Raw genomic sequence first — 72,089 nt, 5'->3', positions numbered from 1 at the left:
GGCCCTCTGCACAACCTCGGGCAACAGCTATCAACCATGAATTATGCTTATAAACAGGGTCTTCTCATATATTCAAAACGCAGTCATAACAACGAAATAGTGTCTCGGCACAGTGGGCTCTTTTACACTCAACAATACATTCAAAAGACTAACTATTATGCGTGTGGAAACACATTATTTATAACAGAAGGCTACATAACTGATTTCCTTAAAACTGCGCTGACAGAGGACACGTGAACAACAACATCCATGGATCTAGCATCATGGCTGCCGTGATGATTAAATCTATTGAGGGTGGCTGTTGGATTCGCCTTATGGAGCAGTCCACAGGTGTCGATATGTCCCCAGAGATCTAGGAATGGCCACGAAAGTCTTCACGTGTTGGAAAACGGAGTCCTGTTGCTGTAGGACTCCTATATTTGACCACCGCTTGACCACCTTTGACCACGGCCTTCTTTGATGAATTCGACTGAGCCAATAGGACTCAGTCCATGTCCACGTCATTTTCAACTTGCCCATGTGGCTCGATTTGCCTGAAGACACCTGCAATATAGACTTTAACAAAAAGGCTGCGGAAAGTTGAACTGGCTGCGGAAAGTGACAAGATTCCGCAGCTTATGAGCAAAAATCTAGTTCAAATAGCAAACACAGAACATAGTTAGAAAACCACTTTATGTGCTCTTTTAAACTCAATATACAATGATGTTGATAGCTTATGAGGTCCAGGTGGATGGAGAAAGTTTAGGAAAATGTGTAGGAAAAGTGTGGTTTCGGGGCTCAACAACAACCTGTAGTAGAGTTAACACTGGCTCCTTCTGGGGATGAGATCCTCCCTGTGAAGTCTCAAGAACTTGCAGATCAATGCCTTTCTGATGAAAAACAAATTAACAAAATTTCTAGTGTTGCATTGGGCATGGAGTCTGATTGATCCTACACTAAAACTGATAAAATAAAATATTTACAACTTTAAGGCCAAAAGACCTTAAATCACATAAATTTTTAGAAAACACCCATTAACTGGGCCATCAAAAACTGCCTCTCCTCCCATACTTTTCAGTATGAAGGTGTTGTTCCCTTGAATCTGAGAAATGATAAAAGGCCCTGTCCAGAAAGCATCAAACTTCCCATGATTGCCTTTCTTTTCCTTTAGTGCATCCCACTTCAGAACCAAGTCTCCAACCTGAAAATTATCTGCTTTTGTCCCTTTGTCAAAAGCTTCCTTGATCTTTTTCTGATGTGCTGCAGCCTTTTCAACCAGTTGTTCTCTGATTTGATGTACCTCTGCCAAATTAGTGATCCTTTGTGCCATGCCTTCTTCCTCATTCTGTTTTGGTTGCAGGAACTTCGCCACAGGGAGAGTTAACTGAATTGGGAATATAGCCTCAGTTCCATACACCAGCTTGAATGGAGAATTCCCTGTGGATTTCTTAATGGTCACTATGTCAGCCCACAGTGCATACTTGAGCTTAGAATCCCAATTCTTTTTGTTGTCTTCTAACAGCTTTTTGATTATCCTTAACAGGCTTTTGTTAGAGGATTCTGCTAGACCATTGCCTTGAGGGTAGTATGAGGTGGAATGAACAAGTTTAATACCCATTGAATCACACATTTCCACCAATTATTTTACCCTGAAGGCTGCTGCATTATCTGTGACTAATTTATGTGGACATCCAAACCTGGTAAAGATATTCTCTGTTAAAAACTTGATGACCACATTATGATCAGCCTTCCTGGTAGGGATTGCTTCAATCCACTTAGTAAAGTAATCAGTGGCTACTAATATCCATCTGTGTTGGCCACTGGAATGTGGATTGATTTCTCCAATGAAGTCTAAGCCCCACTGCTGAAAAGGTCCATTTGCATGTATTGGTTTTAAGGGCAGGGACTTCAACTGCTGTTTCCCTTCAAATCTTTGGCACCTGTCACAAGATTTAACAAATGAGAAGACATTAGGAAATAAGGTGGGCTAATAGTACCCAACTCTAAGGATCTTGTGGGCTATAGTTTTCCAATAAAGATGCCCTCCACACATGCTAGAATGAAATTGCTGCATAACTCCCATTGACTATTCCTTGTCCAGACACCTCAAAAGCATTCCAGATGGATCCCTTCAATAGAGTAGATTTTTATTAATGCAATATTTAGCTGCCCTAAGCTTAATAGTTCTGGCTTGACTTGTGCTTGAGCCTGGAGAGATTTCTAGCTTCAGCAAGAATTTAACTATTTCAGAATACCAATCACAAGAAGCTAGATTTTCCTCCATCGACTGCTTTCTCTCTGGTTCAGCTGCTCCCTCTTCTACATTTGTTTGACCAATTTCTGCAATTGTGCACAGGAAATCTATATCCAATGATCTCCAATTTTCTTCAGCCAATAACTTGGCAAGACCCTGACCTCTGACCAGCTTGGTGGGCTTCAGTTCTATATTAAATTCAATCAGTTTTTCAATCCATTTAGCCCTTCTTCCATCAGCATCAGGCTGTGTTAGGACATCCTTTATTGAAGCAGAGGGTACATATGCGATTATCTTAGAATGCAAAATATAAACTCTGAAGGTTTTAAAAGATTTGATAAGAGCATATGCTTGTTTTTCAATGATATCATACTTCAGCTCAGCATCCCTTAATGTTTTGCTGAAAAATGCTACTGGATGCTCTGAGCCTTCCTCATCTGCTTGCAATAAAACTACTGCAAGGGTGTCTTCAGAGGCAAATGAAAATATATGGAACTCCTTGTTGTAATCTGGACTGCTTAGAGTGGGAGCTTCCATAATGGCTTTCTTGATGGACTCAAAAGATCTTCTTGCTGAATCAGTCCATTTTATCTCTAACCCCTTTCTCAACATGGAGGTAATATGCTTCATCAGCTCTGCAAAATTTGGGATAAACCTCCTCACAAAATTTATTTTGCCCAGAAAGGACTGGATATCTTTCTTTGATCTTGGGACAAACAAAGTCTGTATTGCTCTTACTCTTTCTGGGTCAATTCGGACACCTGCAGTAGAAACAATATGTCCCAACAGCTTGCCTTCTTCTAAAGCAAACTGTGACTTCTTAGGATTGACTAAAATCCCAAACCTTTTGCACTTCAGAAACACCTTCTTCAAATGTTGCAGATGATCTTGATGGCTGATGGAGTATACTGTTATATCATTTAGGTAGATGAGGACAAATTTATCATTCTCTCCTACAAATGCTATATCCATAGCTCTCTAAAAGGTGGCTCCAGCATTCATTAACCCAAAAGGCATCTTAGCATACATAAAAGTGCCCCAAGGAGTGGTGAATGCATTCTTCTCTTGGTCATCTGGATGTAGAGAAATCTGGTTATAGCCTGAAAATCCGTCCAGGAAAGACATTACTTTGGCTCCTGAGACCTTTTGCAGCAAATGCTCCATCTTGGGCAGGGGGTAATTGTCTTTTCTAGAGCACTTGTTCAAGTTTTTGAAATCAACACAGAGTTTGATTTCTCCACTTTTCTTCCTCACTACCACCAAGTTGGCTACCCATTTCGAATATCTGAGAGGGACTATGATTTTGGTAGCCAGTAACTTTTTAATTTCTTTTTCAATCAAAGGAAGGAGCAAAGGATTTATTGGTCTCAGTTTCTGTTTGAAAGGTATGGTGTTTTTCTGTAGAGGGATTTTATGCTGGATGATCTTTCTGTCATAAGTTTTTAGGTCACTATATTCCCAGGCAAAGACATCAGTAAATTGTTTCATTAAATTGCAGTATTCATAACTTTGGTCAGCAGACATGTGAGCGGACAGATTTATGTATCTAGGCTAACCTGGACTCCCTATATCATGCTTACAGACTGCAAATTGATCTTCTTTTTGGGCAGCCTTGTAAGGCACATCATTCTGGTCAAACAATATTTCTAAAGGAATTAAACCCTTAGGTATATAATTGCTGGGAAGCTGGACAATGCTATCTTTGCCAATTTTGTTTCTAAGTTGGGATTGGGGACTTTCTTCCAAGGCTTCATTTTCTTGGTCAATTTGCATTTCAGAAAACTCATCAATGACTTGCAGAAACCTATTTATTTCATCATCATCTTCAAAAACTTTCCAATGCTGGACATTATCAGGCAAGGATGGCCTATATTTCATTTGGACTTCATAAACTAGTCTGGGAGGCATGGGAGGGATAAACATGCTAGTAGACACAGCAAGGGAATCAGCAAGCTGATTTTTGGCTCTAGGGATATATGAAATACATAAATCATCAAAAGAATATTTGAGTCTCCATACCTCATCTCTGTACGCTTTCAGCCTTGGGTGCTTTGCTTGAAATGTTCTGTTTACTTGCTGAATGATCAAATCAGCATCTCCAAACACCTTTAGGTTCCTGATTCCTCTGTCTTTTGCTATGTTAAGGCCCAATATCAGAGCCTCATACTTTGCTATATTGTTGGTGACTTGAAAAGCCAGCTTAAAAGACAGATGTGTGCTTTCTTGCTCTGGAGATACCAGAATGACCCCTGCTCCTGCAGTCTCCCTAGAACATGCTCCATCAAAGAACATCTCCCAAACCTGACTTCCTTGCTCTTCCTCGGCCTGAACTATTTGTTTCCTGAGTTGCATTGAGGCCTTCTGAGATTCTTCTATTTGGAGAATACATGCTCCAAAATCAGTGTCCACAGCATATATGGGATGATTAGTAGGATTCTTCTCATCACTAATGATGTATGCCAGCTGTGCTTCTCTGTACAATCTCCTGCTTTCCCCTCCAAAAACTGGGATAGTGGCATAAGATAGATCATTCTGTAATGTCCCACCTAGTCTCTTAATCCATCCTCTAGACAGCAGCATGCCAAACTTAGAAGGGACATCTACTACCACAATATCCATCATCTTACTCTTCATGGGCAGCTGAGTTAAGGTAATGGCTAGGTCTTTGATTAATCCTAGGCATTTCACTTTCCTAGAATCAAAAGAGAATAAATCATGATATGGTCTAGTGATGTCAAAGCCTAACTCTTCCATGACAGCTTTAGGCATCAAATTGTGGCTGGCTCCTGTGTCTAGAAGACAATTGTGGAGGATTTTGTCATGAATGGTCAAGGAGACATAAAATGATGGAGAATTATTATCAGCAGGTTCAATCATGGGGCTAAGCACAACGGCAGGCTTGTCATCTTGCAAATTGACAGAGTCGGTGGAGGTTTGTGTGGTTTTCAGCTCAAGAGCTTCAAGGATAGGCTTTCTAAACACTTCACTCTTTACCAACTCTACCAAAGGCACAGATATTTTTAACTTCTGGACTTCTGATTCAAAGCTGAAAGAGGGAGGTAACTTGTCAGAACCTCTTACCTCTTGAACTGGAGCTTTGAGGATGACTGGGTTAGCTGCTAGTCTTCTCTGTTTGATATTTTGTGCCTCTATTTGGACAGCAGCTCTTTGGGTAGGATTCTCCTTGACATTTTTTGCATTTGACCTCAGGTTATATCTCCGTTGCTCCTCAGTTTGTAGAATAGATTCTCTGTCCCACTCCTGATTGTCTTGTTCCTGCAGCAATGATTCTTCATATGCAACCAATGTAAAAAATGCAGCACTGCCTTTATCTTCCATGCAGTGAATTTCATCCTCATCTTCAAACTATTCCTCCTCCATGACTACATTCTGAAAAGGAGCTTTAACCTTTTGTTCTTCATTTGTTTCTTTACCCCTCTGAATGATTTGCAACTGTTCATTTACTCTTTTGAATGGATTCAGATTTCTAGGAGCAAATGTGTTCTACTGCCTTGTCTTCCCAGAGTTCTGCTCAATCTTCAGCTTAGATATCTCTGCAGCCAATGACTCTATCATTCTAGTCATTTTATCTAATTTAGGCTCTAAAGATGAGGTAGAGGAAGAAGAAGCCTCACCTCTCTGCCTCCTTCTATCAGCATGTGTTTTGAGCTTTTCTGCAGCCATAATATTAGATTCTACTTCTAGGGCTGCATCTTGCATATCCACTAGAGTGGCACATCTTCTTTCTCTCAATAACAGGTAGAAATTAGAGTCAAAAGCATTGGCATAGGTGAGTTTGGCAGAAGTGGGGGTAGGCTTTACCTCAGCTGGTATCTTACTATACATACGGTTAAATCTTTTATTAAAATCAGACAATGATTCCCCATTTTCCCTCTTTAGGTTACCAAACTCAGTATGATAATATAGCAAGTCTTTTTTATCTCCCCAGTGCTTCAAAAATGCATCATCCAATGCTTCAATGCTTGTTATGGACCCATGGGGTAATTCTCTGAACCACTTCCTAGCCTCACCATCAAGGCTCTGGACAAAAACTCTCATCCATACATCATCTTCACTGATATCTAGGTTATCTGCATAGCTATAAAAAGACTCAAGGTGTTCTTCAGTAGTTACCCCCTCTGTACCAATGAACTTAGGCATGTATTTCTGATACTCTCCAGCAGGCATGGCATTCAAAGGAATAGGAAAAACTAAAGGCCCATACCTAGCAGCTATGATTCTTTCCATCTTGGTGGGAGCTTGTTGGCCTGCCATGACTGGGATATGTGGGAGAATACTAGCAGATTGAATGGTGGGAAACAATGGAACAGATGACAAAGACACAGGGATATGATGGACTGTATGGGAAACTTTCTTTGGACCGAGATCCAAAGGGGAACTAATTGAACAAGGAGCTTTATGAATCTCTGAAGGTGACTCTTCACTAACAATGTTAGGCTCTAGATCTTCAAACTGTATATTTTCAGTTATAACCTTCTCTTGCAGAGATACATAAGGTTTCTTAGGCTTACCTGATCCTGATGCTCCTTTCTGTGATGTTTTCTTCGATTTGACAATCTTCTCAGGGTCAGGCACTGGTTCAGCTGGTGATTTCTGAGGATTTCTTCGAGTATGCCTCACAAACTAAGCTAGAACTGCAATGTGGAGTCGCCAAAGGTTGGTCTTCCTCCAGTGGAGTTGCCAGATAGATGATTACAACCAGAAATGTGCCCATACTTTGTCTATCATCAAAATCTGGAACTGTGTCATTCTCCCAGGGAAGCTAAGCTTCAATCTCCTCTCCCCGACAACGGCGCCAATTAATGTTATCACCCCAAGAAACTCTCCTATGTTGTATCTCAGAGATGCTCGAGAACATTACAAACTCCACAAAATGTTGGAGATGGATGAATGGAAGGAATGATGCTTTTTCAAGCAAGATAACCACTTCTACTATGCTTAACTCCAGACATGGGTGAACACCCCTAGACTACAAGGCTTTAGACCACCAATCACAGTTTGAGGATTAGGTGAACATGGAGAATACTGACCACACCAGTAGATGCACAAGACCATGTGATGGCCGGCTACAACCAGTAAAGAGGTCTGCAAATCTATTTCCTAATGCACAGATAGGATGACAACTCTCTGGCACTAAGTAAACAGAAACCTGCATAACACATTCAATGATACATACTAGACTTCAACACAGAGGTGGGATGACAGCCCCTCTAATGCTAAATATCAAGAGCACATGAATAAATGCATAACAGGCACAACCTAGAATAGAGTAGAAATGGAGAGTGAGCAATTAACAGTAAAAGAAGCTTGTATTAGCTGAAAATGAAGACCAGATGCTGCAAGTATCAATGTAGTTACAGTCTCCAGAAGTTGAACCTTACATCAAAACAACAACCATCAACCATCATCCCTGATTACATCTGTTTTATGGGTATATATAGAGGTTTATTACAAAAATGCTCTGCTATTCTATGCATGGAGAGGTCATAATGGACCACCAACCACTTTAACTATCTAATATGGGTCTTTGCTGCAATCTGCTTGCTTTAATAAATGAATTTGATCTTTTCTGATATTCTGTTGTCCTTCTTGAGCAGATGGAGTGTTGTACAGGAGAAGTTCCATAACTGATCAATGCTGCGATCTGCTCGAGGCTGTCCTTTTTCTTCTCGGCCATTCTTTTCTTAAATGCAGTTGTTGAGGATCTAATGCGTCGGGTACTGGATTCTGGCCTCCTTCTTCCTTCGGGTACACGGGATAGACTATGGACACGGATAGTACAGCGGAGGCATGGTGGAGAAAGATCAATCGTTGAATCGTGTGGATCGATGGAGGGAAACAATTTGCAGAGGGTATCGGGAAAAAACGGGAGCAGACAAACGTGAGCCGTTAGATTGCGGGCGGACAGATCCGACGGCTATCGGGCGGAAGAGTAGCGTGGGAGATAACGCGCGGGGACGGGCGAGACAGGCGGTAAGTGGTATGTATCGCACCGCTTACGGGGGTTGGGTGGTAGTCGTACGCGGGCGTGCGATCACAATCAGTGCTCGACACGTGGCGGATGGGACAGACAGAAAACCGCTTTCCTCGCGAGTTAATGTGCGTGCAGCTTACGGGCGTAGGAGGAGCGGATAACGTCGGATCACCCGGCAGGAACGATCGGATAGTGAGAGATAAAAACGTGTTAACAAGCAGGGAAAACGATGGAGACCGTTAGATCGTTGAAGGAATAGATCGGACGGTGAGGGTTATTTGGTGAGAAATTGTTGGAGAAGGCGCACAGTCATGTGAACTAAGTCATATGATGGCTAAAACTTAGTGCTCGGGGGTCAGAGGAACCACAGAATTACACAGAGTTTCAGAGGTAAAATGGAGGTAGCGGGTTTGAAAATATAAGCGGGTGTGAAGGGGAATAAGGAAGGTGAATGGTGTAGACCTTTTCTGAGCAGAAACTGAGGAAATGAGCTTGCTTAGGCCCCTTGAACATTAGCAACCTATAGCAGAGCTAACAGTTCCTAAGAGATTTAACATTCCTGCTAGTATATTTCTCCACAAGTGATTTAAATTCACAAAATTTAGGAAACATCTGATCTTTCTTCTGCCCCAAGAAAATCTAGCACTTATGAGAAAAATCATCTATAAATATTACATAATACCTGTGCTTGGTTGTGGAGGCTGTCGAGAATGGTCCACACACATCTGAGTTAACTCTTTCAGGGATCACTTACGCTCGACTGTCTTTATCATGAAAGGTAGCTTTAGTGTACTTCCCCAATGTACACCCTTTGCATGTGTCTCTTTGCTCTAATTGATCTAGGTTATCTTTTATTTATAGATGCATTAAAAGAATTACATACACAATTTCTAGTTTAACCAAAGAGAAACTTTAAATGTGCACATGTGAGAGAAAGAAGAAGAAGAGCATAAGAAACAAGAAGACAAGAACTTGATAATGGAGTTCGTCCCTCCTAGACTACATCTTCGGGCCCTGCTCGATCAATGGGGAGGCCTTCATTCATTAAAAATGGCATCAAAAGAGGTTACATTCATCAGTTACAAAAATGGAGCATTATACCTCCATGCTGAAAAATGCCCGAAAATTGGAGAGCTCTGCTACAAAAACTGACACCACCATTGGATTCCCATCGCCGAGAGGTGCAAAATCGATATAAAACTTGCCCAATTCTGATACTGGACCAAAATCACCCTCCTGCAAAAATTTTGCTCAGACAAGGTTCCACCAGTGTTTCTTAGTTCTCAGGGTTCCGCCACCTAGTCTCAAAATCCGTGCCCGTTGATCTCTCCCTTTGCAAAATGGTAAAAAAATGAGTTTAAATAATTCTGGGCAGACTTAGCCATAATATGGTTATGGGTTATATTTATCAAAACCCATTTTTACATAACCATTTACCAACTTTAATAAACCGTATGCCATAATATATAAAATATATATTTGTTTGTCTTTGATTGGGGAGTGGGCCCGTACTCCACGGGACCGCACTTACCCACCCCAACCTACGACATCCTTTTTTAAACTTAGGCTGTACGTTGAAGCTTTATGTGGGGCGGCGGGACCACCACGTGGCTGCCCCCAAGCCATGCGTATCTTACCATATCCTGTTTACCATGATACGTTGGTTCAACCATAATCTGCGTTGGGCTTTGTTTGGTTTATGTGCCATACATGGGTTGGCATGGTTACGTTGTCAGCTTGGAACCTTTGTTGCATAACCATATACCGTTTGACTTGAACCTTCGTTGGATTAACCGTTTATGCATTGGTCTTATCATATGGTTTGGTTTCATACGTTATAACACCCATGTTATAACAAACATATAATACACTAGCAATTGTCCCAAAAGGTACAAAGAGAGGCCGATAGGATTATTAAATTGGAATTGTTGAATTTTTCTAGAAGATTTAATTGATTTGTGGAAAACCTTGTTTTCTTGGACTGGATCATTGTGCAATTACTTTTCTTTGGATGTTTTGTTTATATCAATATTACAATGAACACATTGAATGTCTTATTTCATTTTAGAGTAAGTTAATTACCAAAAATCAAGAAACCTCTACAAATAGCCAAGCATATATGAAGCTTGCTAGTGACCAAGGCAATAACCACCATGACTATCCCTTACCAATATATTTCATTGAAAACCATAATTGTGTATTGCATTTAGAAAGTCAAAACATAATATTAGAAAACATGTTGATATATTGCTATTAAAAAGTTAATTCCATTAGAAACCATGATATTATTATTATATTTTATAAAGAATAATATACATATATAGAATGATACTACATTGAAAACCATAATTGTATATTGCAATTAGAAAGTCAAAATATAATATTCGAAACCATGCTAAATATGACATTACAAATGAAACCTACTAGAAACAAAATGATGTAAACTATGGAGTAAGCATTTCATACCAATCCATGATGCAGAAACAACAGAGCCAGCGATGACAATATCGGTCTTCATAGCTACTCTGTAACTGGGAACCGCTTTGTCCTTCAACACCTTTATACCTCGCTTGACAAGTTCTGCCATAAGGCCACCCTTCTTACTCAATGCTATAGCAGAGACTCTTCCTCCACAGCTCAAAATTTCAGCTGCAAGTTCCATCATGGCAAGGGGAGCACCAGTCATGGACAGTTCATGAAGTACCACAATGAATGACCTTCCTCTCACAGCATGCGCAAATAAGCCTTTTCTGTTGCATGTACCGTACCTTTTTTTAGAATTCCATCCCAAAACTCTGTCTTCAATTTTATCAAAAGGTCCAACCAGGAGACCAAAGGAAGTATTTCTTGTGACTCTAGCATTTGTGCCTCCTGTTTCGATTATGGTATTCTTCGACACTGTATTATTTCCTTTGACCATCATTCCACCTTTGCTACCTATCCCAACATTTTCGTGGGAAGTATGATTTGGAAGGGATTCTGCAATATGTCTTAAACTGTCCTGATCTGCTGATGAATTAGATGAATTATAACTGCTCCCTGAAATTTTCACTCCAGCGGTCTTTTGAAAGGCTTCGTTGCTCTTTTTCTGCATTTGACTTTCTACTTTATCGTGTATGACTCCCGGATTACCCTTCCAAAACCATTTTTCCAAACTTACTGGAGACTTACATTCTAGCCCGGGCTTTTTAATTGTAGAAAGCACTTCACCATCTGTATTTCTTCTTTCCGTGTTTTCTGAACGGCTGGAATTAAACCTCAATGACTGCACATTATGAGGTTCTGTTTTCTTTACTCCATCGAAAACGGCGTGATCTTTAACCAAAAGATGGCTTCCCAAATCCTGATCAGCATCAACTTGAGACTCAAATCCGCTAAACCCTTCTCTATCTCCACCGTGAGCCCATTTCGATTGAATATGAAACCCCAGGTAGCTCCATAACCCAATTATGACCAACCACGGCAGCAGGCGCTGGCCTCGAATCCACTGAAGAGGACTTGCATAAAACCTCACATCTTTTCTTGGAGTCCTGCTGGATTGAGACTTCTGAAAAGAAGGAGAACTACGAGGAGTCAACCTGCCTGATAGCGTGGCCTTCAAACTACCACTGACCCGCAAGGAAGGAGGTCGTACTACATTTCCGAGTAAATCACTTTGATTTTTTTCCTCCTCCATAACTACTATCGACTTATATTGAGATAAATGAAGATCCTTATGAAGAGTTGCTATCTGCTAATACTAAATGAAAACATTGTGTTCTCTTCAAGAAAAAATTTAGCTTCTAAAAGAAACCTCTGAATCTTTTATATATTATTTTGTATAGCTATCCTCCACTCCATGTGCGTGCCGTCTCTTCATAAATTTTTACATAAATGGATAAATAAACTGGCCTGAGAGATCAACATTGGCATTGTCAAATATTGGCTAATTCTGCTAGATTCAATTTCACATCCTTGAAAAATTATCTCAGTAGCAAAATGCCCATTCTATCTTTCAAAAAAACTGCCTTCAAATGCTTATTTCAGACCAAGCTATGTGTTCGTTCTGCTCAAATACAAGTTCCAGGCCGCTCCTTTTATTCAAACCCAACTATTCGAGTATTCTGCTTAAATGCAAGTTGCAGACAGATCTTTTCTCAAAATTTTGAATCAAAACTTTGGCTCAAAATAAAGAACAACTGAAAGATCACTTTGAAATCCAACATACAGACTGATTCTTGAACAACAGACGGAATACTTCAAAATGCAAAACCACAGACTGATTCTTTAAATTTCTGGTTCCATCGGCAAATTCCAGAGCCGTTACTTCCATATTTTGGTGAAAAAGGCATAATCAAGTCCATCTGAGAATGCCAGCTCAAAGCTAGGCCTTTAGAAAGAAAATCCTGGTTCTAGTATATAAGACAAATTTGACAGCCGAAGTTACATCTATTTCCAACCGGTTAATAGATCGATTCCGTTACACAATAAAATGTCTCTTGATAGTACAAACAAAATAATAAACAACATTTTCGAACCGGGAGCTCAGAAGAATCCTCTTCTCCACCAGTCATATTTAAAAAATCCACAACCGTATTAAAGAACAATGTGCTGCCCTTATTGAACGAAATTATTCTGCAACTGCAAAAACAGGAATAACAGAGCGGAATCTAGATATAATAATATAGCTGAATAGGACAGACTTACATGTAGAATCCTGCGTACACTGGCCTTTGCCTGCTTCTCGGCCGTGCAAAAAATAAGCCAAGACCCTTCCCTGCTCTGTGCGAATTGATCTCCCAATAAATCAATCGCACCGCTGCTTTTACAAGCCCAAGAAGCGGAATCGCAGCAGGCCAGTGCTTGCCAAAAGCCAGGGAAGATGGAAAAAGCAGTAAAAATATCTTGCCATGCCAAGAAGGCAACTCAACCGATATTTGGAAAAAGCAGTCACACTTCAAATCAACAGTTGAAAGTGTCTCACTTGATCGAATGGAGGAGGGTAAAAGTGTTGACAATTGTTGATGCATAGGAAAGGCCTATCGGCCTAATTATGTGAATATATGGGTTGCCACTTTATACGTTGGTTATATTATGGTTCATGTTATAACCCTTTTTGATATGGTGGTTTAATATGTATAGTATATGGTTATGACTTTTACCATATTATGATATGGTTTTGATCTTTATATATATATTTTTTAGATTTTGGTTATTTTTCCTTTTGATTTGATTTTTCAATTATAACCAAAATGTTTTCTTGTGCAGGTTTAGGAGGCTAATGACGGGCTGCCATGTGTCAGCGTTTAATGGGCTGCCATGTGGGTCCCACGTGCTGACTGGGATGCCATGTGGCGCACTGTGGGCCCCATTTTTCCCTTGCCATACCAAACTTTGAAGAGCTCTATCTTTTGCATACGAGCTCGGATTGACAAACCATTCATGCCATCGCGATTAGGAAGACGAGCCCTCTCAACTGATGCCATCAACTTCTCCTTTCTGCCATTTTGAATTTCAAGCCTTTATCCATCCCCTTGGTGTCTCGAGATCCTCCTGGATCACTAATGTACCTTTGGGAGGTCTTGTAGAAATTTTCTACATGATATTCAAAGCTCCATGGTGCAAGTGACCCAATATTTTATGCCACAACTCACCGATATCTCGACTCTACACCTTCCCTACTTTTTTGCTCAAAGTAGTATAGTATTCTACATCGAATTGTAGAGGTTCTTCACCTGAACCTCAATTCGATTCACTTGTCTTCAGGCTATGTGATGAAGGAAATCCTTTTTCTTGCTAAATATCACATCGTAGTCATGATCCTCCAACATGGCAACTAAAACAAAATTCTTCTTCAAACCTGGAACATACATGACATCTTTTAATGTGAGAGGAGAACCAAACTTCCTCTGAAAGATAACAGTACCGATGTCGGTCGTGTTATACTTCCCATCATCTCCTATTTTGATGTGCATCTAGAGGTCCTTCTCCTCCAAGTCATTGAAAGAACTCTTTGTTTCTAGTCATATGGAATGAGGCTCCACTATCCAGGTACCTCACACTATCCATCACCAATGTCACCATGCAAGCGATGAGGGTGAAATCCATCTTGAATTGTGAAGCAAGAGATTCACCTACCACTCCTCCTAAGGGATTCTTCCTGGCCTTCTTGTGTGGACACTTTGTGGCATAGTGTCCTAACTCGGGACAACGAAAACATTTAATCTTCAATATGTCCTTCTTCTTGCTGCCCTGACTAGAATCTGATTTGGAATGGGATGACTTCCCCTTACCTTTCTTCACCTTACCAGCTAAGGCATGGTTCTCCTCATCATCATTCTTGGATGAGGATCCATCTCTCGTGTTCCGCCGAATCTCTTCTTGCACCAAGTTGGACCACAAACATTCTCACTCTGGTAACTTCTCCCTCCCATTAACTGAGTTTTGGTAGTTTCGCTAGCTCTTGGGAAGGCGTATAAGTGCTAGGATCATGAGATCGTCTTCTACAACTATAACATCGAAACTTCCAAGCTAATCCCGACATTGGGTGAACTTGGTCAAGTACTTCGGTATTGTGTCACCCTTCTCCATCTTGATTTTTCTGATCTTGTCCTTCAGTGTTAGCTTCCTGTGGTCACCGTTGTTTTGAAACAGGTTTGTCAAGGCCTTCCACATCGCATATGGAGTCTCCTTACGATGGAGGTTTGAGACAATCTGTGATCCAGATCTTGGGGGGATGCCCCCGAGGTAAAAAAAAATTGAAATGGATCTTGGGGGAGGGAGGCCCCAAGGATCTGAAAAATTAAAATGCCAGAAGAAAATAGAAAAACACACATTAAACAAAACCACCAAGGAAATTTTTATTAAAATAGAGAATAATTGTAAAAGCTACATTCTGGTGGAGAATATGTCCTTTTACAAAATGTGACTTGTTACTTATAGTCTTTTTTTAATTATAATACCAGAGGTAAATTCCATGGATGGGTAGATACCATGGGTGATTGAATACCATGGGTGGATCTCACTTACAATACAATGGGTGAATGAATACCATGGGTGGATGCTAGTTACAATACAATGGGTAAATTCCATGGGTAGATAAATGTTGAGATTGCAACAAGATGATGGAGCTTAGTGAAAAGAGTCGCCTTCACTAAGTGGGCCTGCAGGAAAATTATGGCACAAGTTCTATTTTTGGATCCCAGTAGGGATGATCACAGCAGGAGTGACCACAGCAGGGATGATCACAGCAGGAGTGACCACAACAGGAGTGATTACAGTAGGAGTGACCACAGCAAGAGTGATCACAGCAGGAGTGATCAAAATCTATTTTTAGACTGGCTGTCCAAAATAGAAAAGTCAAATATTATTGTCTCATAATAATATTTGGACTATAAACTTGATCTTATTCGCTTGGAGCACTTCAGTTTGAGCTACAGATGTGGCCCATGCAGCTGTCATAAAGAAGTACGCTTTTCTTATGATGCAGTTGAGTTGTTGCATGCATGATTTCAGTTAGAACTCAATCAGTTGAGTTTGGTGGAGTTGATTGTGGAGTTGATGGAGTTGTATTTAGTTTGACTTGGTTAAACTAGTTGTAGTTAGTCTAACTGCAAATAGACTAATGATGAGTTGTTAAACTAATTATTAACTCATAATGAAACTATAGAATACATCAGTTAACTCAGTTGCATGTCAGTGCATGTTCAGTTCAGCAGGGACAAGTCTTAGAGAATCAGATTGCTATCAGTTTTGACTATAGTTGTGCATGAGGATTTGCACAATCAAGGGATTGAGTATGCCAATGATTTTGCTCATGTATTTGCCCAGTATTATAGCCTCTGCTCATGTCTTACACAGTGTGAGTGATTATTTGGAGGTGAAATACGAGTTTGGTAAACCATTCTCATTAATTTTTGAGCAGGTATTGAGCAATGGAGGCAGGCAAGCAGTGGAATAGATTTGGAGATCAGATCTTAGCTGTATTGTGTGTAACAGGTGGCGCTGGTACTGGATTGCTTGTGATAAGCATTTTACTTTGTAATGTTACATGGTCTCAATCATTAATATACAGATAGTTGGGGTTTTTAGCGAGATGCTTTCCCCGGGTTACATACTGTGTTAATGTGTGAATGCTCTTGATGTTTTATTGTTATTGATGCTACTATATTGATGATCAACGTAGAGGAGCTTATGTATTGTGTATGTATTCCACAATAGTACATGATCAGGATAATCTCCATTGAATATGTGTTAAATTATTCAAAATTTCTACATGGTATCAGAGCTGTTGATCATCAGATCTACTATTCAGGAAGTGTTTACATTCTATTTCTTCAGGCAGAGTCTGTAATCGGGCCAGGTAGCCTCTGGATTCATCCTTCCTTTGGAAGGTGAGATATCTGGTGAATGCCCATACAGTCAATCTCTGTACGAGAAATATTGTGTTCTCACAAATCTTAGATCCGAGGCGGTTGAGTTGGTTGCTGGTGGAATTCGAATTTGCAGCAGTGTTTTCTTGGTGGCAACACAACAATGTCTTTCAACGGATTGCGATTGGAGTATGCTCTTGAGGGCAGCTCAAACTATATTGCATGGAAGGACAGGATGGAGGCAATATTGGATGATAACGGGCCGAAGGAGTTCATAGATACGGATGTCCCAAAGCCTACTGATGCTACTCAAGCTGATGCTTGGCAAAAGAAGACTGCAAAATGTCGAAGGATTCTGTTGGAGGGCGTGAAGGATCACATTGTGTCCAGCTTCCATGGAAAGTCTACTCCATATTTGATGTGGAAATCATTAACAGAATTATTCCAAAGAAAGAGCGATCAGAGGAAGCTGGCGCTCAAAGATAAACTCAGAAACATCAAATGCGAGAAGGGTGACAGTATGCCCAAGTATCTCACGAAGTTCACTCAGTGTCGAGATGAGCTGGGAAGTGTGGGGGTTACAGTCAATGATGAGGACTTGGTGAGCTTGGCTCTCCTTGGTCTTCCGAAGATTTGGCATTCCTATCAGGACTCTGTCAATGGTCGGGAGAAATTGCCAGGATGGGAAAGACTATGGTCAGATCTTGTGCAGGAGGAGATCAGGCAGAGTACCAGGGACGGATCTTCGTCAAAGGGAGCTGATGAAGAGAATTGCACTTTGGCTGCCAAAGCAAAGAAAGGGAAGAGCAAGAAAGCTTCTCAGTCTGGTGTGAAAGGCAAGAAGCAGGATATGTCCAAGGTGAAGTGTTTTCACTGTCACCAGCACGGACACTATGCCACTAATTGTCCACAGAAGAAGAAGAACAAGCAGGCTGCTAGATCTTCAACAGGAGAGGCTCTAGCCTCACAGTTTGAGCTTGATTTTTCATTGATCGCATGCTTGGTTTCAAGTGTGATGGGATCGGTGTGGTTCTTGGACAGTGGTGCGTATTTTCATATGATGGGAGATAGAGATTTGTTCTCTGATCTAGAGGACAAAGATCTTGGAGTGCACATCGAGATGGGCGATGATGGTAGATACAGTGTGACCGGTATCGGTACCATTTCCTTTGAGAGGGAGTCTGGTAAACCCTTCGTATTGAAGGAAGTCATGCATGTTCCAGGATTGAAGAAGAATCTTATCTCAGTGGCGATGTTGGAAGACAAGGGGTATGATGTTGTTTTCAGCGAGGGAAAGGCCTTCTTGCGCAACAAGACAACTGGTGAGACCCGGAAGATAGGGGTTCGAGTGAGGAACCTTTATCAGTTGCATGTAGATGGATGCGCAGCAATGGCAGGCAAGGCAGAAGGATTGGTGAGCTGGGATGATGGCGAGTTGTGGCACAGGAGATTGGGTCACCTTCACCATGGAGCCTTGAAGATACTACAGTAGATCACTACAGGGCTTCCTAAAGGCACACTTGCGCAGTCAGATCAGTGCAAGGGGTGTACTTTGGGGAAGTTTGTGAAAGCCACCTTTCACGAGTTGCGCCACGACGATCCTTGAGAGAATTCACACAGACGTGTGTGGACCTTTCTCAGTTGCTTCGATAGAAAAACACAGGTATTATGTGATTTTTGTTGATGATTTCTCTCGTAAGTGCTGGATCTTATTCATGCAGAAGAAGAGCGAGACATATTCAAAGTTCTGTGAATTCAAAGCACTGGTTGAGAAAGAGTTGGGGAAGAAGGTGAAGGCTCCTAGGAGTGATAATGGTGGTGAATACAACTCGGACGAGTTCAAGGATTTCTGCAAGGCAGAAGGGATTCGTAGAGAACTCATAGCTCCCCATAACCCACAGCAGAACGGGGTAGCTGAGCAGAAGAACAGAATGATTGTGGGTGCTGCATGGGCAATGTTGCATGATCAAGGCCTACCCCTTCACTTGTGGGCGGAAGCATGCAATACAACAGTTTATGTGCAGAACCGTTGTCCTCATAGGATACTTGGCATGAGTACACCCGAGGAGGCTTATTCTGGTAAGAAGCCTGATGTTTCTCATTTGAGGATTTTTGGTGCTAACGTTTACATGCATGTGACGAAGGATGCCAGGAAGAAGTTGGAGCCGACCGCAGAGGTTGGGATATTTGTGGGGTACACTGATACGCCCCACAACTATCATGTGTATTTGCCAGACAGTGGTAAAACTGTCGTGCGACGGGATATAAAATTTCAGGAGGAGAAAGCCATGAAGTGTTTGCTTGAGAGGGAGCTACACTTGCATGCAGATGAGGAGCTATTAGTTCCTAAGGATGAGCTTCAGGATGTGGATCAGCCACAGGACGAGGTTCATGGAGTGGAAGAGACCACTCATGCAGCGCCAACCATCAGAGGGCGAAAGCGCTTGATAGAAGCTGAGCGACTGGCTCAAGATGCAGAGAAAGTTGTAGGACCACCTACAGCCCAACGCAGGCAGAGACAATCACCTGATCGGTACACTGGATACATGGCTCTTATGAGCAAGTGTGTTGTGACTGAGCCATCCTCTTTCGTGGAAGCTGTGGAGGATCCCGCATGGGTAGACGCCATGGTGGAAGAGTATGATTCTATTGTCAGAAACAGTGCATGGGAGATTGTTCCTAGACCGGAAGGGAAATCAGTGGTGGGTTCGAGATGGATCTACAAAGTTAAGCAGGCAGCTGACGGGAGTGTAGAGAAGTACAAGGAAAGATTTGTTGCCCGAGGCTTTTCACAGATAGAGAGGATTGATTATGAGGAGACCTTTGCACCTGTCGCAAGGTATTCTTCCATATGGACGATTCTTGCTCTCTCAGCGCAGATGGGATGGCACATTCATCAGATGGATGTGAAGACTGCGTTCCTCAACGGAGTCATTGAGGAGGAGGTGTACATTGAGCAACCCGAAGGCTTTGAGGTCTTCAGCAGCGAGTTGCATGTGTGCAGGCTCAAGAGAGCGCTGTATGGGTTGAAGCAAGCACCACGTGCTTGGTACACACGGATAGACAGCTATTTCACAGGACTTGGATTCTCCAAGAGTGAGGCAGATCCTAACCTATACCAGATTGTGGTGGAGGGTAAGTTGCTTATCATTGTACTGTATGTTGATGATTTGATTCTAACGGGTGATGAGCTGTTGATACTGTCATGCAAGAAGGATCTTGCTACAGAGTTTGAGATGAAGGATTTGGGCCTCCTTTACTATTTCCTAGGATTGGAAATATGGCAGCGCAGTGGTGGACTGTTTGTTTCTTAGGGCAAGTATGCTCGGGAGATACTGGAGAAGTTCAACATGCATGGTTGCAACCCTATTGATACTCCTCTTCCTGGAGGTTGGAGGAAGGAGGATGCCACTTCGGGAGAAGAAGTGGATGCCACTGTTTATCGACAGTTGGTGGGGTCACTGATGTATTTGGTCAATACACGACCCGATATATGCTATGTAGTTAACTAGCTTTCACAAGCTATGGTTAAGCCTACCAAGCTCTTCTGGAAGGCGGGCAAGCATGTATTGCGTTATTTGAGAGGCACATCAGGATATGGTTTGTGGTACAGACAAGAGGATGCGGTGAAGCTATGTGGCTTCACGGATGCAGATTGGGCAGGGAGCCCAACGGACAGAAAGAGCACATTAGGAGGGGTCTTCAGTATTGGATCGACAGCAATTTCTTGGTACAGCAGGAAGCAGAGATCCGTGGCACTCAGTTCAGCGGAGGCCGAGTATATGGCAGCAAGTTTGGCTGCATGCGAGGCTATATGGATGAGGAAGATCCTGGTTGGTTTGTTCGGTTCTCATTTGGATCCTACTGTGATTTACTGTGATAACCAGAGTTGCATTAAACTCTTGGCTAATCCTGTATTTCATGATAGATCTAAGCATATTGACATCAGGTACCATCATATCAGAGATTGTGTGCAGCGGAGGATCATGTTGCTTTCATACATTCCAACGGAGGATTAGGATGCTGATATTCTGACGAAGGCTCTCACCAGGAGCAAATTCGAATACCACCGAGGCAGGATAGGGGTTGCTGATAATCCATATCTTGTCGAGAGGGAGTGTTGAGATTGCAACAAGATGATGGAGCTTAGTGAAAAGAGCCGCCTTCACTAAGTGGGCCCGCAGGCAAATACGAGTTTGGTAAACCATTCTCATTAATTCTTGAGCAGGTATTGAGCAGTGGAGGCAAGCAAGCAGTGGAATAGATTTGGAGATCAGATCTTAGCTGTATTGTGTGTAACAGGTGGAGCTGATACTGGATTGCTCGTGATAAGCATTGTACTTTGTAATGTTACATGGTCTCAATCATTAATATACAGATAGTTGGGGTTTTTAGCGAGATGCTTTCCCCGGGTTACATACTGTGTTAATGTGTGAATGCTTTTGATGTTTTATTGTTATTGATGTTGCTATATTGATGATCAACGTAGAAGAGCTTATGTATTGTGTATGTATTCCGCAATAGTACATGATCAGGATAATCTCCATTGAATATGTGTTAAATTATTCAAAATTTCTACAATAAATACCTTGGGTGGATGAATAGAAAGATGGGTAGATTCCACTTACAATACCATGTGTATATTCCACGAGTGGATAAATACCACGGGTCGATGAATACCAAGGGTGGATGTGACTTTCCATTCGAAGCATTCCTCCCTCCTTAAAAAGCAATGATACCCATTGTGTGAAGTTCTGACGCGGGAGAATCTCTTATTTTATATTTATGTATTATTTAATTTAGAAAATTCTAGGTTTTGTGCAGACTTCTAAAAATTGCTAGAGATTAGGTAGTTACGATAGATTCATAGAATTGAAAATATTACTCTCAACTTCCTCCAAATATCTAGGAAGAAGTTTTCTTTTTGAGAAATTCGAGAGTTTTCTTCCTCAAGAATAAATAGCCATATAATTCTTTTGTAAACTCTAGTTTGTAGAGAAAATTAATTTAATAAATTATATGTTTGTTTTAATGAGTACTTTCCTCATTTGTTCTTTGCATCACTTTTTTTATCAGAGCATAAATTTAATGATTGGGTTATAAGAGCTGAATTTAATAAATCCAAGGAACGCCATCAGTTATTCATACACTGTGCATTATTCATTAGAGCCACCTAGGTTATTTTTGAGATAATGCGGGAGGTTGTTGTCTATACCGTGCATTGTGGAGCAACGTGGAAAGTTTTAGAGACCGCTGAGAAGTTGAATATGAATTTGCGAAGTCGATTGCTGCAAACATTGGAGACCTGCATTGAACACGTGTCGCGTGGGAGTCAAAGGTTAGATGGTTATTGAGGAATGAACGGTGGAGAAATCATTGGCATTGGTGAAAGAGATAATTTCAGGCGATTCGAGGAAGAACATCACTAAACTTATAAGGTCATTGTGTTGATGTTGTTTTTGAATGCGGGGAGGAATTACGTGTAAGTGAATTAAATTTCACATTACGTGAATACATTTGAAGGCTTAATGAAATGCTCATAAAGCATGTCCATGAGAGATAAAATTTTGTAAGTGGACGAGAGATAAGTGCATTGTTTTTATATATGGTGGTATTCTATATTTAAAATTATAATTGCATATTATATATACACATATTATAAAGCCACTTTATTTTAATTCCAAAGGAAGGAGAAGGTGTTTTGTACCTTTATAATATTTATTGCCATTAAATTACTAATTCTAAAAAAGGTGTTTTGGTCACTTTGGGAAAATTTAAGTAAAGAATTTATAAAGTTAAAAAGTTATTGTTTTTATTTTAATAGATAAAGATGACACATAGTGCTAGAGGAGTCAGGGGAGATGGAATTGGTCGAGGAAGACCAACTACCAACTAAGTCTTACGTGATGAAGTAAGGCATATTCGAACGAGATTAGATGCATTGGAGACAACACGCAGAAGAGACATCGACATCGAAGCAGAAGAAACCTCAGAAGAAGAAGCTGAAGAAGAAACTCTAGAAGAGAAAATGATCAAGAAGATCACATGAATAATCATTAAACCGAGATTGGATGTACCTATGTATGAGGGAAACTTAAATCCTGAAGAACTGATCGATTGGATCAGTGCCATGGATGAATATTTCGATTATGAAAAATGTAGCTGAAGAGAAGAAAGTTAAGTTCACGGTGACCATATTAAAAGGAAAATCAAGCATAGGACCACCAAGTAGAGGACAATCAAGCAAAGGATATTCAAGTGGAAGATTTCCCATTCAAAAAGAAGAAGGCAACAATTCACATCAGGAAGAATCATCATCAAGAGGAGATTTCAGAGGACGAAGACCATATCAAAGAGGTAGAGGTAGATATTTTGTGTTAATATGTTATACATGTAATAAACTCGGCCATAAATCTACTGAATGTCCAAAAAGATCTTCTATTCAGGGTAGCGCACATATGACACAAATTGATACCGAAAGTGTACAATCCTCTTCACATGAAAATGATCCTAAAACTCGTGAATCCTTAATGATGATTTTTTTTTTATTATTGAAGTCTCCTAAAGAAGTAAAGGAACCTACACAAAGGAAAACATTGCTCAAAACTGTCTGTAAACTAGGAGGAAAATGTTGTAAAGTTATTATTGATAATGGGAGTATTGATAATCTAGTATCCACAGAAATGGTATAAAAGTTAAATTTACAGAAAACTAAACATCCTACTCCCTGAAAAGTCTCATGGTTGCAAAAGGGACGTCAAATACTAGTTAATGAACAATGTGAAGTGGAGTTTTCAATAGGATGCTATACAGATAAATTTATTTGTGATGTTATGCCTATGGATGTGTGTCATATTTCTTTTGGAAGACCATGGAAATATGACAAGAAAGCAATAGACGATGGAAGGAGCAACACCTATACTTTTGGAAAGGATGGAGAAAAACATGTACTCTTTCCTTTGAAGAATGAAAAAGCACTAGAAGAAGACCAATCCAAGGTAATGTTACTTAGTGGAAAAGAGTTCCTTCAAGAAATCAAGCATGAGGAGATAATTTTTTCTTTGATTGTGAAGCCAAAAGTAATCTTCACCAACATAAATATGAATGATATTCCGAAATAAATTAAAAATATGTTGAATGAATTCATTGATATTGTAGTGGATGACTTTCTTGATAAGTTTCCTCCCATTAGAAGTATCAACCATCATATTGATCTCATTCCAGGTGCTAGCCTTCCAAACAAAGCCACCTAGAGAATGACTCTAAGGGAAAATGAAGAGATTAAAAATCAAGTGCATGAATTGTTGGATAATGGTCTCATCCGAGAAAGCTTAAGTCCATGTGTTGTTCCAACCGTGTTAACTCCAAAGAAGAATGTTAGATGGAGAATGTGTACAAATCCTCGAGAAATCAACAAAATCACAATCAGGTACACGTTTCCATTACCTCATATTGATGGTCTTCTAGATTGTCTAAGTGGTGCTGCATATTTTTCTAAAATAGATTTAAAAAGTGGATATCATAGATCAGAATCAAAGAAGGTGATGAATGGAAAACAAGATTTAAAACTAATAATGGCCTATGTGAATGGTTGGTAATGCTCTTCAGACTTACCAATGCTCCTAGCACCTTTTTGAGGTTAATGAATGAATTACTAAAAGACTTCAACGGAAAATTTGTTATAGTTTATCTTGATTATATCCTAATTTACAATCAATCAAAAGAAGAGCACCTAAGACATCTTAAGATGGTTTTGAAGAAGTTACAACAAGAAAGATTGTTAATCAATTTAAATAAGTGTAGTTTCATGAAAACATAATTATTGTATTTGGGTTTTGTCATTTCAAAGGAAGGATTAAAGATGGATCAGGAGAAAGTGAAGGCCATAATCAATTGGCCAACCCCAAGAAGCATTTTAGAGGTAAATTTTTTTCATGGATTGGCAAGTTTTTAGAGAAAATTTATCAAGAATTTTAGTGGTATATTCACTCCAATTGTAGAAACTATTAAATAAAGAAATCAACCATTCCATTGGACAAAAGAAGCTAATAAAATCTTCAAATTATTAAAGAAAAGGATTATAGAACAACCTATTTTAGAATTTCCATATTTTAACAGGTTGTTCTAGGTTGAGACCAATGCTAGTGGAACTGCAATAGGAGTTGTTCTAAGTTAAGAGGGAAGACAAGTCATCTACTACAATGAAAAACTCAATGAAGCCAAGAAAACATACTCTTCTTATGATAAAGAATTCTATGCCAACATACAAACTTTAAAAAATGATGACATTATCTTATGCCAAAAGAGTTCATCCTCTACACATATAATCATGCTTTAAAATACATCAATAATCAGACAAAATTGAGTCAAATACATGTTAAATGGATTGAATTCTTACAAAATTTTACATTTGTTATCAAGCATAAAAGTGGGCAATCAAATAAAGTAGTAGATGCATTAAGCAGAATCAATTTAATTCTACAAGAATTCCAAGTGAATGTCTTAGGATTTGATGAGCTAAAAGATATGTATAAATATGGTCTATATTTCAAAGAAGCTTATACAACTTGTGAAAATCCTGTAAGTAGAGATAGAACTCCATGGTTATATTACATGATACATGAGGGACTTATGTTCAAAGGAAGACAATTATGCATTCCAAGATGTTCGATGAGAGAAAATCTATTAAAATAAAAACGTAGTGGAGGTTTAGTGGGTCATTTTGGGAAAGACAAAACTCTAGCACAATTACAAGCATTCTATTATTGGCCATGCATGTAAGAATATGTAAGAAGATTTGCTGAGAGATGTTGGATATGTCAATATGCAAAAGGAAGAATTTAGAAGACTGGACCATATCAACCCTTACCAATACTAAATCGACCATGGGACTCTATAAGCATGGATTTTGTACTAGGATTGCCCAAAACACAAAGAGGAAGTGACTCAATATTTGTTGTTGTTGACAGATTCTAAAAAATGGCACACTTTATAGCCTGTAAAAAGAAAAATGATGCAACTAACATAGCAAAATTGTTCTTCAAAGAAATAGTTAGATTGAGTTAATTACCTACAAGTATTGTTTTCTAACAGAGACACCAGGTTTGTGGGTCATTTTTGGAGAACTTTATGGAAAATTTTAGGAACCAAACTCAGATTTAGTTTAGCATATCATCCCTAGACTGATGGTCAAAAAAAGGTGGTAAATAGAAGTCTTGGAAATACCTTGAGGAGTTTGGTAAGTGAACATTCCAAAAAATGGGATCAGGTACTTGCTCAAGCATAATTTTCATATAATGACTCACCTAATAGAAGCACGGGATTGAGTCCATTCCAATATGTTTATGGAATGCATCCAATAGGAATTTATGAGTTAAGGAACCTTGGAAAACAAGAATTTAGAAGTGCAGATGGTGAAGATTTTGCAGCCAATATGCAGGAAATATGAGACTGATTCAAGCATCAATTACAAGAAAAAACAACAAGTATAAGCGCAGAGTAGATTCCAAAAGAAGACAATTGGATTTTGAAATTGGGGACTTGGTTATGGCACATATTCAAAAAGAAAGATTTCCTAAAGGGGAATATAATAAGTTAAAACTGAAAAGGATCGGACCATGAAAAATTTTGAGGAAATTTTCCTTGAATGCTAATGAAATAGAACTACCTAAAGGCTTTGTCATCTCACCAATATTTAATGTTTTAGATCTATACCCCTTTAAGGAACCCGTAAATTATCCTACAGATGCACCTATTAGTGATAAAGTTCAGTGGGAGAAACAACTACCTTCAACACCAAAAAAGCAGATTGAATCAATCATCGATAAAACGGTGGCTAAAAGGACCAGGAATAAAGAGTATTTTCAATATTTGGTTAAATGGAAAAATCAACCAGTCAAAGATGCTACTTGGATGACAGCAATAGAGATTTCAAAATATGGTACCAGTATTGAAGAACTCTAGAAGAAAAGCATATGAATGTATCTTTTCCTCCTCGGTAGTATGATGCAGGAGCATCTCTTATTTTATATTTATGTATTTATTTAATTTAGAAAATTCTAGATTTTGTGGAGACTTCTAGAAATTGCTGGAGATTAGGTAGTTAAGATAGATTCATAGAATTGAAAGGATTACTCTCAACTTCCTCCAAATATCCAAAAAGAAGTTTTATTTTTGAGGAATTCGAGAGTTTTCTTCCTCAAGAATATATAGCCATGTAATTCCTTTGTAAACTCAAGTTTGGAGAGAAAATTAATTTAATAAATTATATGTTTTTTTTATTGAGTACTTTCCTTATTTGTTCTCTACATCAAGTTCCCTCCTAAGAAGACTTTGTTGAATATGAAGAGCCACTGAAGAGAAGGGTTTTGTGTTGTTAACCCATAATCGTGATGAATGAAGATCCGAGGATAGAGATACCCTGTAATTCTTGTGACCAACTGCGATACTGACAGTGTGCAGCCTAGCAAATGGACTTCGATGAAGTATGGGTTTGTGGATGACCCATAACCATGAATAATGAAGATTTTATGATAGATATACCCTATAATGCTTCTGAATAATTGTGATATTAATAGTGTGTAGCCTAGCAAATGGAATTCGATGATAAGTATTTTGTGTTGTTGAACCATAACCACGATGTTCACTGTTGATGAAGTAGCATGTGCCTACATAGCTTGGGGTGAGAGGGCATGTCTCCAAAGAACCCAATCCAGATGTTTCTATGTTGATATTGATTAATGTGAAGCAAGTGCCTATTAAAGCAGGGTGGGAGGCTATGTCTCCAAAGGGAACCCACTCTGAATGTTACTCCAAATATAAAAACTAATTTGAAATGGGCATAACTAGGTCAATATAGCTCAGAATATTTATTATAACATGTTGTTGGAAATATAATGACCATTCTGCATCTTCCCATGTGATTGAAATCCCTATATGGATATGGAAACTCAAATTCGTGCTGCAATTGTCCCGTGGTCACAAAAGTTATGAAAAAAAAATAATTTTAAATTAGTGATATCTCCCTCATCCGAACTCTAATCTGACCAATTTGTTTTTTTTGAAATTGGTTGATTTTTCAAGAGGAGCTCAGCTATGCAATCAGTTTCCTGAAATTCTGCACAAAAACTGCAAAAGGTGATTGGAGAGTCGTGTCCATGAATTACTGTCAGGAAAATTTCTTCAACACAATTGATTTTAAATCAGTGATATCTCCCTCATCCGGATTCCAGTTCAGCCGATTTGATTTTTGAATTTGGGTATTTTTTTACAAGAAATCCAGATTTGGTAATTATTTTCGTAAATTTTGCATAAAATGTTTTAGATCTGATCTGCAAACTCGCCACCCAAAACATTCCTGCAAAAAAATGGAAAAAAAAATTGTCCTGCTTTGCCCAAGAAAGTGCTCAGTGGAGGTCATAGCACGTGCATGAAGTTTGTTGAATATTTGTGCAAAAATTTGAAACTCAAATATGCGTCAAACCCTCATTTTCATGGAGCTGTAACCTAAATCTGATACCATTGATCTAGATCTTGGGGGGCCAATAAAAAAAAATAAAATTGAAATAGGTCTTGGGGGGGAGGCCCCCAAGATCTGAAAATTTGAAATGTCAGAAGAAAATAAGAAAACACACATTAAACAAAACCACCAAGATTTTTTTTTATTAAAATAGAGAATAATTTTAAAAGCCACATTGTGGTGGACAATATGTCATTTTACAAAATGCAATTTGTTACTTATACTCTTTTTTTAGTTATAATACCATAGGTAAATTCCATGGGTGATTGTATACCATGGGTGGATTTCACTTACAATACCGTGAGTGAATGAATACCATGGGTGGATGTTACCTACAACACCATGAATAAATTCCATGGGTGGATAAATACTTTGGGTGGATGAATACCATGAGTGGATGCCACTTACAATACCATAGGTATATTCCATGAGTAGATAAATACTATGGGTCGATGAATACCATGGGTGGATGTCAATTTTCATTCGGATCAATATGATCTCGAACTCCTTCTAAGATAATCCTTAGCTCCTTTACCATGCATTTTCTCCACTCTGCCAAATCCTGAGGATCAACTATTGGAGGCTTAGGAATATCTTTGTTTATGAATTCCTTAAGCTAGTTGTATTCCAACACTCCCTCCATCCTATCCTTCCAAGTAATATAGTTTGAACTATCCTCAAGGACATATTCGAGTCTTAATCCGTAGAATGACATCCTACTGGATCTGAAGTATGATACTACAAGTTCGATTTCACTTGCAAAAGATGAACTCGTATTCTCCTCTTCTATAGTGATTTCATCTCTGATACCATGTAGAAATTTCTTGTAGATTCAAAATTCTAATTGTAATATGTTAAAACAATAGACTTGAATCTACTCTACTCATCATTAGAAACAATTAAACGATCACTAAATCACGAATCATATAAGAGAAAGAATTCAATCAACACATAACACAATGATTTCCTGGGGAAAGCCATAGCTAAAACCCCTACTATCTATAAATTGCATTAGTCAGAAAATATGAGAAGATTACAATGCTTTGCTCAATCGTGAGCAACCTTTGCACTATCTCTATCTATCTCACTACTTCCTAGACAAGCCTTGGCTAATACTTAACCAATTTTCTGCTTTCCCAATTCCCTATTTCCTTGTGTTGTTCCTCAACGAATTAACCCCTCATTAATTGGGAAATTCCTCAATTATGAATTGTGCAATTCTCATAGGCCTTCCTCTGACTACATGACCCATTTGTACAATTTAGATGATTATACAACTGATAGTACAATGTCCCTAAACTCTAATCTCAATTGGGTCTTTCTCTGATGTGACATGCATGAATTAATTATGAGTGAATATTTAGTTTACTGGTTGACCACTGCAGGCAACACCACACCGCACTTCAGGCATCATGACACTGTACTTCAAGCAGCACCACACTACACTTTAAGAAGCACCACACTACACTTTATGAAGCACCACACTACACTTTATGAAGCACCACACTACACTTCAAGAAACACCACACTCGACTACAGGCATCACCCCACTGGAATGAAAGAAACACCACACTTCTAGAACTCCCACTAATTCCTCCATCAGTTGGAACTAGTTTAACTAACTTTAACTTAGTTACACTGAATTAATTAATTATGACTCAAAATAAACTCAACCAGAGCTCCTAATTATAGGAGACACTCTATGTTACTCTAGTTAGACCCTCAACTTGAATTAACTGAGCCAACAAGTCAAATTAACTTAGTGAACTAATGCAAGTTGTCATGAGATGTGGAATTACAATTTTATTCCCAATTTAATTCAAGGACAAAATTATATTAAGATTTTCTTGTTGAATTTTCATCAAAAGAAATTCATGTCTCTTTGTTGAAATGGGTGAGGATTTCCTTCCATTGTAGTTGGGGTTTGACGAAAGTACTCAACACCAACCGAGTAACATTTTTAAAGATGGCCAATTCATTGCATTATTTTTTTGGTGTTGTTTTCTTATGCTAACCATCTCCATCTAGAGTAATGATTTCCAAATGGAATAACACCCTCTATGTAACCTTTATGATCCTATGTTGTTGCAAAAATTAATTTTTGCCATTTGATATAATCATTTCTTGGTATTTATCTTTTGACATTTGACATATTAAGTCTCATATTTGTCTCATATTACTTGAAGAGAGTTAATGACATGATGGATTCACGTCAAAATATATCAATAATCTGGTTTAATTTTCTAGATATAAACTGTGTAAAATATTTTGAAACCAAGTTAAAATTTTAGAAAAGAGTGTTAGGGTGAGGATATAAAGAGTAAACATCCAAAAGTGAATGTTGAGGAAAGAGCAGAAATGTCAAAACAAATGTCGTAAAAGAATAATGAATAATTAAGATTAAATTAAATAAGAATATTTTTTAATTATAATGAGAGATTCGTATTAATAAAAAATATGTAGCCAAAACACATTGTTGGAGTACATCATAATGAATGCTACAAGGAAAACTAATTCAATGGTTCTAAAACAAAACTGGAAAAGTACCATCCTCCTTCCAATAAAATGATAGAGGGGGAAGATCCAATACTTAACCTACTAAAACCTTAACATATTACTTCTTGAGTGTAGTAGCAATTTTTTACAAATTTCTTGCACAAGATGATACAAAAACAAAACATTTCTATGATTTGAGCAAATCCAAACCCCCACTAGATCCATGAGAGGAGAAAGAGTGTTGGGAACTAGATTTTGGGAATTTCTTTCTTTGGTATTTTCTACTTCTTGTTAAAGGATGGGAGGAACATGGATTGTTTTTTGAAACATCTAAATAGGAATGCGAAAAAAGAGAAAATATTGACCACCTCCTCTTCCTCTATTCCCACTTCTTCTTCCTTCCTTTCTAAAACAATTTTTTTGCCATTTTCCCTAGATATAACCTCTTCCTCAATGTGTGAATTGATGTTTTATGTTTTCACTTGGTCTGGATGAGCTGTCTTAGACAATTGTTTCTTTTTCTTCCTTGAAACTTTCTTGAGTGTTCCTTGCTCACCATTATTTTGAAAAGATGGATTTGGGATAGAAGGAAATTCAGATGTTAGAGCATCAGGAAAAAATTTCGTAAAGTTCCCATACTCATGGAAATAATTGTATTTAAAAGGAACCTTCTCATAATATAGTGCCTAAAGATGGCTCCAACCCTCCAAGTGAAGTTGACTTTTCTTCGAGAGTCCTTTTCAAAACCCATTTCAACATAAGTTTTGGCATAAGAGAAGATATTCTCCTTAGTCTATGAGCAAGTAATATAATGGTCGAACTTGTCTCCAATGGATTTAAAAATTCCATCACCCTAGAAACTAAGGGGAATATGTTACAATATAATCTAAATTTGCACAGAAGAAATTTCCATGTTGGGATTAAAAACCAAAATCTAGTGGGTGAGAAAAATTCCCCCATAGCCCATGAAATTAGGCCTAGATCTAAAGATTAGATCCCTATAATCACAACCTTAACCTTTTAGGTACTACAAAGTGTAAACAAGATCATGTTCTATCCAATTGTTAGATATCTAATCCAAAATAAAGATATAATAGGAATTGATGATTAATGTTAATGGGTCTTCCAATGAGATATCTTATTAGAGTTAAGAAATCAATCAAATGTTTTTCCTTTGTAAATAAGAGATTAGAATACAATAAATGTTGAAGCCATTTATAGGTGGGGTCTAAGATTTAATCCTATCTCATAAGTTTCTACATTTTAGGGATGATCCGAATGAAAAATAACATCAACCCATAGAATTTCCCATGGTATTGTAAGTGGAATCCACTCATGGAATTCATTCACTCATGGTATTTATCCATGGTATTGTAAGTGACATCTACCCATGGTATTCATCCTCCCATGGTATTTATACACCCATGTAATTTACCCATGGTATTGTAAGTGACATCCACCCATGGTATTCATTCATCCATGGTATTTACCCACCCATGGAATTTACTTGTGGTAATGTAACAAAAAAGGGTATAAGTAACAAGTTGCATTTTGTAAAAAGACATATTATCCACCACAATGTAGCTTTTACAATTATTCTCTATTTTAATAAAAAAGCTTTTTGTGGTTTTGTTTACTATGTTCTCCACTTTTCTTCTGGCATTTCATTTTTTTTAGATCTTTGGGGCCTCCCCCCAAGATTATGATTAGTGGCATCAGATTCAGGTTACGGTTCCATGGGAATGAGGGTTTGACGCATATTTTAGTTTCAAATTTTTGTAGCAATTTTCAACAAACTTCATGCATGTGCTACAACCTCCACAAAGCACTTTCTTGGGCAAAGTAGGAAGATTATTTTTTCTCATTTTTTGCTAGGAATTTTTTGGGCGGCGAATTTGCAGATCATATCTAAAATTTTTGGTGAAAAATTTACAAAAAAAAAAAAAATTGGATTCTTTTCAAAAAAATACCCAAATTCAAAAAAACAATCGAACGAATCGAATTCCGAATGAGGGAGATATCATTGATTTAAAATCAACTATTTTGCAAAATATTTTCTGGCGACAATTCATGGATGGCGACTCCCCTATCAATTTTTACAAGCTTGTGCAGAATTTCAGAAAAATGATTGCATATCTAAGATCCTCTTGAAAAATAAATCAATTTCAAAAAATAAATTGGTCAAATCAGAGTTCAGATGAAGGAGTTATCATTGATTCAAAATCAACCATTTTTTTCATAACTTTTGTGACAGCAGGACAATTGCAATGCAAATTTGAGTTTCCAGAGTGTCTGGATAGGGATTTCAATCACATGAGAAGATGTAGAATGGTCTTTCTATTTCCAAAAAGTAGGTATAATAAAGATTCTGAGTTATATTGACCGAGTTATGCCCATTTTAAATTAGTTTTTATATCTGGAGCAACATTCGAATTAGGTTATTGATTGTTGCTTTTGGCTCTGCTAGGGTTCTGAGCGACCCATCAACGACGCCGACAGCACACCAGGCAAGATCATTTCAGAGGTGAGAAGGCAGCTGCAGCGTTCCAGAACTGCAGCGCATCAGGGCCTCGCTATGGCACAACCTCTGGGGGGGGCGTCAGAGCCCTCCCCGTCGCAGCAAGATCCTGCGCAAAACGTCATTTTTGGTTCAGTGGACAGAGAGATCTTGAACAGGGGGAAAAAACCCCAGAACGACAACAAAGGAAATGGAAGACGTAAGGAAGGAGACAACAGTCCCCAGGAGGGAACAGAAAAGCCTGAAGAAGGTCCGAAGATAACTTCAACCACATGCAGACCAGTAGCCAAGGAAAGGCCACGAATCGAGCTGCCAGGAGACAAGATTGACAGAAGAATAGAGTTCATGCGAGATCATGCCCTCATTGGGAAGTTCATAGGGTTCTGGCCTACTGAGAAAGCCCTAAATGGATGGATAGCGGCGAAATGGAAACCAAAAGGGGATGTCACGCTGCAGCTAGGGCTGAAAGGTTTCTTCACATCAATCTTCTATTGCTTGGAGGACAAACATAGAATACTAGTAGGAGGGCCTTACTTTTTTAATTCGGCTGGATTATACCTGCGGGATTGGATCCCCAGATTTAACCCAGACAAGGAAGATTTAACTTGGGCGCCAGTCTGGATCAGGTTATACTCTCTCCCGGATGAATACTGGGAGGAGGACATACTCAAAGGGATCGGAAATGGGGTGGGAGAATATATCAGAGCGGCAGAAGAAACCAAGTCTCGTAAGTACATCTCCTATGCTCGAATCTGTGTATTCATTCGCCTCAATGAAGCCCTTCCAGAGTCAGTAACTCTTGCCCATCGAGATGAGGAATGGATCCAGCCTCTCGACTATGAACATGTTCCTTTTCGATGCCGAAAATGTCATGCCCTAGGTCATCTCTTTAGGGATTGCCCTCAAAATGTCCAAAACAGCTTACCTGACTCTTCTGATACCCCTGCCCAGGACGGCTTCACTAAAGTCCCTAGCAGGAAGCGTTCTCACAAAAAACCCCAAAATGGGTTTAAACCCCAGCCCAACAAGTCTCATGGCCCAGTAACCAAGAACAGCTTTGATATTCTTGGCCAAGCCTCTGAGGAACTCCCACCCCATGCTGAAGCCAACCCTGATCTCCCGTCCTCCTCTTCGCCTCCCCCTTCATCGTATCCCCCTCCCAAATTTCTGATCCCCATCATCATCCCTACCATTCTTAAAAGGGATCAGAAAGAGGCTGAAGAGATCCTCAAAGAAATGGAAGTTGATGGTAAATCAGACCTTCCCCAGAATCCAGAGACCAGCATTGAAGACAGCGATCAAGTGCAAATAATGGAAGAAGAGCCAGAGAGTATAGATCTGAATGGCTTAGACATCCTGGAATTGGAACTGGCTTGCAAAAAGAAAGCATACGATACAATTCCAGAGCTCCAACTCAATAAGCTCGAAGTGGTCATTTCTCGAGCTTATCATCAGAACCAACTTGGGATACAACCAGGCAGCCAATGGGATGGAAGTCTGCGCCCAAAAGATACAAAAAAAAGAGGAAGAAAGACAGATCTGCAAAGAACAATAGAGATTGGGAAAATCCTGGTAGATTCAGGCAGATATGCTAAGTTGACAAAGTACTACAAGCCCTCTGTCAACGGTTAATCATGAAGCTGGTGTCTTGGAATATAAGAGGGCTAAACAGCCCCGGAAAACTCAGGATGTTAAAAAACATGATAAAAAAGGAAAAGCCACAAATGTGCTTTCTCCAGGAAACTAAGTGTAACAGTACTACGCTAGGCAGCATTCTTTCAAAAGCCTGGCCCGGATGTAGTTCGGTTGCAGTAGACGCCTCCGGAGCCTCAGGAGGACTGGCAATAGCATGGAATACCCAAGCGGTATCCCTTTCAGATTTTCATGCTGCGCACTACCTTATACAGGCGACCTTTCACATCTTGGGCACCAATATTTATGGTAACCTTTCAAATGTTTACTTCCCACAAGACACTGGAAGTAAGGTAGCACTCCTCGACACGATTGAAGCTCTAAGCAACAGCAGAAGGTACCCACTCTGGATCGTTGCTGGGGATTTCAACATGATAACTAAAACTGAAGAGAAGCTGGGAGGCAGAAGTAGAATGGAGCCTGAAGTCAGTCGCTTCAAGGATTTCATCCAAGCAACATCTCTCATAGACATGCCGTTCTGTAATGGCACCTTTACTTGGAGTAATCACAGGACTGGCAAACACCAAATCGCCTCCAAATTGGATCGCTTCCTCCTCTCAGACAACGCGGTCCACTTAGGAGGAGACATCTCAGCAGCCATTCTTGCTCACACTGGATCGGATCACTGGCCAATAGCTCTACAGTGGCAAAGACCAGGTAACTTAATCAAAAGACCCTTCCGATTTGAAGGATTTTGGCTCACGCATCCCACTTTCAAGGAGTTTGTCAAGACTACCTGGGCCTCGTTCATTCCCCCAGAAGGAGCAAAAATGTATCAATTCCAGCAAAAGTTAAGATTTCTCAAAAGTCACCTAAAAAGATGGAACAGGGAAACCTTTGGAAATATCTTCGAGGAGCAGCAAAAGCTAACTCAGGACCTGGAGACTCTTCACCAAAAGATTATCTCGGAGGGGCACACGGAAGCCACCCTGGAGCAGGAACGTCTCATCCATAGTCAGCTGGAGAATAGGAGGAAGCAGGAAGAAATCTACTGGAGGCAAAAGTCAAGGGTCAGATGGCTGAAGGAGGGTGAGCGTAATACCAAATTCTTCCACAGAACTACAGTTCAGCGAAGAATGCATAACAATATACCCTTCATTCAAAACCAAACAGGGGCAAAAGTAGAGACTCATGAGGAAATTGAAGAGGAACTCCTCAACCACTTCCAACAGATCCATCAAGAGCAGAGAGAAGATCGGCGACAGGCCATTCGCAAAATCACCAGCAATATTCCAAAGATCATAACGGAGGAACAAAATGATCTCCTAATGCGCCCTATTCGTCCCCAGGAAGTGGATGAAGCAATGACGCAGCTCAAAGAAGGTAAAGCCCCGGGGCCAGATGGATTTACCACCACTTTCTTTCACTCTTTCTGGGACATGCTAAAGGAGGAAGTCTGGCAGATAGTTGAAGAATCCAGGGCAATGCGCTGGCTTCTTCCCTCTCTCAACTCCACCTTTATTACTCTCATCCCCAAAGAGGAGGACTCCATCACCCCTGACAAGTTCAGGCCAATTGCATTATGCAATGTCATTTACAAAGTTATATCAAAAGTCATAGCAAATCGTCTCAAACCTCTCCTTCCTGGGCTCATCTCTCTGGAACAGTCAGGGTACGTGGAAGGACGGCATATAATGGATGGCATCCTACTCTCTCACGAAATCATTCACTCCCTCAAGCACTCAAAGCAAGCAGGTATGCTTCTCAAATTAGACCTTTCCAAGGCATTTGACAAACTAAGCTGGAATTACATTCATCATATGCTAAAAGCTTTTGGTTTCTGCTCTTCTTGGATCCGTTGGATCATGAGCCTGATTACTTCCACTCATTTCTCAATTCTTGTTAATGGCATTCCCTCCCGTCCCTTCAATCCCTCCAGGGGTATCCGGCAAGGGGATCCCCTCTCCCCCTTTCTCTTCGTCCTTATGGCTGAAGGGTTGGGGCGACACATTAAACAAGCCCTCCATTCTCATCAGATCAAAGGCATCTCCGTGCACAACTCCCCTGCCACCTCCCACCAGCAGTTCGTAGATGATACTATGCTTTTTGGTTATCCTTCTGCTCAAGAAGCCCTCCGTCTGAAATCCCTCCTCCAGGATTTTTCGGAGGCCTCAGGCATGCATATCAATTGCTCTAAATCACAGATTTTCTTCTTCCATACTCCGCCCTCGGTCAAATCCGCTGTTTCTCGCATCTTGGGTTTCCCCTCGGCTTCCCTACCCTCCAAATACCTGGGCGCACCCCTCACGGCTTCAGCCATTAAGCAACCCGCATGGCGCTCCCTTCTTGAGAAACTTGAAAACCGTCTCAATCTCTGGACTTATAGATCTCTTAACTTAGCCAGTCGAATCGTCCTCATCAAATCGGTTTTGCAGGCAATGCCTCTGTACTTGTTTTCTATTCTAGCTGCGCCAAAGTGGGTTTTAAAAAGTATAAGAAACCTTCAGCGCAATTTTCTGTGGAGCAGCTCTGCTACCAATCGCAAATGGGCCCTGGTGAAGTGGACCAATGTATGCATGCCCAAAGACAAGGGAGGCATTGGGTTAAGGGATCCTGAATACAACAATTCCATCATGAACGCCAAGATCTGGTGGCAATGGATCACTAACCCAGATAAGCCCTGGGGAAAAATCTGGACAGCCAAATATGTAGGAAATCGACCTCAAGAAGAACTCATCAGATTCATTCCTACTGAAAAGGGATCCACAATCTGGAACGCGGCTAAGCAACACTATCAGGTAATTCAAAAGCACAACTTCTGGGAAATCAGGAATGGATGCACTGCAAGATTTTGGACTGATGCCTGGAATCAAATGCCTAAACTCAAAAATATTCTTCACCCTTCTCTAATTCCAGATAGGCAGGAGCAGCAGCAGGAAAAAGTTCACCAATTCTGGATGCCGGAGATGGAGTATGGCTTCAGGAAATGGAAACAGAGCAACCAAATACTCAACAGTACAGATGTTCGGAAGGAAGAAGAGCTCAGGATCGAGCTAAGGAAAAGAAGTATTAGGCAGGATAATGGTGGGGATATTCTCAGATGGGGATACCTACCCAAGGGATCCTACACTACCTCAGAAGCCTACAAGTTGATATGCAACTTCCCCTCTCCTCCAGACCCTGTTTGGAGCAAAATATGGGAGCTCGGACCTTGGCCAAAAATCTCCTACTTTCTCTGGCTGGTAGGTCATAAAAAAATTCTCACTTGGGATAAGCTTAGAAAGCGGAACTTTCATGGACCCTCGATTTGTCTTAACTGCTCTCAAAGTGAAGAAACTCTCCATCATCTCCTGGATACCTGTCCTCTAGCCAATCAACTCTGGGATAAGGTCAGTTTCAGATGCCAAAAAAGATGTAGAGGGGAGGGCGACATCATCAATTCCTTAAGACAATGGCCAAAGCATCCCTACAAAAGCAAGATCCTCAACCATTTATGGAGTATCATTCCGGGGATCGTCCTCTGGAATGTCTGGAAGGAAAGAAATCAGCGCATTTTCAAAAACAAACGATCTCCTTTAGAAGAAACCTGGAGCAGGATTCATAGGAACATTCAAGAGACGATGGCGCTTCAGGTATGGACTAAGGAAGATCTCCCATCTACAGATAATGAGCATAACATTCTAGATAATTGGCAGCTGCAGTTACCTCAAGATTCTCTCAAGATCAGTACTCCTAATAGCAACTGCAAAAACATCTGCCATTGGAAAGCCCCTCCCAAAAACTCATACAAGCTGAATTTCGATGGGGCTTCCAAAGGCAATCCAGGAGCAGCCGGATACGGAGGCATATTGAGGGACTATGAAGGCACTCCTATACAGATTTATTTTGGGAACATAGGGTGGGATACCAACAACTCAGCAGAGTTGGAAGGGCTGTGGCAGGGCCTTCTGCAAGCTTGGAATCTCAACCTTCAACCCCTGATTGTAGAAGGTGACTCCCAGATTCTTATCAACATGGCCACCCGTATACAGAATGGCTCGCAAGCAAGGAAAGTAGCACCCAGTTGGAGGCTAGAAGCAAGGTTAAATGACATAGCACAAAAGCTCAGCAATTCTAGAGCCATCTCCTTCATACACACTAAAAGGGAAGGCAACAAAATTGCGGACCTCCTAGCCAACATTGGAGCAGAGACTGATCTCCCCCTTCTATTTGGAGGCACAGATATCATTCCCAACAGGCAACAGCTCCAGGAATGTCAAAGCCTGATCCAAGAAGAGGCTGTCGCCCCGGATGCGGGTGTCATCAAGTCAGTTAATGGAGAGCCACATGCCCAGCATGGGCTGCCACGTGAGGAGCAAGGGTCTTTAATGCCTCTCGCCACCGAGACTTCACGCTGGGAGAAGCATAAGGGCAGCCTTAATGAAGGCGCTGGAGGCGATGGCAAACCTGCAGAGAGCATTCAATGTGGGCCAATTCCGAGGGAATGATAATGGGTTTAAGAATGATGAATGGTTGGGGAGCGGAGCTCAGTGCGACAAGAAGGATACTCAGAACTCTGAGCGTAGATGCCGCGATTTGGTTGCTGAGAGCTCGGACGAGGTCCGCTCCATGCTTGTTTTACTGGTCTTTATCTTTGCTCAGTTGAGCTCAGCTTCGACCCAATTTGGGGACAGCAAGCAACTGGAAGGGAACGCTACAGCAGTAGGCCCTCCTCTGCTCTGGAACAGGATAAGGAATTTGAGGATACCATGGTGCGGCCGCGTGAAAGGATGCCTTGCAGAAGAGGCTCAGGGCGTGGAGAATCCTCTCGTCCCCCTGCAGCGGATGTTCACCATCATTGCTGCTGCTGCTATTGTTACAGAAGAGTGGGAGCCACCCCAATTCCAGCCAGTCAGGGTCTGGAAGCTGGTAGCTCTAATAAAGGAGCGCCCATGCTCCCAGCATTTGGCTCAGTCTTTTTTACACTGGGCAGCTCCAGGGACAATGCTGGAATTAATGCACACATCTTAGTGCTTTTCACCAAAATTCCTGAGGAGAATGAGGAAGGACCGCCACTGGTCCCTGCTGAGGATCGTTCGGAGGGAGATAGGGGGAAGCGCCCAATGGGGGAGCCATCGATTGCGGAGGGTAATTCAGAGAGGGAGCCTCAGCAAGCCCCCTCCCGAACTCGAGCACAAGAGCTACCAGCCCACGCGCAGGCTCCCATGGCTGTGTGGGATGGCATCCCAGAGGGACAAGGATGGAGCAGAATTCTGGAAGAAAAACCAGAGGAGTAACTCCCAGCGGCTCTCGCTCGCTTTTGCTTCCTTTTCTCAGGTCGGTTATGGGGTCTCGGTTGATATCAAGTTTTCGTCTTATATCTTGGTTTGTTCCCTTTATGTTCTGAGTCATGTTAGCGGCCACTACAGTCTTACTGGGTTGGCGTCTTATGTCTGGTATACGTCTTATGTCTTTGCTTGTTTCTTTTCTGTTCTGGGTTGTGTTCTCGGCTTCTACAGTCTTTCTGTGTTATGCTACTTTTGTGGGATGCCCCTGCGTGGGCCGTTTTGGTGCTACACTGGAAAATCACCGAGTCATGAGTATTGATCTAATATGGAATTATCGCCCTGCGAGGCAGAAGTATGAGTCTGATAGAGCCACCCATGGAGCCATAGTTGGCCCTGGACAGCCAGTCTATTTTGGATGTAAAGTTTACCTGTACATATTAATATAAATTAGTTAGTGTTGCCGAGAAAAAAAAAAAAACATTCAAATTAGGTTCCCTTTGGAGACATGCCCTCCTACCCTGCTTTAGTACGCACATGCTTCACATTCATCAATTTCAACATAGAAACATTATGTTTGGGTTCTTTGGAGACGTGCCCTCCCACCCCAGGCTATGTAGGCACCTGCTACTTCATCAACAATCAGCATCACGGTTATGGATCAACCACACAAAATCCTTGTCATCGAAGTCCATTTGCTAGGCCACACATTGTTAGTATCATAGTTGGTCACAAGAATTACAAGGTATCTCTATGCTTAGATATTCGTTTGTCATGGTTATCGGTCATCGACAAATCCACACTTTATCGAAGTCCATTTTCTAGGTCGCATAATGTCAGTATCACAGTTGGTTAGAAGCATTATAGGGTATCTCTATCCTCTGATCTTTGTTCATCACAGTTATGGGTTCACTGCACAAAACCCTTCTCTTTAGTGACTCTTCATATTCAACAAAAGTTCTTCATGAGGGAACTTCATGCAATGCGGACCATTACTTCTTAAGGGGGGGGAACGATCCGAATGGAAAATGGAATCCACCCATGGAATTTACCCATGGTGTTGTAAGTGGCATCCACCCATGGAATTCATTCACCCATGGTATTTATCCATGGTATTGCAAGTGGCATCTACCCATGGTATTCATCCTCCCATGATAGTTATCCACCCATGGAATTTACCCATGGTATTGTAAGTGACATCCACCCATGGTATTCATTTACCCATGGCATTTACCCACCCATGGAATTTACCTATGGTATTGTAACAAAAAAAAGGCTATAAGTAACAAGTCACATTTTGTAAAAGGACAAATTATCCACCACAATGTAGCTTTTACAATTATTATCTGTTTTAATAAAAAATATTTTTTGTGGTTTTGTTTAATATGTTCTCCACTTTTCTTCTAACATTTCAGTTTTTTAGATATTGGGGGCCTCCCCACAAGATCTGGATTAAGGGAGTAGGTGAAAAAATAAATGTTGTCCTTCTTACTTGTTATAGATGTAACCCAAAAATATATGATAATAGAAATAAACCCAAGAATAACAAGATCTGAATAGATAGAAATGATTCACTTTATTAATCAAAACTCTTAAGGTAGGAAAACACCATACATTCACTCCTTAAGGAAGGAGAACACTCCACAAGCCATATGCTTGTTCATACAATAATTCCTTGACATCTCTCCATGTGGAGTCTCTAGCCTCTATATAGGCCTTATACATACAATACCATGGGTCATTACCATGGTTCCCTCAATACCATCTATCTAATACCATGGGCCCATTACATTATTACTAACTACTTGTGGTCCCTTACATGATATGGGTTAACCACCTTATTTATTACTATGGCCCATCCCATTATTACATTATTCCCTTGGGTACCTCCCTTTGTACCCCATATTATCCCCCCTAGGTATATAACATTACCCCTATTTTGAAGAATTAAGTCAAATTCATCATCGAGGCTAATAAAAATCAAATTATTTCCATGAGTTCTACAAGAGTGTTATGATCTAGTCAATATTCTAACTCAGTTGTAATATTTTTTGAAAATTACCTTCCAAGTCCGACACAATCCCCCTTGCAATATTCTTGTTAGATCTCTTTTAGTTGTTACATTAGGAAAAACGCCACCTGGTGTATGAAGGAAAATTACATTTTCAATTCAATACGTTTAATTTTCTTCGAGGATTCAATTCTCAAGGATCTCTAAGCTACCAAATATATGATGAACTATATTATGAGTCAATGAGGTTCTCTTAGATTACTTCCAACTAGATAACCACCTTGGAGTATCTTCATTGTTCTTTGGATAAAAATAAGCTACATGTTACAGACCATCAATTCACTAAATGCTTCTCTCATCTGATGGACGGTAGGTACAACCAAATAGGTACCTATCAGATTTATCTTCATCGAGAGAGGGAAGTTTTGGGAGAGTGGAGGAAATTCAAAGATCTATTACATCTAATCGATAGGGATTAACTAGAGGTAAGAAGATTAGAAGAAAATTTGGTAGACGCATGGATTTTTTTCTTGCTGAAGGGGGTAATGTTCTTATGATGCTGAGAGAATAGGAGACATTGAGGTTCCCTTGAGGTACAAACATCTAGTGAAACAATGGGTACCCAAGGACCTTCCTCAAGTAAACATTGATTTTTGTCTTAATGAGAGGATATATTTCATTGATCCATCATCGTCACATGGTTTGGCACTGTTTTCCATGGGTGGAATAAAGGTTTGTTACGATGGATTAACTAAATTGATGGAGTATGTCGGACTCTGTTACAATTGCAACAATCAGATGAAGCTAGTCCAATATACATGAGGTATGTGGAGATACAAAATGGCTTCAAATTATATACAAGTAAGAGAAAATGATAAAAATAAAGGAGTGTCTACTTATATTGACGGAAGGCCAAAAACATTGGGGAATATTGTAGGGTTTATAAACAATACACATCCTAGGACAACAAATAAGCAACCTAATTGCATATTTTTGGGACATGAAGGCAACTTTGTGTTTGTATGTGCAATGAAAGTAATCATTGTAGGAGAAGAGTTGTTGATCGATTACAACTTGAATTGAATAGATATAGTAGACATGGATATTATGGGGGTGGTAGGAATCAAAATTTCATGGGCAACAAACATCCTATGACTGACTTATCAAAACCTTATAAGTACAGTCATTTTTTATTTTTGAGGGGTAAATAAATGTTTCTATGGCTAACATTTTTATAAGAATGTGTACATATAATCCAACTAACCAGAGTTTTAATTTGTTCTTCATCTGATTTATTATGTATTTATTGTAGTGGATGACTTTCTTGGTAAGTTTCCTCTCATTAGAAGTATCAACCATCATATTGATCTCATTCCAGGTGCCAGCCTTCCAAACAAAGCCACCTACAGAATGACTCCAAGGGAGAATGAAGAGATTAAAAATCAAGTGCATGAATTGTTGGATAAGGGTCTCATCTGAGAAAGCTTAAGTCCATGTGTTGTTCCAACAGTGTTAACTCCAAAGAAGGATGGCAGATGGAGAATGTGTACAAATTCTCGAGAAATCAACAAAATCACAATCAGGTACAGGTTTCCATTACCTCATATTGATGATCTTATAGATTGTCTAAGTGGTGCTACATATTTTTCTAAAATAGATTTAAAAGTGGATATCATCAGATCAGAATCAAAGAAGGTGATGAATGGAAAACAACATTTAAAACTAATAATGGCCTATATGAATGGTTGGTAATTCCCTTTAGACTTACCAATGCTCCTAGTACCTTTATGAGGTTAATGAATGAAGTCCTAAAAGAATTCATTGGAAAATTTGTTATAGTTTATCTTGATGATATCCTAATTTACAATCAATCAAAAGAAGAGCACCTAAGACATCTTAAGATGGTTTTGAAGAAGTTACAACAAGAAAGATTGTTAATCAATTTAAAGAAGTGTAGTTTCATGAAAACATAATTATTGTATTTGGGTTTTGTGATTTCAAAGGAAGGATTAAAGATGGATCAGGAGAAAGTGAAGGCCATAATCAATTGGCCAACCCCAAGAAGCATTTTAGAGGTAAATTGTTTTCATGGATTGGCAAGTTTTTACAGAAAATTTATCAAGAATTTTAGTGGTATATTCACTCCAATTGTAGAAACTATTAAATAAAGAAATCAACCATTCCATTGGACAAAAGAAGCTAATAAAAGCTTCAAATTATTAAAGAAAAAGATTACAGAACAACCTATTTTAGCATTTCCATATTTCAACAAGTTGTTCTAGGTTGAGACCAATGCCAGTGGAACTGCAATATGAGTTGTTCTAAGTTAAGAGGGAAGACAAGTTGTCTACTACAGTGAAAAAATCAATGAAGCCAAGAAAACATACGCTTCTTATGATAAAGAATTCTATTCCGACATACAAACTTTAAAAAAATGAAGACATTATCTTATTCCAAAATAGTTCATCCTCTACACATATAATCATGCTTTAAAATAGATCAATAATCAGAAAAAAATTGAGTCAAATACATGTTAAATGGATTGAATTCTTACAAAATTTTTCATTTGTTATCAAGCATAAAATTGGGCAATCAGATAAAGTAGCAGATGCATTAAGCAGAATCAATTTAATTCTACAAGAATTCCAAGTGAATGTCTGGATTTGATGAGCTAAAAGATATTTATAAAGATGGTCTATATTTCAAAGAAGCTTATACAGCTTGTGAAAATCCTGTAAGTAGAGATAGAACTCCATGGTTAGATTACATGATACAGGAGGGACTTATGTTCAAAGGAATACAATTATGAATTCCAAGATGTCAGATGAGAGAAAATCTATTAAAATAAAAACATAGTGGAGGTTTAGCGGGTCATTTTGGGCAAGACAAAACTCGAGCACAATTACAAGCATTCTATTATTAGCCATGCATGTAAGAATATGTAAGAAGATTTTTTGAAAGATGTTGGATATGTCAATATGCAAAAGGAAGAAGTTATAAGACTGGACTATATCAACCCTTACCCATACTAAATCGACCATGGGACTCTATAAGCATGGATTTTGTACTAGGACTGCCCAAAACACAAAGAGGAAGCAACTCAATATTTTTTGTTGTTGACAGATTCTAAAAAATGGCACACTTTATAGCCTGTAAAAAGAAAAATGATGAAACTAACATAGCAAAATTGTTCTTCAAAGAAATAGTTAGATTGAGTTGATTACCTACAAGTATTGTTTCTAACAGAGACACCAGGTTTGTGGGTCATTTTTGGAGAACTTTATGGAAAATTTTAGGAACCAAACTCAGCTTTAGTTCAACATATCATCCCTAGACTGATGGTCAAAAAAAGGTGGTAAATAGAAGTCTTGGAAATACCTTGAGGAGTTTGGTAAGTGAACATCACAAAAAATGGGATCAAGTACTTGCTCAGGCATAATTTGCATATAATGACTCACCTAATAGAAGCATGGGATTGAGTCCATTCCAAAATGTTTTTGGAATGCATCCAACAAGAATTTATGAGTTAAAGAACCTTGGAAAACAAGAATTTAGAAGTGCATATGGTGAAGATTTTGCAGCCAATATGCAGGAAATATAGGACCAATTCAATTATCAATTACAAGAAAAAACAACAAGTATAAGCGCAGAGTAGATTCCAAAAGAAGACAATTGGATTTTGAAATTGGGGACTTGGTTATGGCACATATTCAAAAAGAAATATTTCCTAAAGGGGAATATAATAAGTTAAAACCAAAAAGAATCGGACCATGAAAAATTTTGAGGAAATTTTCCTCGAATGCTTATGAAATAGAACTACCCAAAGGCTTTGGCATCTCACCAATATTTAATGTTTTAGATCTATACCCCTTTAAGGAACCAATAAATGATCCTACAGATGCACCTATTAGTGATAAAGTTCAGTGGGAGAAACAACTACCTTCACACCAACAAAGCAAATTGAATCAATCATTGATAAAAGGGTGGCTAAAAGGACTAGGAAGAAAGAGTATTTTCAATATTTGGTTAAATGGAAAAGTTAACCAGTCAAAGATGCTACTTGCATGACATCAACAGAGATTTCAAAATATGGTACCAATATTGAAGAACTCCAGAAGAAAAGCATATGAATGTACCTTTTACTCCCCGGTAGTATGATGCAAGAGCATCTCACATTTTATATTTATGTATTTATTTAATTTAGAAAATTCTAGATTTTGTGGAGACTTCGAGAAATTGTTGGAGATTAGGTAGTTAAGATAGATTCCTAGAATTGAAAGGATTACTCTCAACTTCCTCCAAATATCTAGGAAGAAGTTTTATTTTTGAGGAATTCGAGAGTTTTCTTCCTCAAGAATAAATAGCCATGTAATTCCTTTGTAAACTCAAGTTTGGAGAGAAAATTTATTTAATAAATTATATGCTTGTTTTATTGAGTACTTTCCTCATTTGTTCTCTACATCAAGTTCCCTCCTAAGAAGCCTTTGTTGAATATGAAGAGTCGCTGAAGAGAAGGGTTTTGTGTGGTTAACCCATAACTGTGATGAATGAAGATCTGAGGATAGAGATACCTTGTAATTCTTGTGACTAATTGCGATACTAACAGTGTGCAGCCGAGCAAAATGACTTTGATGAAGTATGGGTTTGTGGATGACCCATAACCATGAAAAATGAAGATTCGAGGATAGATATACCCTACAATTCTTCTGAATAATTGTGATATTAATAGTGTGCGGCCTAGCAAATGGAATTCAATGATAAGGATTTTGTGTTGTTGAACCATAACCATGATGCTGACTGTTGATGAAGTAGCACATGCCTACATAGCCTGGGGTGAGAGGGCATTGTAGGTTTTAACCCCGTACAGAATTTACCTGCATACGAATTCTAAAACATATAAAATAAACAATGCGAGAGCATAACACATAAAACACATATACACAGAGATTTTCGCCTGGATCCTAAAATCGGGACTACCAACTTGATTTTTTTCATTATTTTCCTTTCAGTGTTACAATACATATGTATACATGCCGAAGCATCTAATACCATGGACTGAAAAACCATCGCGTCCAAAACCATGGACCTAAAACCATCACGTCCAAAAAGATGTGCGAAAATCATGCACAAAACCATAGGTGGGTCCACCCAACCTAGCATAGGGTCCAAAACCAAAATTTTCCGGGGCGCTGCCCCGGACCCCATAAAGTGGGGTTACGGGTGCCCCTCAAACCCCCTATGACCTCCCCCTCTCTAACCCCCCGTTAACTACGTGGGCTAGTCGTGGAAAGAATATAACACAACCCAACATTCTCCCACTTGTTGTTTTCTACCACAAGAGAGCTTAGTCATTTATCCAGCCCTGCAACACCCATTGTTTCTCTACACCAAGAGAACTTCTCAGAGCTCATAGATTATGTCAATGCATCTGCAGTATTCTTCAAAGTGTCCACCTTTACCAGCAACACCTTTTTGTCTTTTATCATATCCCTCACAAAGTGATACTAAACATCAATGTGCTTTGTCCTTGAATGATATGCAAGGTTCTTTGCCAAGAAAATTGCACTTTGGCTGTCACAGTCTATCCTTATAGCTTCCTGTACTAACACCATACTTGAACATGATCTCTACAACCAAACTACTTCCTTGCTTTCATGAGTGGCTGCAATGTATTCTGCCTCTGTAGTTGATAGTGCCACTACAGATTGTTTCTTACTCATCCAACTGACTGCACCTCCAAATAGGTTAAATAGATACCCACTTGTAGATGTTCTCTGATCCAGATCTCCAGCCCAGTCTGCATCAACAAAGCCACGAATATCCAACACTCTGTCCAATCCTAGTCTTCCTTGGTAGCACAAACCATAATCACTAGTGCCACGCAAATACCTGAAAACCCGCTTCACTGTTGTCCAATGCTCCTTTCCTGGTTTTGACATAAACCTGCTCAATACTCCCACTACATGTGCAATGTCTGGTCTAGTACAGACGATTGCATGCATCACGCTACCGACTACAATTGCATATGGAACACGAGACATGTCCTCTTCCTCTTCTTGTGTCTTGGGACATTGTTCAACAAATAACCTCACACCTACAAGAATAGGAACCTTCACCAGTTTAATATCCTGCATATTAAACCTCTACAATATTGTCTCGACATACTTCCTCTGGTTTAACTAGAGCTTCATCTTTGCCCGATCTCTTTTAATTTCCATGCCCAAAATATAGTTTGCAGCACCAAGATCTATCATGTCGAATTTGGAGGACAATTGGGTCTTCAAATCTTGGATAACTTCTTTGTCATTTCCAACCAGCAACATATCATCCACATACAAGACTAGATAAATAACATGGTCACTAATTAATTTAAAATACACACAGTGATCTGCTTTGCTTTTGGTGAAGCCAAGTCCCTGTATAAATGTATCAAATTTCTGATACCACATCCTTAGTGACTGTTTTAACCCATACAGAGACTTCTTTAACTTGCATACTAGTTCTTTCTTACCCTTCACCACAAAGCCTTCAGGTTGCTTCATGTAGATCTCCTCTTCCAAATCCCCGTGAAGAAATGTTGTCTTCACATCCATCTGTTTTACCTCAAAATCAAAAGCAGCAGCAACAGATAAAAGTAATCTAATAGAAGTTACCCTGGCAACAGGAGAAAAAATATCACCAAAATCAATTCCTGGCACCTAGGAATAACCTTTTGCTACTGTTGAGCGATAAAAAAGTGTCTTTTTAACTCCTAATTACCTTCACATTAATTGTCAACCCAGGGACGACTTTTTATTTCAAGAGTGTACTCAGTTTGAGGCGGCTATTTACTCAAGAGTAATGTTTTGTAGTATAGTGCTTAAAAGTAAATGGATGCTTGAAAATAAATCTAACTACAACAACATAAACTCAAATGCTCTGAAATCCAACTATTCACTCAGCAAACATCAATCGAGGATATAGTAGCAATAACTCATTCCCCTAGAGATTGATACAATTGAAATCAATCTAGAACAAGACAATCAATCTGAGAACAAGGAAGCAGTAACCAATGTTCTCTACAGTTGACAGCCCTGCTGCACACTAAAGCAAAGATAATGCGAATAACAAGAAATGGAACAGCAGCTAGGAAATGTAACGACAACTAATTCTTATAAACAACACCACCTTAATCTACAAAAATAAATGCAACAATCGTGTTCTACAGAAATAAAATAGCAATCTTCTATCTTGAAGGATGAATCGAATAACACATGGAAATATAACAACATTGATTAATGATGAAATATGGAACAACACTTGAAAGCCAAATAGAAATACACAGCAACGTAACACACAGCACACCTTAATGGTAATCTGATCTTGGTAATCCACTTATCAGTCTTAGTTATAAAGAATACGATTGTATTTTATAATGGAATAGCAACGTCAATAGATTCAACAATCTCAAGGAAATATAATCTTTAAGATGAATTCAGTAATACCAACTAATAAGTGTTACAACACGGATACGCTGTTATTGAACAATAATACATTCTGTAAGGACCAAAAACGTTATATCAATTATTAAAAGAATAGCAATGCATTACCAAGTCAAGATGAATCAATACGACATTCCCGGCATCGAGAACGATATTACTCAGTTGAACATAAATCGAATATAACAGAACCGTGATGTAAAATAACAGAACATACCATATTACCAAATAAAGCTGATAATGAAAACCACGCATGAACTAAAGATATAATATACAGCAGCAGCACAATCCACCAGAGGTTGGGCCCTTAGCCGCCAGCGGATGCTGTTGGGCTACTTCAGATGAGAAGAATGAACAGTAACTCCCAAATCAAGTATTAATCATTAAACTGTGAAATCATTACAACAGCTGAAGCTTTGAGAATTAAAACATGCAACAATCCCTATCCTATCATGAATAATCCACCATCATTCTTGAATCTCCAATTCTACATCCTCAATTCTCCATCATTTCCCCCCCATCTTTGATCTCTGTTTTCATTTAAATAGAGAGAGATCAGAGAGAAGTTACAACAGAGATTATTACAACATGATTTATGTTACAAAATTGGATTGTTTCCAACCAATTGATCAACAAGAAAATATATTGCCATCTATCTTTCAACAAGAGCAAGGTGAATTTGGCTTTGCAGCTGAGATTTGGGGAAACGGCCACACAGCAAATCTGAGAAAATCGTGCTCAAAGAACCCTGCGTTTCTCTCAATACAAGTCGAATTTGGGCAAGCCGTTCCTTCCTAAAATTAATTGGGTCCGTTCTGGACAAAACCCATGTTCCAGATTTTTCAGATTCTGCTTCATTTGCTCATAATCTCAACCGCAAAACTGTCACTTCTTATTCCAGTGAATTTCTGAGTTGGCACTTTTAGTGATCAAATCTTCAATCTGGAAATTATCTTAGAGGCTAAAAATGGTGAATAATGTTAAAACTGATTTATTAGAACTATCATTGATAAAATCATGCATAATCATCAATTTATTAGAAATAAAGGAGAATAAATAATATTCATTCATAAGAGCATAAATCATTATAAAATGGATTTATATAATAAATTATAATAAATGACATGATGAAGAATATCAGAAATGGGTGGAATAAGCGTTCAAAAGTGATAATAATAATGGCATGTTAACGGCCCAACAGCTACCAACCGAGCTTTGTATTTCTCCACTTTTCCTTCTGCATTTGTCTTCTTTTTGAACACCCATTTGCTGCCAATGGGTTTCCTTCCAGCCGGCATCTCCACCAGATTCCAAGCATCATTTTTGTGCAAAGATGCCATTTCATCAACCATGGCCTCTTTCCAGAGTTTTCCATCCTCTGAATCCACTGCTTTCTTCACATTTCTAGGATCATCATCAGTAACAGACAAAGAAAAATTTGAACAGAAAGTAGATGGACTATACCTCTCTGGCTGCCTTCTTTCTCGAACTGATCTTCTCATAGCTGGAGTTTGTGGCTCTTCATCTTCTGATTCCTCTTATGCTGTAGAGTCTGATTCTTCCTCCTTTAGCTCAAACTCTATCTTCTCAGGTTCCTTTGGTTGGACTTCATGTTTAATATCATCTTTCACCTCTCCAAACACCACATCTCAGCTGTACACAACCTTCCTTGTTACTGGGTTCCAAAGCTCATAACCCTTTAAACCATTCTTATACCCAATAAAGATGCACTTTTCAGATTTACTATCCAACTTGGTTCGTTTCTCCTTTGGAACATGTACATATGCATCACATCCAAATACCCTTAGATGTGAAAGAGAGGGTTTGTTACCAGTCCATACCTCTTGTGGAGTCTTATCCTCCAACGCTGATGAAGTTGACCTGTTGACCAGGTAACATGCAGTATCCACCGCCTCTGCCCAGAATTCCTGTCCTAACCCGACACCACTGAGCATGCTTCTTGCCCTTTCCATCAACGTCTTGTTCATTCTTTCTGCAACTCCATTTTGCTGAGGTGTATATGGAGTAGTCTTCTGCCGTGCTATACCACACTTCTTACTGAATTCTTCAAATTCCTTGTTGCAAAACTCTCCACCATTATCTATCCTCAACACCTCTATCTTCTTCTCTGTCTGATTTTCCACAAGAACCTTAAATTATTTAAACCTGTCAAAGACTTCAGATTTCTTCTTAAGGAAATATATCCATATATTCCTTGAGAAGTCATCTATAAATGATACATAGTACACAAACTTACCCAATGATGGAACCTTCACAGGTCCAAACACATCACTATGCACAAGCTTTAATATTTGTTTCGCCCTCTTACTACCAGAGGGGAAACTCACCTGATTCTGCTTCCCATATACACAATTTTCACAGAAATCAAAATCCAGAGAGCTATTACTCATACCTTCTACCATACCTTTACCATGAAGTATTCAAAGGCCCTTCTCTCCAATATGTCCAAGCCTTTGATGCCACAACATGGTCTTTTCTCCAGAGACCACTAGATTTTCTGCTCCACTTTCAGGAACCACAGAACTGTTGCACCCATCAATAACAATGCTACCTTGCAGCTTGTACAGAGTTCCAATTCGAACTCCCCGCATCAATACCAGTGCTCCCCGAACCATTTTGCAGGTATCCTTCTCGAACACTGTTTTTACACCTGCATCATCCAGCTTGCTTACAAAAATTAGATTTCTGGCCAATGCAGGAATATGCAGAACACCCGGAAGTGTTCTAACCCTTCCACCTTGCAACTTCAACTTTACTTTTCCACGATCAATGATTCTAGCCTTCCTATCATCCCCTAAGAATACATCACCACCATTGTATTTCTCATACTCGCAGAACCACTCTCTATGGGGAGTGAAATGAAAGGATGCACTTGAGTCAATCAACCATGCCTCATGATCTACATGTGTACTTGAAGAAGCCAAGTACACATCCCCACCTTCATCTGAGGTGGTTTTCACCTCTACAGAAGGAGCATAGTCAGATCCCTTTCCTTTATCAGGAGCTTTAGATTTACAGTCCCTTTTGTAGTTCCCTTTCTTTTCGCATTTCCAGCACACCACCTTTATAGGTTTTCCTGGAGATTTAGATCTCCCACTTGATGACTTATTTTTGTTTCTATTCTGGGACTGTCCTCATTTAGATAAGGCATCACCATTCTGGCTGTCCATATTTTTCGTCTCATCTCCTCCGTCAGCAAGGCTGACACTATTTCATCAAACTGCAAGGCAGTTGCATTGATACCTATTGCAATAACCAGACTATCCCACGAATCTGGTAGAGAACACAACAAACTGATGCACTTATCTTCATCTGAAATTTTAATATCAAAAGATGCTAACTGACTTACCACAGTATTAAATGCGTTCAGATGCTCTGTCACCGAGTCTCCATCTTTTATCCTCGTGTTATACAACTTTTTCCGCAGGAACAATTTATTCACCAGAGACTTAGATTGATACAAAGTCCCTAACTTGTCACACAAAGCCTTCGCCGTAGCTTCCCCTAATACATTTAGCAATACTGAATCTGAGACACATAATCGTATTGTGCTCTTTGCCTTCCGATCCAACTTCTTCCATTCTTCATCGGACACTCTCGTTGGTTTAGTACCTAGATCTACCATGATCCACTGATCTTTATCCACCAACAAATCCTCCATCTTGAGTTTCCACAACTCAAAACTCTGACCATTAAATTTCTCGATCTCTATCTTTCCACTGCTCGCCATCTTCTTTTACCACCAGAATCGATCTCGTAGATCTCCCACTAAATAGGGTCTACCACAGGCCCGAGCGAAACCCCTCAGCAACAAAGGCATCCCCTTGAAGCCAAAACTGCTATGATACCAAATGTAGGTTTTAATCCTGTACAGAAATTACCTGCATACGAATTCTAAAACACATAAAATAAACAATGCGAGAGCATAACACATAAAACACATATACACAGATATTTTCCCCTGGATCCCAAAACCGGGACTACAAGCTTTATTTTTTTCATTATTTTCCTTTCAGTGTTACAATACATATTTATACATGCTGAAGCATCCAATACCATAGACCGAAAAACCATCGCATCCAAAACCATGGACCTAAAACCATAGCGTCCAAAAACATGTGCAAAAATCATGCACAAAACCATAGGTGGGTCCGCCCAACCTAACATAGGGTCTGCCCATAAAGTGGGGTTACGGGTGCCCCTCGAACCCCCTGTGACCTCCCCCACAACCCCCGATTAACTACGTGGGCTAGTCGTGGAAAGAATATAACACAACCCAATAGGCATGTCTCCAAAGAAGCCAATCCAGATGTTTCTATGTTGAAATTGATGAATGTGAAGCAAGTGCCTACTAAAGTGGGGTGGGAGGGTATGTCTCCAAAGGGAACCCACTCTGAATGCTGCTCCAAACATAAAAACTAATTTAAAATGGGCATAACTAGGTCAATATGACTCAGAATATTTATTATAACCTATTGTTGGAAATATAATGACCATTCTGCATCTTCCCATGTGATTGAAATCCCTATATGGACACTCTGGAAACTCAAACCTATGCTGCAACTGTCCCGCCGTCACAAAAGTTCTGAAAAAAATAGCTGATTTTAAATCAGCGATATCTCCCTCATCCGAACTCTAATCCGACCAATTTGTTTTTTTTTGAAATTGGTTGATTTTTCAAGAGGAGCTCAACTATGCAATCAGTTTTCTGAAAGTCTGCACAAAAACTACAAAAAGGGATTGGAGAGTCGCTGTCCATGAATTACCGTCAGGAAAATTTCTTCAACACAACTGATTTTAAATCAGTGATATCTCCCTCATCCGGATTCCAGTTCAGCTGATTTGATTTTTGAATTTGGGTATTTTTTTACAAGAAATCCAAATTTGGTATTTGTTTTCATAAATTTTGCATAAAAAGTTTTAGATCTGATCTGCAAACTTGCCACCCAAAACATTCCTGCAAAAAAATGAAAAAAAAATCATCCCGCTTTGCCCAAGAAAGTGCTCAGTGGAGGTCGTAGCACGTGCATGAATTTTGTTGAATATTTTTGCAAAAATTTGAAACTCAAATATGCGTCGAACCCTCATTTTCATGGAGCTATAACCTAAATCTGATACCACTGATCTGGATCTTGGGGGGCCAAAAAAAAAAAGGTTTGAAGAAGGTCATGGGGGGAGGCCCCCAAGATCTGAAAATTTGAAATGTCAGAAGAAAATAAGAAAACACACATTAAACAAAACCACCAAGATTTTTTTTTATTAAAAGAAAGAATAATTTTAAAAGCCACATTGTGGTGGACAATATGTCATTTTACAAAATGTGACTTATTACTTATAGTCTCTTTTTAGTTATAATACCACATGTAAATTCCATGGGTGATCGTATACCATGGGTGGATCTCACTTACAATACCATGAGTGAATGAATACCATGGGTGGATGTCACCTACAACACCATGAATAAATTCCATGGGTGGATAAATACCTTGGGTGGATGAATACCATGAGTGGATGCCACTTACAATACCATAGGTATATTCCATGAGTGGATAAATACCATGGGTCGATGAATACCATAGGTGGATGTCAATTTTCATTCGGATCAATATGATCTCAAACTCCTTCTAGGATAATCCTTATCTCCTTTACCATGCATTTTCTACACTCTACCAAATCTTGAGGATCAATTGTTGGAGGCTTAGGAATATCTTTGTTTATGAATTCCTTAAGCCAGTTGTATTCCAACACTCTCTGCATCCTATCCTTCCAAGTAATATAGCTCTAACTATCCTCAAGGACATATTCGAGTCTCAATCCGTAGAATGACATCCTGCTGGAACTGAAGTATGATACTGCAAATTCGATTTCACCTGCAAAAGACGAACTTGTATTCTCCTCTTCTATAGTGATTTCAGCTCTAATACTATGTAGAAATTTCTTGTAGATTCAAAATTTTAATTTTAATATGTTAAAACAATAGAATTGAATCTAATCTACTAATCTACTCTACTCATCATAAAAAATAATTAAACGATCACTAAATCACGAATCATATAAGAGAAAGAATTCAATCAACACATAACACAATGATTTCCTGGGGAAAGCCATAGCTAAAACCCCTACTATCTATAAATTGCATTAGTCAGAAAATATGAGAAGATTACAATGCTTTGCTCAATGTTGAGCAACCTTTCCACTATCTCTATCTGTCTCACTGCTTCCTAGACAAGCCTTGGCTGATACTTAACCAATTTTCTGCTTTCCCAAGTCCTTATTTCCTTGTGTTGTTCCTCAAGGAATTAACCCCTCTTTAATTGGGAAATTCCTCAATTATGAATTGTGCAATTCTCATAGGCCTTCCTCTAACTACATGCACCATTTGTACAATTCAGATGATTATACAACTGATAGTACAATGTCCCTGAACTCTAATCTCAATTGGGTCTTTCTCTGATGTGACATGCATGAGTTAATTATGAGTGAATATTTAGTTTACTGGTTGACCATTATAGACAACACCACACCGCACTTCAGGCATCATGACATTGTACTTCAAGCAACAACACACTACACTTCAAGAAGCACCACACTACACTTTAGGAAGCACCACACTACACTTCAAGAAACACCACACTTGACTACAAGCATCACCCCACTGGACTGCAAGAAACACCACACTACTAGAACTCCCACTAACTCCTCCATAAGTTGGAACTAGTTTAACTAACTTTAACTTAGTTAGACTAAATTAATTAATTACGACTCAAAATAAACTCAAGCAAAGCTCCTAATTGTAGGAGACACTCTAAATTACTCTAGTTAGACCCTCAACTCGAATTAACTGAGCCAACTAAGTCAAATTAACTTAGTTAACTAATGCAAGTTGTCATGAGATGTGGAATTACAATTTTATTCCCAATTTAATTCAAGTACAAAATTAAATGGATTTTCTTGTTGCATTTTCAACAAAATAAATTGATGTCTCTTTGTTGAAATGGTTGAGGATTTCCTTCCATTGTAGTTGGGGTGTGACAGAAGTACTCAACACCAACCGAGTAAAATTTTTAAAGATGGACAATTCATTGCATTATTTTTTTGGTGTTGTTTTCTTATACTAACCATCTCCATCTAGAGTAATGATTTCCAAATGGAATAACACCCTCTATGTGACCTTTATGATCCTATGTTGTTGCAAAAATTGATTTTTGGCATTTGATATAATCATTTCTTGGTCTTTATCTTTTGACATTTGACATATTAAGTCTCATATTTGTCTCATATTATTTGAAGAGAGTTAATGACATGATGGATTCACGTCAAAATATATCAATAATCTGGTTTAATTTTCTAGATATAAACTGTGTAAAATAATTTGAAAGCAAGTTAAAATTTTAGAAAAGAGTGTTAGGGTGAGGATATAAAGAGTAAAAATCCAAAGGTGAATGTTGAGGAAAGAGAAGAAATGTCAAAAGAAATGTCGTAAAAGAATAATGAATAATTAAGATTAAATTAAATAAGAATATTTTTTTGATTGTAATGAGAAATTTGTATTAATAAAAAATATGTAGCCAAAACACACAGTTGGAGTACATCATAATGAATGCTACAAGGAAAATTGCTTCAATGGTTCTAAAACGAAACTAGAAAAATACCATCCTCCTCCCAATAAAATGATAGAGGGGAAGATCCAATACTAAACCTACTAAAACCTCAACATATTACTTCTTGAGTGCAGTAGCAACTTTTTACAAATTTCTTGCACAAGATGATACAAAAACAAAACATTTCTATGATTTGAGCGAATCCAAACCCCCACTAGATCCATGAGAGGAGAAAGAGTGTTGGGAACTAGATTTTTGGAATTTCTTTCTTTGTTCTTTTCTACTTCTTGTTAAATGATGGGAGGAACATGGATTGTTTTTTGAAACATCTAAATAGGAATGAGAAAAAGAGAAAATATTAACCACCTCCTCTTCCTCTATTCCCACTTCTTATTCCTTCCTTTCTAAAACAATTTTTTTGTCATTTTCCCTAGATAGAACCTCTTCCTCAATGGGTGAATTGATGTTTTATGTTTGCACTTGATCTGGATGAGACCTCTTAGACAATTGTTTCTTTTGCTTCCTTGAAAATTGTTTGAGTGTTCCTTTCTCACCATTATTTTGAAAAGATGGATTTGGGATAGAAGGAAATTAAGATGTTAGAGCATCAGGAAATTTTTTTGTAAAGTTCCCATACTCATGGAAATAATTGTGTTTAAAAGGAACCTTCTCATAATATAGGGCCTAAAGATGGCTCCAACCCTCCAAGTGAAGTTTAATTTCCTTCGAGAGTCCTTTTGCAAAACCCATTTGAACATAAGTTTTGGCATAAGAGATGATATTCTCCTTGGTCTATGAGCAAGTAATATAATGGTCAAACTTGTCTCTAATGGATTTAAAAATTCCATCACCCTAGAAAATAAGGGGAATATGTTACAATATAATCTAAATTTGCACAAAAGAAATTTCCATGTTGGGATTAAAAACCAAAATCTAGTGGGTGAGAGAAATTCCCCATAGCCCATGAAATTAGGCCTAGATCTAAAGATTAGATCCCTATAATCACAACCTTAACCTTTTATGTAGTACAAAGTGTAAACAAGATCATGTTATATCCAATTGTTAGAGATCTAATCCAAAATAAAGATATAATGGGAATTGATGATTGATGTTAATGGGTCTTCCAATGAGATATCTTATTAGAGTTAAGAAATCAGTCAAATGTTTTTCTTTTGTAAATAAGAAATTAGCATACAATAAATGTTGAAGCCATTTATAGGTGGGGTCTAAGATTTAACCCTATCTCATAAGTTTTCTACATTTCAGGGATGATCTGAATGGAAAATAACATCCACCCATGGTATTCATGCACCCATAGAATTTACCCATGGTATTGTAAGTGGCATCCACTCATGGAATTCATTCACCCATGGTATTTATCCATGGTATTGTAAGTGACATCTACCCATGGTATTCATCCTCCCATGGTATTTATCCACCCACGTAATTTACCCATGGTATTGTAAGTGACATCCACCCATGGTATTCATTCATCCATGGTACTTACCCACCCATGGAATTTACTTGTGGTAATGTAACAAAAAAAAGGCTATAAGTAACAAGTCGCATTTTGTAAAAAGACATATTATCCACCACAATGTAGCTTTTACAATTATTCTCTATTTTAATAAAAAAGTTTTTTTGTGGTTTTGATTACTATGTTCTCCACTTTTCTTCTAGCATTTCATTTTTTTTAGATCTTTGGGGCCTCCCCCCAAGATCTAGATCAATGGTATCAGATTCAGGTTACGGCTCCATGGGAATGAGGGTTTGACGCATATTTTAGTTTCAAATTTTTGTAGCAATACTCAACAAACTTCATGTATGTGCTACAACCTCCACAAAGCACTTTCTTGGGCAAAGAAAAAAGATTTTTTTTTCTCATTTTTTGGTAGGAATTTTTTGGGCGGAATATTTGCAGATCATGTCTGAAATTTTTGGTGCAAATTTACAAAAAAAATAAAATATTTGGATTCCTTTCAAAAAAATACCCAAATTCAAAAAAACAATCAAACGATTCGGATTCCGAATGAGGGAGATATCGCTGATTTAAAATCAACTATGTTGCAAAATATTTTCTGACGACAATTCAAGGATGGCGACTCTCCAATCAATTTTTGCAGGTTTGTGTAGAATTTCAGAAAAATGATTGCATATCTAAGGTCCTATTGAAAAATAAATCAATTTCAAAAAATAAATTGGTCGAATCAGAGTTCAGATGAAGGAGATATCGCTGATTCAAAATCAGCCATTTTTTTCATAACTTTTGTGATGACGGGACAATTGCAATGTGAATTTGAGTTTCCAAAGTGTCCGGATAGGGATTTCAATCACATGAGAAGATGTAGAATGGTCTTTCTATTTCCAAAAAATAGGTATAATAAAGATTCTGAGTTATATTGACCTAGTTATGCCCATTTTAAGTTAGTTTTTATATCTGGAGCAACATTCGAATTAGGTTCCCTTTGGAGACGTTCCCTCCTACACCGCTTTAGTAGGCACATGCTTCACATTCATCAATTTCAACATAGAAACATTCTGTTTGGGTTCTTCGAAGATGTGCCCTCCCACCCCAGGCTATGTAGGCACCTGCTACTTCATCAATAGTTAGCATCACGATTATGGGTCAACCACACAAAATCCTTGTCATCGAAGTCCATTTTCTAGGCCGCACATTGTTAGTATCATAGTTGGTCACAAGAATTACAAGGTATCTCTATGCTTAGATATTCATTTGTCATTGTTATGGGTCATCCACACTTCATCGACGTCCATTTTCTAGGTCGCACATTGTCAGTATCATAGTTAGTCAGAAGCATTATAGGGTATCTATATCCTCTGATCTTCGTTCATCACAATTATGGGTTCACTGCACAAAACCCTTCTCTTTAGCGACTCTTCATATTCAACAAAAGTTCTTCATCATGGAACTTCATGCAATGCGGACCATTGCTTAAGGAGGGGGGAACGATCCGAATGGAAAATGGAATCCACCCATGGTATTAATCCACCCATGGAATTTACCCATGGTGTTGTAAGTGGCATCCACCCATGGAATTCATTCACCCATGGTATTTATCCATGGTATTGCAAGTGGCATCTACCCATGGTATTGCAAGTGGCATCTACCCATGGTATTCATTCTCCCATGATATTTATCCACCCATGGAATTTACCCATGGTATTGTAGGTGACATCCACCCATGGTATTCATTTACCCATGGAATTTACCTATGGTATTGTAACAAAAAAAGGCTATAAGTAACAAGTCACATTTTGTAAAAGGACAGATTATCCACCACAATGTAGGTTTTACAGTGATTATCTGTTTTAATAGAAAAAAAAAAAAAATTATGGTTTTGTTTAATATGTTCTCCACTTTTCTTCTAACATTTCAGTTTTTTAGATATTGGGGGCCTCCCCCAAGATCTGGATCAAGGGAGTAGGTGAAAAAATAAATGTTATCCTTCTTACCCCTAATTTCAAGAATTAAGTCAAATCCATCATCGAGGCTAATAAAAATCAAATTATTTCCATGAGTTCTACAAGAGTGTTATGATCTAGTCAATATTCTAACTCAGTTGTAATATTTTTTGAAAATTACCTTCCAAATCCGGCACAATCCCCCTTGCAATGTTCTTGTTAGATCTCTTTTATTTGTTGCATCAGGAAAAACACCACCTGGTGTATGAAGGCAAATTACATTTTCAATTCAATACGTTTAATTTTCTTCGAGGATTCAATTCTCAAGGATCTCTAAGCTACCAAATATATGATGAACCATATTGTGAGTCAATGAGGTTCTCTTAGATTGCTTCCAACTAGATAACCACCTTGAAGTATCTTCATAGTTCTTTGGATAAAAATAAGCTACATGTTACAGACCATCAATTCACGAAATGCTTCTCTCATCTGATGGATGGTAGGTACAACCAAATATGTATCTGTCATATTTGTCTTCATCGAGAGAGGGAAGTTTTGGGAGAGTGGAGGAAAGTCAAAGATCTATTACATTTAACTGATAGAGATTAACTAGAGGTAATAAAATTAGAAGAAAATTTGGTAGACGCATGGATTTTTTTCCTGCTAAAAGGGGGTCATGTTCTTATGATGTTGAGAGCATAGAAGACATTGAGGTTACCTTGGGGTACAAACATCTAGTGAAACAATGGGTATCCACGGACCTTCCTCAAGTAAACATTGATTTTTTTCTTAACAAGAGGATATATTGCGTTGATCCATCATTATCACATGGTTTGGCGCTATTTTCCATGGGTGGATTAAAGGTTTGTTATGGTGGATTAACTAAATTGATGGAGTATGTCGGACTCTGTTACAAGTGCAACAATCAAATGAAGCTAGTCCAATACACATGAGGTATGTGGAGATACAAAATGGCTTCAAATTATATACAAGTAAGAGACAACGATAAAAATAAAGGAGTTTCTACTTATATTGACGGAAGGCCAAAAACATTGGGGAATATTGTAGGGTTTATACACAATACACATCATAGGACAACAAATAAGTAACCTAATTGCATATTTATGGGACATGAAGGAAACTTTGTGTTTGTATGTGCAATGAAAGTAATCGTTGCAGGAGAAGAGTTGTTGATCAATTACAACTTGAAATGAATAGATATAGTAGACATGGCTATTATGGGGGTGGTAGGAATCAAAATTTCATGGGAAACAAACATCCTATGAATGACTTATCAAAACCTTATAACTATTGTCATTTTTCATTTTTGAGGGGTAAATAAATGTATCTATGGCTAACATTTTTATAAGAACGTGTACATATGATCCAACTAACCAGAGTTTTAATTTGGTCTTCATCTGATTTATTATGTATTTATTAAGCAAAAAATTATATTATAATATGGAAGGATGATTGTAGAAAAGCACCAATAGATTCATAATTGGTAAATGATTAACAATTTCAATTTACATTGAATGTGAAATTGATTACTTTTTTAAATAATTGAAACAAATTTTCTTTTATTGAAATATGTAGTTAGGGGACATGACCATGGTGATCATCATTGGTTTGATGAGTAGGAGTTGTTTGATTCTCCCAACCCAATCGAAAAAATCATTTTTTTTGGTTAAAGTGAACAAAGAACATGCTCATTTGATTCACATTAGAGATAAAACTCCCTAGATTAAACAAAGGGTGCACATCTTGAATGAAGATCTTAAGAGATAAGAGATAATAACCATATTTTAAAGTGATTTTTTTTTGTTTTTTGTTTTTTTTTTTTTTAACTTTTACATTATCTATTCGAAAAAACATTTTCTTTCCTCTATAGCATTATTTGGTAGAGACACCACAACATACAGCCACCACGAATCAACATATTCTTGCTAGGTTATTCACTTCTCCACCTTCAAGTGGTCATACTCCCACTAGTGAGATTAGGTCCACACTTTTGGCTCCAGCCCATGAGCACAAACCCCTAGAGGCAAACACACAACCAACTTCTAGAGGTGGTGATAGAGGTGACCCTATTGATGACACTATGGGTTCATTTCTTGGATCGTCGTGTGTTACCAACAAAGGGACAATTTTGTGCACATTTTTGGTAAATGAGCAAGGAAATAGAAATAATAAAAAAATTATGGGTAACTTTTTATGTTTTAACTATTTCATGTTGTCTATCTCAAACATAAATCATCTAGATTATTATTTTCAAACTGGTGATCATATCCTTTTTCATGTAGGAAACAACCTTTTTTATAAACGCATGAATGACAAATTGTTGCTAATTTTTGGGCCCACCATATGCATAGGGTGGAAATCCAAAAATTCCAAAATGAAGAAAGAGCTTACAAACGACCTTCAAAGTTTATTTGGAGTAGATACCTTCAATAAGACTCTGGTCACCTCCACAGTTGACAACTATTTAAAATATATATGAGACATGTATATGGGTCACTTGTAAAAGAAATCTATGTATTAGCTTCAGCCCATGATTCCTGTGAGGGAGTGGAAGGCCCTCATTACTGATGTAGATGAGAAAAAACAAAGAAAAGAAGGAAAAACACCACTTGGTGCACCAAGGTAAATTACATTTTCAATTCAATACTTTTAATTTTCTTTAATTTTAAATAAAATTGTGGTATATAACATACTTGAAACTTTTCATAGGCTCCCCAACACTTCGAAAGCCACTAAGGAAAGGCTTGTGAAAAATGGGAAGCACAAACTAGGGTTGGGTGGCTATTCGAAGTTATAGGCATGAATTGTTAGTACGCAAACATCTTAACAATATTATTTTTTATATCTCCTTCCAACTGTCTGGGAATTGCTCTAGCCAATAAAAAAAATCAATAATCTTATGCATTGGAGGGTGATGAGTTTGGAACCCAAGCCACAGAGGAAGACTTCCAACTTGGTTTCAAGTTTGGCTTTCAAGCTATTATTGATCACCAAATAAAAATGGGAAAAACTCCAAAATCTAGTTTGAAGGAAATGGTAAATAAAAATCAATCCACATTAACCTTTTATTATTAAAAAATACAATCATGTTTGATATCATCGATAAATTTAATGTGTTATTTTGTTCTAAGAAAGGGAGCACAAAATTAACGAGCAATCTGATAGTGGAGTGAAGCCAGAACATGGTGCTCCCATGCAGCCCCATGATATTGCTTCAGATGAGGCCGTTGGTGGTAATTTTACGATTGTGTGTATAATTTCATGATGATAATTTATGATTTTTTACTAATAAATTTTGTGCTTTGAATGGTAGAGGATGTCGTACATGAGGATCCTATATCAGAAGAGGAGCATAAGGCATCCATTCCAACAATGTCGACTAGTGTACTAGATGAATAATTACATTGAAAAGGTATGTTTTAGTATTAATGAACTACTTCAATTTTATTTCCTTTGGATGAGTTCTTTGAATCCTTGGGTAGGCTCATCTTTTCTTCATTTAGAAATAGGATTACAGTTAAAAATATTTTATTGCAAATAGTGTATTAATTATAACCTTTCTTATTTAAGGTCCAGAGCAAGTAAAGATTAATTCTAGATAAGAAATTACTCTTCCTTCCTTTGATATTCAAGCAAGTAAAGAACACTCTAATGCTCTTTTTATTAATGGAATAATTATAATAATAATAACAAAAAATTGACATTTCTTTCTTGTTGTATTTAATCATTCGCCCCTATTGCAATAACCTACATGTCATGAGTACATGACCAGGTGTCAAGAATAATTCCATAGGTCATAACAACTGAAGGGGAAGAAGGAATTGGTGTTCTCCTTTCTCAATTCATGTTATTAAAAACAAAAATAAAATAAAAAAATGTTCAAACTAGTTACATAATTAGAAACATCCCGTACCACATTATCAAAACATATTTTTGATGATAAAATTTATTGACATGAAGTATTTTGTGTTTATGTTTAATTGTTGAATGAATGGATGTTATATGTTAATGAATTATTGTTATGTGTTTCTTTATGTACAAAACCACATATGTTTCTTTATCAAATTTTTGTTTTTATAGTGTTTATGCATGAACCTTAATATGTTGCTTTCAACTATTTCCTAGTAAATAGATTTCGGAATTGACAGTGATGTGAACAGGGGAGGGGCCATAAAAGCTTCCACCTTCAAGTGGTTTTCCCTTTTCAATAGAGAAAAAATTAGGATCTGAATAATATTAGTGCAAACCTCCCTTTATCTAACAGAGAAATAACAAAAGTTGAATTCGTTGCTACTTCATCAAATCAAGGAAGGTTTTCTCAAATATTAGACTACTTCAATATACTATTATCGAAACCAAAAAAAACTCATTCAAGTAATGCACTCAAGTATTTTTAATTATTATTTAGTCATAAAAATATTTGTTAATTTATTGTATTATTTTTCCAATTATTTAAGTGTTGGTTGAATCTATAGAAACAATTGTTGGAGGAGATTATGGTAGGAATATTTGGTGGTGATTCTTTTATACAAACCCCTTTTATACATTCCCCTAAATCGTGTACCTTCAAAATGGCATAACAGGGGTAGGGAACCTCCATATCACATTTGTTTTCCTCTTCTTGATAAATATGTCAATAAACCATTGTAGCATCTCCATAATCACTAATGGATTGTGGAGATGCTACAATGGTTGAATGTCGTATTTGTCAAGAAGAGGACAAAAAAGGAAATATGGGGATTCCCTGTGCCTATTTTTCCATTTTGAAGGTACATGTTTTTGGGGAGGGGCCATAATAGCTTCCATATTCACATGGTTGGCCCTATTCACTAGAGTAAATTCGGATTCAAATAATCTTGGAGAAAACCTCCCTTGATCCAACAAATCAACAACAAATTCAATTTTGAATTTGTTATTGTTACATCAAATCGAGGGAGGTTTGATCCACCTCCAATAAATTATTCTTGAAACTAAGAGGATCTCATTAAGGTATTCATGCACTCAAGTCTTTTTAATTATATTTAGTCATAAAAATATTTGTTACTTTATTTTATTATTTTGTTGATTCTTTAAGTGTTGGTTCAATCTTCTGCAAAAATATTCTCCAACAAACTTTAGAGATCAAAACATTCATCTTTATGTGAGGTCCAAGGAGGAGTTGGAGTAAGAATCTAGGAGACCTTCAATTGGGACTCAAGGTAAAAAAACTTGGTTGATGTAATGTCTCTTGTTATGGATATAGATCTATATGATTTTCCCCTTCATTATCTTGTGTATTTAGTCTTTTATGGCAAAAAAATGGTAGATCTAATATTCCTTGAGTATATTAGGTTAGATATAATAGTATTCAATATTCCTATTGCTTGAAAGGGTTTTATATTGGTGTTCTTGTTCTCTTTTGTGTAGGAAGAAAGTGCTAGGAGCTAAAGTTGGATCTTTGGGGCTATATTAGCCAGGATTATGCAAGGAAAACTATTAAATAAAGGGTATGGGCCATATTCTCCATTCCCTTAACATGTATTAGGATTGATTGCATTGGATATAGTGGAAAATTTCATTGTAGTATCAAGATTTTTCATTTGGTGAATTGGTGCATAGTGAATTGGTACATAAGAGGAAACTCCATTGGGGAAGGATATAGTATTTCTTCATTAGATTTTGAAAATCCTTTTCTCTTTCCTATTTTTGAGTGTTTTTTTCATCTATTTGTCATATTGAGTTACTATCTAGGTCTTTAGATCCCTAAAATCTATCATATCTAGGCTAGATTCGAGTGAATTTCTTAAATTTTAAGCATGATCATGCCCTTTACTGAGAGATAGAGTGATTGATCGCATGCTACTACATTGGAAAGATGTAAATTCCCCTATTTGATCACTAGTTATTGTACTATAAATAAGTGATTGCCTCCTATAGGTGGATTGTTTTGGGATTTTTCCCCTCTTTCTTTTAAGATATGTTTGTCCACTAAGTTTAAGAGGCTATTTTTGATTTGTTAATTGTGACTAGACTCTTGGACGAACCTCTTATTTATTAGTGTTATGGTGTGCATGGTTCCAACTAGTTGATATTGGCATTGGTTCATGATGGAAGCTAACTCATGTTGGCATTAATGTCAACCCTATGTAGACTAGATGATGGTTGGATGTCTTCTTTATAGTGTGGTTTCAACTAGTTGGGTTGGCATTGGGATGGTTGTGTTGTCATTGATGTCAAGTGTATGATTTCACACTAATTTTGGGCTTAGTGGGGCCTGACCCAGGTTCAAAAGTGAATTAGCCAAGCAAATCCTGGTACTACTGGCCCTTTCGGCAACAGTTCGCAGAGCGCGTACAGAGGTCTCACCCGAAGTAGCATGGGAGGGTGATAGAACCAAGTTTCCACACCCTGGGGATGTCTGATATGAGGTGATTGGTAAATGGTCCAGCCTTCGCACTTACTGTGCTACGCACACCAATCGGTACCCCATGCCCTGCGATACTGTTTTTGCGCAATTCTAGCCACAGCGCGACCCATGTAATTTACCCAAGTCTTCCTTAGTTAGGCTTTGTTAGCTTATTACTTAAATTATTTTCATATATAAGAATTCATATGAGTATTCATCAAGTGCACACAGTAAATAAACAGAGTAAAAGTAATGCATAACATCAAAATACAGATTCAAGAACAGATGCACAAATTAAAATTCTCTTTATTAACTTCCAATCCAAATTACAGACCTAACTCCGCCTTGCGCACTCAGCTGCAGGGGTCCGCGCACTCAGCTGCGGACTCTACTAGGCCTCTGTGCACTCAGCTGCAGAGCCTCTTCCTACTACTATGACCTAGTACACTTCAGATTCCACTCTAACTTCGGACCATGCCTTCGCTATTCTCTCTACTATTATTTTTCTCCCTTTACACTTAGAGCCTCACTCTATTTATATAATCCCATGGTCCATGGACCATGGGTAGCCTGACACAACTTTACATTAAATTACAATATTTTAGGGCGGACATCCCTATGACTCATCCTAGACTTCACGCTCCGCGCCTGCAATTCACGGATTCTTACAATACAATTGACCAAAGCTTGGGCTTTGAGCCCCAAAAACATACTACGGGGGATCCCATGCCCAACAAGCCCCCAACACAATCATCGTGACTCGTCCCGAGTCACTCTGCTAGTGCGGTGATCTTGGCACGGAGCCCCTCCAACTGTGCCTGTGCTACGCAAAGGTCTGTAGCGCACTCTTCTGCTTTCTGCTGGATCTGCTCTACACTTTTGGCCGAATGCTCGCTATTAGGGGAAAATCCCTGTCTTATGGCATGCATCATCTTCATCTTTGGGAGATTTGCTTCGATAGTGGTAGTGATGAGGAAGGCCTCATCAATCCAAGGCTGGACGCACGCTTTAAGTACTGCCTCTTTCTGTTGCACAAAATCCACTTTTTCCTTCAATGCCTTCGCCTGCTGTAGCTTCACCAGCCGTTGGGTCAAGACAATTGTCTACGCCATTCTACACACACTGTCATACTACACTTGAGGCTCCCGTGCCTCTGTTTATAGGCACTGTATGGTGGGGTCATCCTGTAAGGAAGTGAGGACGTGAAGGATTCTTCCAACATCGTCATACAACTCTGCACTGCCTGTCCTATTTCCTCCAACCCTTTTTGGATAGTGCCAGCACACTGTTCCTTAACTTCTGGGGGCGTGGATGATTGCGCCTTTACTCGCAGTTTGAAAATCTAAAGGTTTAGGTCTAGTTGTATCCTCTTTGCTTCCTCCTTTGCCTTGCGAAATCCACTGGAAAACTTGTGAATTCGCACTCCTACTAGTAGATCTGCTGCAATTTCTAGCTCTGGAACGCGGCGACATGCTTCCTCTACTATTTTCTCCAACTGTTGATTCTGCGCTAGCAGTTCATCGCATTGTAGACTAAGCTTCTCAATGTTGATTCTCTATTCGCTGAGCATCTATACTGCGCGGCCTTCCCTAACGTGGATTTCTGTTGTCGCTCTGTCCTGTAGCTGGTATAATGTATCTTGCGGGAGGGCAGCCAAGTTTAGGCCAAGTCCCTTGATCCAGCCCACTGCGGCTCTATCCTCTATGCTTTCCACTGTTAGTGCTCCTTCTGGCAGCACGATGGTGTTAGCCATTTTGGCCCGTAGCAATTACTCTATTGCTAATGTACCTGCGCAATCATAGGTGGCTACCATTCCCTCCTATGGGGTTCGTACCTGAAGTTCCTGTAGCTGGGCCCTGAGGGCCCCCAACACATTCTGCTGCTCCGTCATCGCTTCCTGGAGTGCTTCCTTGGTGACCTCACAAACTGTGTCATCGATGTCGTAGAGGTCACCCTATGTCAATGTAATAGGTTCACTGTCCAGTTTGGAAGCCTTGGTCTTCTTCTGTGGGCCTGCTCGTTCCATACCGCGTGGCCGTTTCAATTGTGTAGATATCGTGCTTGGTTCTGCACCTTCTGCTATGTCCTCTTTTCCCTGTCTCGTGGTAAAGTCTGAGCCTCCTTCCTCCCGCGTCGTGGTGGCCCCTGTTTCCTGTGTTGTTGCTTCTTTTTCAACGGTCTTGGTATGCTCTACGACGACCTTTGCTGCCTCGCAAAAATCCCTTACCTCCATGGACAATTGCTCGTTACACTTCTACTGAGCCAACGGCTTGGTGGCATCCTTCTGTTTTTGTACCGTTGTCTTATCGCGCGCCGCCAGATTCAGGGCATGCCATTTGGGAGGCCATGAGTCGTGCATGGCGAAGATGGCATCATCAATCGCGATGAAATGAAGTTTGGTCCAGTTCTGCACTGGATCGTTACGTGCCTTAATATACACATTGTGCATACCCACCTTGAAGTCTGCAAAGCTCTGTAGGCTGGTGTACATTGTGGGGGATAGGTGCAGCCTTTTGTTGATCCACATCTGGACGCTCGCCTCCATGAGCACCTAGAAGATCTTAGTCTCGCGGATCCTCGTGGCGTCCTTCGTAGCCTAGAGCGACGCGTATTTTGCCGCCTCTGGCAAGTCCTGTTCAAGAGGAGGGAACTGACTATCCTCAGGTAGTTCCCCGGTCACCAATAAGATAGACAAGAGCAACCACGCGTAGTGGAAGGTCTTGCCTTACTCCTGAACTTCCTTGCAATTGGTTAGAAATTCTTCATAGAGGAATTCAGCCCAGTTGAATTGGACCCCCTCCCCGCATTGTTTGGCTAGCGCGACGACTGTTGGTAGTACCTCGTTGCCACGACATTTTCTCATCTCCTTCCCAGCTAGCAGCTGGGTGGCTACGCACACCCCTTTTTTTGGAATGCTACTAATTACATAGCCTCTCTGCTTCTTCTTCATGGCCTCTACGAGCACCAAATATCCTCTTTTTCCAGCTATTTCTGCGGGGTCCCTTCCCTGACAGGGAAGTTGAGAAATCCCGTGAATAAGCTCCGCCATGATGGGAATAGGCTCCTCCAGCCATAGATACCCATCATGCACCAGGCACAACAGTTGCTTGATGACAAAGATTGTAATCGGTGCGCGGTGAAAATGTGGAATCCATAGTAGGTGGAGTAGCCCGGCCTTCTCCACACCGCGTAGCCATTTTTGCAGTTCTAGCATTGTAATGGACCCCTCCTTGCTTTGTTTCATGAGGTTTTCAGTCTGTAAATGTGGGAACTTTTCGCCGTCCATGAGGTCCCAATCTTCAAATTTCATTGTGGGCACACGGCCCAGGACCGAGCCTTCAAACAGAATTCCATCTGGGAGGAGTGGGGTTTGGAGTGCGCTCTTATCGACATCCAAATCCTTGGGTACTTTTGCTTTCCCTTTCTGTGGAGGGACATACTTGGGTAGTTTTGCTACAGCTTTCATCGCTGGATGTCTTCTTCCATTTCTTCATCTACCTCGATCTCCTCTATGAAATCCTAGAGGTCCTCCTCCTCATCATCTGTCTGAAGGTTAACAGTCTTACCCTTGTCTTCCATAGAAAGTTTACCAAACTGTGGATTTCACGGGGACATGCGGACTGGTCCCACTACCTGTGTATCCGTCTTGGGCCTCGACATTTGGGGCGATTTCAGAATTTCTAGTGCATCCCCCACCTGCACCGTAGGTCCCTGCATGGCTTCCTCAGCGGTGCTTTCGACAAATCCCACACCTCCTGGTAGTTGTCATCTTGTTCGAGCTATCTGTAGTTGTTCTCGACTTTGGAGGCTCAAACACCTCTTGGCGCTCAACACTGTGTGCTCTCTATAACAACTCAAATCTCAAACAAACAAGTGTCTCGTGGCCAGCCTTGGTAGTTTTATAACGTCTTTCGAATTTGAACTTGACTGTTCCCCCCATTTCTGATTCATTAATGCATTCTTGGCGGCAGATCATCCCAAATCTAGTTATGACTTCGTGCCTTAATTGCCCACTGCCCGCTCCTCTTTGTTTTAAATTGGACATCTTGTCATGAATAGTGACACCAACGGTCACTTCCCAACCTACCCGTGCGGCAGCACAATCCCCTCTACACGTGTGTGACCCTTGTGACATTCTGATCCTGCGCACAACCTCCTTATCGTGCAACTCCCTCATAGACTCTTTTATAGTCCTGCGCTCTCTTTCAATTGCTTGGAGCGCTGAGATTGTGCTCCCTATGGCTAGTCAGGTGGTCACACCACCTATGCGAGACTTCAATTCACCTTCCAGTCTAGTCCGCAGCCACTCCTCAATTACCCTTGCGACAATCAGCGCCACACATTCTTCCTTATGCGGTGCGCTCCCCTGGTTACTTTGTTTGGTAAGGTGTGGTCACAACCATGGTAGTAGAGTCACAAATTCTTGGCGACAATCTTCTAATGCAGTAGTATGGCTATCTGTATCTTGTCTTGTCATTCTTAGTTTATCGACAAGACATGCTTGTGTGAGTTCGTTTTCCAATGTTTTGATTTCTGCATCCATTAACATGCTTTTCTTCCTTAGTCGTACCCAATCTTCTTCGAGTTCACGAAGCTTAAGGTTCCCTCACCAAATGGCTTCCTGAATCCACATATGTTCACCCTCACGTAGCTGCATAATTCCTTCATCCTGGTCTTCACGTACTGTCCCAATTGTGGGAGATACTGCGTGAGGATTCCTTTCCTTCAAAATTATGGTCTCGACTCTACTCCTCAGCTTTGGAATCATCTCTGCACTCAGGTTTTTGCACATGGACCTATAGGCCCATTGAATCATTGGCATGCTTAGGTCCCAATCAGTTTGTCTCGCCTAGTGAACCTTGTTCAGGACTCCACATACCTTATTGAATGCTTCCACGTGAAACGTTTGTGGTGCGCATCGCCTTTCTTGTTGTCATGTCCTTGTTCGGATTTTTGATCTTGAGTTTGGGGTGTGCTTGTGTGGGCTACATAGCACATGAATGTACCCATCAAGACAAGTGGGTGTACAAGTTGCTTCGTCCTTGTTGGCCAACTCTTATTTGAATTTGGGGTCTTCCAAACCGTAGGTGCATCATCCTTCTACGTCTGCACCAGTCCTCAAAATTTCCTTGATGTGTATCC

General features: G+C 39.1%; 2 protein-coding genes across 2 annotated transcripts; one reads left to right on the top strand and one right to left on the bottom strand.

The window, feature by feature from the left end:
• Nucleotides 1-10,635: 10,635 nt before the first annotated feature.
• Nucleotides 10,636-11,904, bottom strand: LOC149248311 (uncharacterized). The gene has a single exon (XM_089449009.1). The coding sequence runs from the start codon at nucleotides 11,902-11,904 to the stop codon at nucleotides 10,636-10,638; it is 1,269 nt and encodes a 422-aa protein (XP_089305135.1).
• A 12,536-nt stretch (nucleotides 11,905-24,440) lies between these two features.
• Nucleotides 24,441-40,019, top strand: LOC149248310 (uncharacterized). The gene is made up of 4 exons (XM_089449001.1): nucleotides 24,441-24,500; nucleotides 33,061-34,683; nucleotides 34,851-39,207; nucleotides 39,385-40,019. Exons 1-4 carry the CDS (start codon nucleotides 24,441-24,443, stop codon nucleotides 40,017-40,019), a joined length of 6,675 nt encoding a protein of 2,224 aa, XP_089305127.1.
• Nucleotides 40,020-72,089: the final 32,070 nt, after the last annotated feature.

Source organism: Pinus tabuliformis, chromosome 7, assembly GCF_031772625.1.
Source record: "Pinus tabuliformis cultivar Carrire ecotype Pingquan chromosome 7, CPIR1, whole genome shotgun sequence".
Classification (NCBI taxonomy): domain Eukaryota; kingdom Viridiplantae; phylum Streptophyta; class Pinopsida; order Pinales; family Pinaceae; genus Pinus; species Pinus tabuliformis.
Note: the sequence above shows the minus strand (reverse complement) of the source record. Positions and strands in the feature narration are given on the sequence as shown.

Bases quoted from the DNA above. Each gene is read 5' to 3' on its own strand.
- LOC149248311 (XM_089449009.1), bottom strand. From the start codon at position 11,904: ATGGAGGAGGAAAAAAATCAAAGTGATTTACTCGGAAATGTAGTACGA.
- LOC149248310 (XM_089449001.1), top strand. From the start codon at position 24,441: ATGGATCAGGAGAAAGTGAAGGCCATAATCAATTGGCCAACCCCAAGA. The intron at 24,501-33,060 runs GTAAATTTTTTT...TGGCTCTGCTAG, and splicing joins CCCCAAGAAGCATTTTAGAG to GGTTCTGAGCGACCCATCAA. The intron at 34,684-34,850 runs GTAGATTCAGGC...TGCTTTCTCCAG, and splicing joins TAGAGATTGGGAAAATCCTG to GAAACTAAGTGTAACAGTAC.